We start from the raw sequence: 72,089 nt of genomic DNA, 5'->3' as shown, positions 1-72,089 counted from the left end.
ACTTATGAAGAGGAACTGGTTAAAATCTTAGCTCACGAGATTAAGCAACTAAGAAACAAGACTATTCCATTAGTTAAAGTCTGGTGGAGGAATCACAAGATAGAGGAAGCAACGTGGGAACGTGAAGAGGACATGAGGATCCAGTACCCCCATCTCTTTGCGTAATGAAAATTCGAGGATGAATTTTCTTAAGAGGGAGATTTGTAACAGCCTCAATGTTGGGTTAGTGACTAAATTGTAAAACTTCATAAATTGGTAATTAAAGCAGAATAATTGAATAGTATTGTAATTTGGTATAGGGTTAAATTGCAAGGAAGATGGAATTGAAGGATAGAATAGTCATTTGCATGGAAAAGAATTAAAGAAGAGATATTTATATATTAACTCCACGTGGAAGAGAAGAAAGAAAAACAAGGTTCCAGAGTTCTCTTCTTCTCTTCCTTCTCCACACGTGAAGAAGGCAAAAAAATGTGAGATTTTTTAAAAGCTAATGGTTTGCTGAAATTTAAGTCTGGTTTTGATCCTCGGATGCTAATTAAACTTATAGAAAGCTTAATTTGTTTTAAAGTAACAAGATGAAGAAGTTATAAGAGATTAAAGAAAATGGGTTTTTAAATGAATTTATGGAAAAGAGTTAATAAGTTGAATTTGAAGATAAATTTGACTTGTCATCATGCTAATTAAGGAATATGAAGTGTTAAAATTGTATTTAGAACATATTGAAATTTGAGTATAATTCTTGAATCACATATGAGGGATAGGACTTTGAGGTTAAAGATGATTTTCATGGATATAAGTTGGTTTAAGTAATGATGGTTGGGTTTAATGACATGATAGGGGTTTAAATAGAAGAATTGAGTGAAGAATTGATGATTTTCGGGCTTAAAATACAAATTTTGGGTTGTGTGCATCAATGCACATTCAATGTGTATCGATGCACTATCAAATAATTGAACATCGAATGCAATTAGTGCATCGATGAATGAGGAGTGCATCAATGCTCCTACTTAAAATACAAACTTCGAATAGGATTTATGCACCGATGCATAGATAGTGCATCGATGCACCCGTCAAGGGATGCATCAATACATGGTGTAGTGCATCGATGCATACCTTCATTAAAAGATAAAAATAGCTTTCTTTTTAGCCTAAGGAGTGATAGTTTAGAATATATCAATTAGTATATTGATATGTATCAATGTATTTCTTATGTAGATTTAGAACGTAATCTCGTTCCGGAATAATCGAGAGATTAGAATTGAGTCAAAGCAAGGCTAAGGTGAGTGCCCATACTGGATAAAATTGTATGGAGATAAGACTTGCGATAAGTCTATCTCTTGTAGTTGAATTCCTGATTTCATATTCATGTAAATGCATCCACATATATATATTGGATACAGTGAATTCATGTATAGTTCATTTATGCTATACTATGATATTATATGAAAGAATGAAATTGTCAGAGGATCAATCCAGGTATGTGAAATAATGAAAGTGATCACATGTGTGTATATGAAGTGAAATACATATTTATATGAAAACTGATGAGAATATATGAAAATGAGAAATGTATTCATTTTTAAGCCCATGTGAGTTAATATGAGAGCTGTAGGTATACTTGGCATGCCAAGAGTCGAGGGTTCTACGTGGTCCTTCGGGACATATATGTAATTCTATGGAACATATATGTGGTACTTTGGTACACTTATTTGGTCCATTGTATTATGTATATGGTTCTTAAGGAGTGGTCCTTCGGGACATATATAGTGGTTCTTCGGGACATAGTGGTTCTTCGGGACATAGTGGTTCTTTGGAACAATCAGTGGTCTTTCGGAACATAGTGGTCCTTCGCGACAAATATTCAGTGCCCCTTGAGGGAATTATACGAGTTGTGGTGATAGCATAGTGCACAACCTCTATATACTCACATACCTTTATTATCAATAATGTACATGGGCAATCCAAAGATAAATTAAAGCGAAATCAAAATAAAAATATATGTCTTATATGTGCATACTATCATCATATATGTTATAGTATATTAAATATATGTCAGTTAAGATGTCATGATCAATGGTAATGATGCATGTTCATAAATTCATTATTATACATGCGTATAGATATATTTATGTTATGCCTCACTAAGTCTATGACTTAGCGTGTAAGTGATTTACACGTAGGTACCAAGAATTGAGCAGAAGGCAATAACAACAGCACTGCCAGAAGGTCAGATTAGAAGTAACTGATAAAGTATGTATTTTGTCGTGTATAGTATGTTGGCATGTAAGTAAAGTGTCAGTTATGAATTCTCTGATCAATTTTGGTTGTTTTAGTCATGTCATGTAAGTAAACCGCTTTTATGTTAATGAAAGTTTTAAATTTCCTTGATTTTTGGTCAAGAGTCAAAGGTTGAAAAGTCAATGTGACACCTCATACTCATATCCGGGTCGGGTACGGGTTGAGGGTGTTATAATTATACATTTGAGGTTCAGCCTCCAACATAAAGATTAGGAAGTCTGGTCCAAATGATCTTTCCACCCTTTCTCATTTGCTCATTCTTGACTCTATTTCAGTTTTAGCCTCTTGTTGATCATCTAGAATATTTTCATTATTAGTCTCTAAAGTTCCTTTTATTGAACTTTGATCAACCTCCCTAGATTTATAAGTGAAAACATTTTCAAATAATGATACATTCTTTAACTCCACTATCGTGTTCTTGTGAATCTTAGGATTCTTTGATTCATACACAAAAAATTGAAATGCATTGCTATGTTCTGCATAGCCAATAAAAATGCAATCCACATTCTTAGGACCTATTTTCATTTGCTTTGGTAATGAGGCCATTATCTTGGCAAGACACACTCATATTTTCAAATGTTTGTAGGGAGGTTTTTGACCTTTCCATAATTCATATGGTGTCATCCTTTTTCTTCTGAGAAACCTTATTTAAAAGGTAATTTGCTGATTGGATAGCTTCACCCACATGTTCTATGATAACCCAGAGCTTCCTAACAAGGCATTCATTATTTATTTTAGAGTCTAATTTTTTTGCTCGGCTACTCCATTTGATTGAGGAGTATATGGTGGTGTTACTTCATGAATAATACCATGTTATGAACAAAATTCACCAAATGGTTCAACATATTCACCACCAAGGTCACTTCTTATCATCTTAATTTTTTTATTAAGTTGTTTTCAACTTCCTGCTTATAGAGTATAAACTTCTATATAGATTCATCTTTACTCTTAAGCAAATACACACAATAGTATTTGTGCTATCGTCAATGAAGGTAATAAAATATTTATTCCCTCCTCTCGTTTGAACAAATTTCAAGTCATAAACATCGTTGTGTATTAAATCAAGTGATTCATTATTTATTTTCAATAGTTTGAAAAAAGACCTTTGTTAATTTTACCTCAACACATGTTTCACATTTATGATTATAATTAATATGAAACGAATGAATGTGTTCTAAGTTAATTGATCTCCGTAGAGTATCACAATTAACATGTTCAAGCCTACCATGCTATAAATTAAATGACTCAAGCATATAGATGGAAGAAGGATAATTATTCTTATTCTTATTCTTATTCAGTGACCAAATTGGATAAATTAAAAAGTTCAAAGAATTGATTTAAATGTTTTGTGTAGGAGCAATTAGCAAACAATAACGAACTAAATGGGTAAATAAGTCTTTTAGTAAGGGAAGCAATTAAATATTACTTTTGAAGGGATATTTTAATACCATGTGGAAGATAATTGGGGAAAACCAAAGTTCCAGATTTCTCTTCTTCTTCATTCTCCTTCTCCACCGTGAATCCAAGCTAAAGGTGAGTTTTCTTGTTGATCAAATTCTTGATGAATTTAAGGTTGCTTATTGATCATTAGATGATAACTAAGCTTAAGGAAAGCTTAGATTATCTTAAAACCATAAGATGAGGAGTACATGAAGAATTAAAGAAAAGAAGTAGAAAAGTGAAATCTTGGATTAGAGTTCATAATAAGAATTAGAAGTGGGATTTGACTTGTCACCAAGCTAATTAAGGAATAGGAAGTGTTAGAATTAGATTAAGAACATGTTGGAAGTTGAGTGAGATTCTTAAATTCTATATGGAGAATTGGATTTCTAAGTTTTAGAGGTATGGAATGGATAATAATAAGTTTAAGTAAGAGTATGCAAGTTAGGGATATAAAAATAGGGGAAATATAAAGTGTTGAGAAGATTATGAAGAGATTTTCGTGCTAAAATGACATTTCTGGGCAATGTGCATCGATGCACATTCAATGTGTACCGATGCATCAATGATAAATCCCAGAAATTGTTCAAGGTGTATCGATGCACATGAAGTGCATCGATGCACTACTTTAAAATAAAAACATCGAATGCCATCAGTGTATCGATGCACAAGTAGTGCATCAATGCACCCTCTTAAATACAAATATCGAATAGGATTTATGTATCGATGCATAGATAGTGCATCGTTGCACCCATCAAGGGATGCATCGATACATGGTGTAGTGCATCGATGCATACCTATGCATACCTTCATTAAAAGATTAAAATGGCTTTTCTTTTAGCCTAAGGAATGATAGTTTAGAATATATTAATTAGTATACTGATAAGTATCAATGAATCACCATGTAGATACAAAGCCTAAACAAGTTCCAGAACAATTACCTAGTAAGATCGATCGAGGAAAAAACAAGGAAATATAAGTGAGTGCATATGCATAACATGATTATAACGATATATTTAGTTCTAGACTTGTGAAAAGTCTAGATTCAATACATTGATGCATGATTCATTTCATATTGTGAAGCATGATATGAATTCATACTATGTGCATTGTGTAACATGTTTTAAATGAATATGTATGCAAAGATATATGAGCCATGTGATGAAGGTAAGGAAATTATATATCTATGTGATATATTATGTAATTTGGGAAAAGCCCATGTTATGTAGATGAAAACTATAGGTATAGTTGGCATGCCAAGAGTAGAGGGTCTACGCGGTTCTTCGGGACATATATGTATTCTTTGGAACATGTGTGAGGTCTTTTGAGACACATACTTGATCCTTAGCATATGTATATGATTCTTAAGGAATTTTCTACATGGTCCTTAGGGACAATCTTATATGGCACTACAGTGCAATTCTACGCAGCACTTCGGTGCAATTCTATGTGGCACTTCGGTGCATTTATACGAGCTGTGGTGACAGTATAGTGCACAACCTCATAGTACTCACATACCTTAGGTTCTCAGTATGGTATCATGGGCCAATAATCTTATTAATACGAATTCATGAATGTTAATATACTATGCTTATAGGTAAGGAACATGGTGATATAAACTGCATGATTAAGTATTTGATTTCATCTCATTCCATTTTATTATGGCATTTTCATTACATTTCTTTTTTGTTATTATTATTATATTACCTCACTAAGTCGATGAATTAGCGTGTGAGTGTTTCACACGTAGGATCCGAGAAAGTAGACGAGACATGTTAAGCAGTTGGACAACACTACTCCTGACTAAAGATCATTGGCAACTTAATCAGTAGGTCCTTTTGTTATGTAAATGAAAGTTGGCATATAATCAAAGGGTATGCTCTGAGTATTTTGATAAACTTGTATTAACATATGTATATTATTATAGTAGGTCCTTTTGTTATGTAAATGAAAGTTGGCATATAATCAAAGGGTATGCTCTGAGTATTTTGATAAACTTGTATTAACATATGTATATTATTATATTTTAATAATATAAGTTCAAATGTTTTATCATTTTTTTAGAGTATTGTTTTGTATAATCAATGTGACATCCTGGACTCGTATCCGGGTCGGGTATGGGTTGAGGGTGTTACACAACACATTTTGTAGCTTGAGTTCTTTTCCAAAAGTCATCTTCAAGACCATAGTATCATTCCCCTTGATTTTGGAAGTCGCAACATTACCCATGTAGAGCTCCTCCCTATTGTTACAATGATTCAATTCAGAAAACAAATCCTTGTCGCAACAAATATGACGTGTGGCTCCAGTATCAAGCCATCATTCTCTTGGATTAGTGTCAAACAAGTTGACTTTATAGATCACAGCACATAGATCTATGTCCTCCATGTTTTGAGCCATGCTTTCCATAGCATTAGCCTTGTGAGCTTTGGCATTCTTTGGATGTTTACACTTAGTGGACTTATGCCCATCTTTACACAATTAAAGCACTTTCCTTGGAATTTCTCCTTCTTAGAAATTTCACCTTGAGGTCCTAACTTCGACCTCTTTTTAGGTTGTTTTCCCTTCTTGAAGTCTCTGACTTCCATCAAGTTTTCCTTAGCCCCTTTGAAGGTTTCTTAGTTGAGCTTTTTTGGTATTGACTCTATTTTCCTCTTCTATTTGAAGTCTAACAATCAATTCTTCTATTGTCATTTTTTTCTTTTTATGTTTCAAGTAATTCTTGAAGTCACTCCACACATGAAGTAATTTTTTAATAAAAACGACTACCTGAAAGGATTCACCTAGGACCATTCTTTCAACAAGAATTCCACTAATAATCAGTTGGAGTTCCTCTACTTGTTTTACTACCAGTTTAGAGTCAGCCATAGTAAAATTCAAGAACTTGGAAACTAAAAACTTTTTAGCTTCAGCATCTTCAGCTTTATATTTGTGGTCCAATGCCTCCCACAACCTCTTAGTTGTTTCATAACCAACATATATGGATACAATGAATTTTATAAACTATTCAGAATTATGTTCTGGCATATATAATTAGTATGCTTCCAAGCATCAATAGTATTGAAGGTAGTAATATTGTCTACCTCTATTTCTCATTCTCCCTCTTTAAAAATATAAGGATCTTCCTTTAAGAACATAGAAAGATTCATCATGGTCAGATAGAAAAACATTTTCTGTTGCCACAACTTGAAATTTTCTCTAGAGAATTTTGTCAGTTTTTCGTTTTGGTTAACTGTCACTGCCAATTGACCCGCATTCATATTTGGATTATAAACCAACACCACCATTTTTAGCATCCAAGTTGGGTAAATCGGTGGAGTTTCATGTCTCCATTTTTTTGTAAAAGAAACAGAATCGAAATTAGTATTAGTATTAATTCCAGTAAATAAAAAATTAATTCTTGTTTATTTTCGATTTTGTTATCGAACATAATCAATGTTCTGAAACAAAATCAGTAATCAATGTTACTTTCACGACAATTTCTGTTAATCAGATTTGTCCACTATGAGATTTTAGTAAATCCGTTAAGATTGCAGGATAAATATTGAAACAAATTTATTTGATATCTCGTTTTCACCATAATTTTCGAATCAGCTCAGATTAAAGAAATGTAGAAGAATGAGTTAAAGTCTGTCTTAAGATTGTTATCCAAAATAACAATCCGAGATGAAATCAGAATTGAGAAAATAAAATAAAAAATTTCTTAAATAATAAATAAAATAATATGGAAAGAAAAATACTTTTTTTGATAGATCAATCAATTAGAAACAATTAAGGCCTATCGCTACACAATGTCTTTAAGATAGATTTTCGGCCACTCCTTTAGTGCTTGAGATCTTTTGATCGACTGTCTCCCAAGATACAATAACTAGATGATTTATGAACAATAGTAAAAACTTTCAAGATCACGAACTATTTCTTGACTTTGCCTATCATCGGTAAACTAAGGAGGGAAAAAGAATTTTTCAAGATTTATGAAGTTCTTGAATTCTGAGATGTGTAAAACCTGGAAGATTGGCTCTCTATTTATATGGGATTTTCAGGAGAGATTTATTCCAACTAAATATCTTTTAATATTCATATTTAAACATATAATAATATCTTTTAATTTGAAATATTCAAAAGATTTAAACTCCTTTTTATATTCAAATTTAAATGTATATTATTTTAATTTGAAATATTCAAAGCATATAATTATCTTTTAATATTCAAAGCTAAATAGATAATAAATACCTATTAATTTTACATATTTAAAAGAGTTAGTATCCTACTAATATTCAAATAAAAGAATACCTCTTAATTTGTAATGTTTAAAAGGAATATGAATTTAATTTAAATATTAAATCCATCAATAAATTCACAATTTTTCCACAATCGCATCGGCAAACGAACCATAAAAGGAGATAAAACTACTGAAAGACCACAGGCAAACTGCAAATCATACTCGAGCAATGTGAAAGTTATCCACGAACGCATAACAGGTATCCAAATCTAATATGACGGTCCAAAGCAGGGAAAATCAACAATATAACATATAAGCGTCATCTTGATCACTTGTGGCGACGTCAAAACAACCCTTAGAAAAGATAAGTGGAAACAATAGCCAAACGGTCGAAAAACGTTTCAAAAGGTAGAAGAAAACGTGTCATAAAGATAGATGAAAAGTAGGGGCGAGCATAATAAAATTTATTAAATGCTTTAAAATTTTAAATATAAATATCTCATTTATTAAAAGTAGGGTGAGTATTCGATCGAGACGAGTCAAAAAAATTTGAGTTGACGGGTTCTGTTTTATAACTCAAACTTTATTTAAAAATTTTTCGATTCGAGTTTATAAAATTCGAGTCAAGTTGTTTGATTCCTATTTAAATCTAATTGATTTTTTACAAATCAAGTAAAAGTATCATATTTTTTTTACTTCTTTCGTTCACCCCTAAGCTTAAAAACTCACAAATATTTGGTTCATTTGAGTCTAATAATGACTCCAAATTGGATCAATCCCTTGATCTTGATACTTATAATCCAATGGAAATGTTTTTTTAAAATAAGAAAAACTTGTTCAAGGCTCATTTGGGGTTTGATTTTAATCAAATTTTCTTGAATATGATTGTATATAGATATAATTATTTGATCGAGTCGAGTTAAAAGTTTTGAGTTAATCGAGTTGACGAGTACTACTTTATAACTTAAATTTTTTCGAGTTGAGTTAATTTGAGTTTCAATTTAAAATTAATTATAAATATTTATCTAATTGATTATAATTTAAACGACTTTTTATAACAATATATATATATATATATATATATATATATATATATATATTCATATTGCAATATACATCTATCTAGTGGTGGAACCATGCATTCCCTAGGATGAGTATGTGCCTACTCTAAAATTCAAATATTCTTAGTGGCCCCCCATAAAAAATTTTTATATTAATAATATATGTGTGCATACTCTCAAAAATATTTCTGCATCTGTCACTGCATATATCATGCATAATTGAAGGACTATACTCAAACTTTAAAAAATACTCTAATCACTAAAATTTTCGAGTTATGCGAGTCTAATTTTATAACTTAAAATTTATTTGAAAATTTTTTTAGTCAAGTTTATGAAATTACGAGTAAAATTGATTAGTCAAGTTTATGAAATTACGAGTAAAATTAAATTTAATCAATTTTTTATGTTGAATAAAGTTCAAAATTTAATTCTCACGAATCGAGTCGAATCAAAATTTGTTAAGTTTTAATTCATGACTTGGTGAATGAATTTAGTCTTGATTAGTAATTTCATCAGTTGAATTGATTTGCTTATATTTCTAATACTTGGTAATTAACTTGAATATAAAGTAATGAGTAGAAGTGTGGTTAGTTGTTGCTTGAATAACAAGAAACGAGTCTTAATAAACTGAAATTGATTCATGTTATATGATTTGACGTATACCTAATATACCATTAAGTAAAATTTCCAATGTACTCGTGTTTTAAAATAAATTTAAATGTGTGAATTGTTTGTAGATAATTTTGATGATTAATATGATACTTATTATTTAAATTATACTGTTTCCATCGATTATTAAAATAATAATTAAAATATATGGATAAATTCTACACATTGATACATGGTATCCATACCGATCCATGCAAGAAGAAAAATGTTAAAAAATAAATTAGAATTATTTCATTTTTCAAATAATATAGTTAAATGATTTTTTGCACATCTAATATAATAGGTCAAATTTTCTTTTGATAGAAGCCGTTAATTTTATTTAAAATAAAAAATATTTAGATTTAAATGAAGGTTTATAACCAAAATCGTAAACTAAACACATAATAAGGATATTTTCCTAAACACAAAAAACTAGTCACTTAAGATCACGCAATGACCATACAAGGAAAAGGTTAAAAACCTAACCAAATAAACTTGAACAAAAGGTAGATATAAACATATTTGACTGTATCGGTAAATGAAGCACAAAAGGAGATGAAACTATTGAAAGATCATGTTGGGATTTTCGGAAGCTCGAATCGACAACCGAAATTGCTTGCAAAGAGGGTCGGGATCGGTTTTTGTGTTTAGGGAGTAAGGAGATTAAAAGATAGAGAAATGCACAATGATTTGGAGTGGTTCGACTTCTCAACCAAGTTTACATCCACTACCTTAGCTCATCACCAAGGATTTTCCAACAAATTCACTAATTTGTTCTTTCTTTTGAGGACAAAGAGTAACCTTACAAACTCCCTAGTTTTTCCGGGCTAAACTAGAACCTTTCCCTAGCTTTTACACGGGATAAGCTAGAACCTTTCCCCTTTACAAAAGGATAAAATAAGTAAACAAGAAAACCTCTCTAAGGTAGGTGTTTACAAGATTGAGCTCACAAGAACAAAATATTTACAAGAGAAAGATAAAATAAGATTGAAAAACTCTTCTCTTGTGTTTGATTGCTTGGATAGTTGTTCTCTTACTTCTTCAAGTGTCCTTAGCTTGTATTTATAGCTTGAAATGTGTTTGATGTTGTATAAAGCTATTGGGGATGTTTTGGAGCCGTTTGGGGATGATTTTTCTACTCAAAAAGGCTGCCCATAACATGGTGCATCGGTGCACTATCAAGGTGCATCGATACCCCTTCATTAAATTCAAATAAACTAGCTGTTGCAGCCTTCGTGCATGGATGCACAGCAGGATGCATCGATGCACAACCTTGATGCATCGATGTATTAATTGCATTCGGTGTTTGAGAGCATGGATGCACTGCATGGTGCATCGATGCACTAGTGTAGGTGCATGGATGCACTGCAGGGGTACATGGATGCACTTTGACACCCTTTAGCATTTTGGCTCAAATCTGAATTTAATGGACTTTGAATTATTTTTGAAACTTTGAATAAATTCAATTAAGTCCAAAAACATTTTGTAAATTCAATTCGAGTCCAAAAACCATTTTGCCTTAAATTGTTATATCAAAACATAGTTAAACAATCTCCCCCTTTTTGATATAACAAAACATTTGAAAATTTGTTTTTAACAAAACTCCCCCTTAATAAATTGTTTAATGAAAAAGATATCAATTGTTAACAATTGTTGGAAAATATATGAAAATGTTAAGCTCCCCCTTTTTCATTAAGAAATTGAATTTTTCAAACCAAACTTCTCCCCGTTTTTGTTATATCAAAAATAATTCAATCTTTGAAGTTCAAAATAACTTTGGAGAGTAAGTGGTAAATTTGACATTTAAAAATCATTTGAAAAATCAAAGCTCCCCCTCAATAATAGAATTCCAAACAAAATTTAGCTTTTAAAATCATGACACTTAAACAAAATTGAATTTCAACAAAGAATAACAAACATGTTAGTAGCACATGAAATTCAATACTTCCAAGTCTAAAATATTTTATGCAATATCAATTATTGAAATTAAGTTCATATGCATAAAGTTTTCCAAAAATGTTATGCATTTGAAAATTTTGATATCAATTGTTAGAGAGATATCTTTTGCATTTTAAATCACATGCATAAACATTTAAATTTAGGTCAAAATTTAAAATTTATAAAATCAAAGTATTTGAAAAGTTGATATGAATTGTTAGAGAGATATCGTTTGTATTTAAAACTAATTTTGACCAAAATTTTATTATGATGAACTAAAAATTCTGAAAAATCATTTAAAACTTTAAAATGTTCATCATAAAACATCTTTTCAACATACATGAGATTAAAACAATGCATAATCATTCCAAATCAAAACTCATGCATGCATAAATCCAAATGAGCAACCAAATAACAAAAATCAAAAGTATTAAGTTTAGAGGTTACCCATTCCTTTTTCATGTGTGGCTAGAGCATCTTGAATATCATCACTTTTATCACCATTGCTCACACACACCTACAAGAGACATTTAAGTAAATTTTGGTATCCAAATTGCTTTGGATCCTTGAACATTAGTTTCTATGCCCCTTGTTCCTTTTGGAACCCATATTTGTCTAATTTTAAAACGTTTTCCTTTCTTCAAAAGACAAGTATGTTCCATATGACCATGATAATGGCAATGTGAGCATTTTGCCATATTTAAACATAATAGGTTGTTTTTAGAAATTAATTCTTTTTCTTTATTAAGCTTTCAAGCTTAACTCCTAACTCAAAATTTTCTTTTTCTAAATCATTTATTTTGATTTTTGAAAGCTCTAAATTATTTTTCAAAATTTCATTTTGATTTTCAAAATCAACTTTTGTTTCAAAATCAAATTATCTTTAATTTTGAGTTTTGAAATTAATTTCGTATATTTGGAATTCATGGTCTCAAATCCCAAATACAACATATTATAAGCATCTTGTAACTCATCAAAAGAATAAGAATTTAATTCATTTGAGCTAGAAGATACATCGGGCTCTTCAAGAGCCATTAAAGACACCACCTTTGTTGGTTCTTCTTTCTTGTTTCCATGGATTTCCTCGAGCTTATTCCAAATCTCCTTTGCATTCGAAAAAGAAGAAACTCCTTCATAGATATCTATACCAAATGCACAAAACAACATGTGCATGGCCTTGGCATTTTGTTGAGTTTTCTTCCGTTCTTGGTCAATCCACTTCTTATCCTTCTTCTTTGGAGAAGAGTATCCGCTCTCGATCATCTCCCATGCATCAAGATCATTGGCTTGGATAAATAACTTCATTAATTTCTTCCAATGACGATAGTTCACTCCATTGAAGTATGGGGGCTTGTCGGTAGGGAGTCTTCCATGTGGAACGAGCCGGAGGTGGAAGCCATCTTCTCGGTTGTGTCAGAAATTGATAGAGCTTCTTCGAGGATCGTCTCAAGGTGGTTAAACCTTCTTGATGAGTTAGGCTCTGATGCCAATTGTTGGAATTTTCGGAAGCTCGAATCGAAAATTGAAATTGCTTGCAAAGAGGATCGGGATCGGTTTTTGTGTTTAGGGAGTAAAGAGATTAAAAGATAGAGAATTGCACAGTGATTTAGAGTGGTTCGACTTCTCAACCAAGTCTACATCCACTACCTTAGCTCCTCACCAAGGATTTTCCAACAAATTCACTAATTTGTTCTTTCTTTTGAGGACAAAGAGTAACCTTACAAACTCCCTAGTTTTTCCGGGCTAAACTAGAACCTTTCCCTAGATTTTACACGGGATAAGCTAGAACCTTTCCCCTTTACAAAAGGATAAAATAAGTAAACAAGAAAACCTCTCTAAGGTAGGTGTTTACAAGATTGAGCTCACAAGAACAAAATATTTACAAGAGAAAGATGAAATAAGATTGAAAAACTCTTCTCTTGCGTTTGATTGCTTGGATAGTTGTTCTCTTACTTCTTCAAGTGTCCTTAGCTTGTATTTATAGCTTGAAATGTGTTTGATGTTGTATATAGTCGTTGGGGATGTTTTGGAGCCGTTTGGGGAAGATTTTTCTACTAAAAAATGATGCCCATAACATGGTGCATCGGTGCACTATCAAGGTGCATCGATACCCCTTCATTAAATTCAAATAAACTAGCTGTTGTATCCTTCGTGCATGGATGCACAGCAGGATGCATCGATGCACAGCCTTGATGCATCGATGCACAGAAGGATGCATCGATGCACAGAAAGATGCATCGATGCACAGAAGGATGCATCGATGCACTAATTGCATTCGGTGTTTGAGTGTATGGATGCACTGCATGGTGCATCGATGCACTGGTGCAGGTGCATGGATGCATGGATGCACTGCAGGGGTGCATGGATGCACTTTGACACCCTTTAGCATTTTCGCTCAAATCTGAATTTAATGGACTTTGAATTATTTTTAAAACTTTGAATAAATTCAATTAAGCCCAAAAACATTTTGTAAATTCAATTCAAGTCCAAAAACCATTTTGCCTTAAATTGTTATATCAAAACATAGTTCAACAGATCACTAACAAACTGTAAATCAGAATTAAGCGACGTGAAAATATCATCCACGAACGCAAATCGCGCATTCAAATTCAATATGATGGTCCAAAGCAAGAAGATCAACATAATAACAAATAAACGTCATCTTAATTAGTTGTGACAATATCAAATTCAACCCTGAAAAAAGAAAAACAACGACCAAATAACCAAAAACATGTCATAAAAGCAAATAAAAATGTGCCATAAAGACAGAAGAATGCGTATGATAAAAGCAAAATTATTAAAAATGAAAAAATAAAAAAATAAATATACACTATAATAAAGGAAAGAAAAAATAATAGATACCGACGGTCGACGACTATCACCAAAATTAATGTCGGTGTTGATTCTAAAAATGAAGAAGAAAGAGAGAAATAACAATTTATTTTTAATAAAATGTCATTATCACACGTTATAATAATAGGTCAATTTAAAATAAATACATAATCAAATAAAATATATATAAAAAGAAAACAAAGTTACTAATACTTGTGTGATAAAATATTTTAAATTTATTAATTTGTTCCTTCTTATAAATAAAAAATAAATGTTAAATAATAAAACTTAAATATATTGTAAATTTCATATAAATAAAGCAACGGGAAGAATAAAATTGAAAAGCGCGTGGCGATCACCACAATTATTTTATAAATTTCGACCTTGCTGCTTCATACCAACGCTAAACAATATCTTCTCCTTCCTCTTCCTCTGTTTATTTTTCCAAAGCTAAAAGCCATGTCTCAGGTACCTTTTTCCTTTTCTTGGCTGAATATTTATTTATTTTTGTTTGGAATATTTGCTGGGTTTAATTTCTTTATTGTTTCTGTAAATTTATTTTTTTGTTGTTTCCCTTTTGACTTTGCTACAGCTCAATTCGAAGTTGTTATTCATCATATCAAATTTTGATTTATTTGTATTTGGGTTTCAAAGATAAAGGGGAAAATGGTTAGCTAAAACTTAAAAAAAAAAGGAATTCGAATGATTTGGTATTGATACTTTGGAGATGGAGATTGATGTATTTAGATTTTTTTTTTCACTTTTAGCCTAAACAGTGCAAAAAGGGAAAAAAAGGTAAGCTGTTGTATTTAAACAATATTTATTGTTAGCAGGAGGACGGGTTTTACATGAGTATGTTGGTAGTTTAGAAAATTTGATGTAGTTAATGTCAGTGACAGAGAAAGTATTTTAGGTTGGGGGATGAAATTATAAATTTAAGAGATGAAAATATATTATTAATAAAAAATATAAAAAGTATATCTAAAATAGACGAAACATTAAAAATTTTAGGGGCGACCGTCCCCTCGGCATCACTGGTTCATAGTTGTTAATTGCTGAGCTGGGTCAACTTAACTGGGTATTCATTGGTTCATTGCAATCTGCAGACTGTTGTTCTCAAGGTTGGTATGTCATGCCAGGGATGTGTTGGAGCTGTGAAGAGAGTTCTGGGAAAAATGGAAGGTTTGTTTTAAGTTTTAACCCTCTTTTTCTGTAGTCATCACCTTTGGTGTTCAATTTATCTTAGACTAAGTTTCACAAACACTAGTGTCAAGCATCTTACTATATGTCATCCAAATTCTCCGTTTTCCATTAAGTACTCATGGTGTACATCCTTGTTTGATCATATTATGATCTTTCAATTCAAAACAAAAAAAGATACACATGTAGGATACGTATTTGTATTTGATTCATGCTCATCAACAAGTCCGAGTAACATATAGATATTGCCTCCCACTTCCCGAAGAAGAAGAAAAGGAAAGAGAAGAGGTGTTGGACTCAGGGACAGGAAGCAATTTCATTTTTAGTGGATACTGATTTATGATGGCATAGTTTGGTATAATAATAAAAAAATATCCTTAATATTTGATTAAATAGTCGTTTTGATTTTTATTCATTTTTTTAGCACTTTAGTCTTAATGTCTTATTAAATAGTCGCTTGTCATTGATATGTGTTGAGTCTTGTATTTCCAAAGTGACGATGTAGCACATGTCATGTGCATACAAGTGATAACGTGACACATGTTGCTTGTTCAAAGTGATGATGTGATGCATGTCGGATGTTAATAAGCGATGACATGACATATGTCAAATGTACGTAAGTGATGACATGACATATGACACATCATCATTTTGGATAAGACTTATCACATCAGCAACAAGTATTGATTGTTCGTCAATTAACGATTTGTATTCAATTATGGGCATTTTATCTCAAAACAAAATGTTGGAGTAAAATACTTTAAAAAAATAAAAAAGATAATATAAACCAAAATGATTATTTTACCAAATGTTTAACATTACGCAAGATAATGTGTTGCATTCATCATCTTTCCATAATAAGGGATTATAGGAAATCATACTCCCATCTAATGATATATGCCAATTCTTACTTTTTAGCAGGAGATGAGCCATCATAATCAATTGCAGTTATTTTATTTGGTTTGATATGGTTAACTAATATATAAGCCATGAAACACATTACAGGTGTAGAATCATATGACATAGATTTGGAGCAGCAGAAAGTGACTGTGAAGGGCAACATCCAGCCCGATGCCGTTCTGCAGACCGTGTCGAAGACCGGAAAGAAAACTGCCTTCTGGGAAGCCGAAGCAAAGCCCACGGAGGCTGTTGCTGCGGCGTAATCTGTTTCCGGGTTTGCTTGATGGATCGCTGTGCAATATTAGCTTTGTTAAAACTTACTGCAGTTTGTATGGATTGTAGAACATGTATACTTACTTCCCTTTAACATGGAAGCTAAAATAAGTTGATGGGTGCTTTTCATTTTGCTTTCTCGTGACACCTTCCTGTGATATCCCCCTACTACTTAAAAGCTAAAAGCTATATTTTCATTTGCCATTGTTCACCGCTGCAGGGTGAGCAAACTCGACTCGACTAAAAAAATTGATATTTTTATTTGACTAGTAATTATATAAACTCGACTAAAAAAAATCAATTTTGAATCTTATAAAACAAAACTTGAATAGTAATGCGAAATTTTTAGTAATGACTTGATTAATTTTCAAGTTTGAGTGAAGTTTTTCAACTTTGTATAATATATGTATATCACATATAAAAAAATATAAAGAAATATATACATATTGTATATGGTTATAGATATTTACGATCAAATTGAAACAAAAATTCGAGTAGTTCGACTCGACTTAAATTTTATAAATTCCACTCAAATATAAAGAAATATATACGTATTGTATATGGTTATAGATACTTACAATCAAATTGAAACAAAAATTCTAGTAGTTCAACTCGACTTAAATTTTATAAATTCCACTCAAATATATTATAATAAAATATTAAAATTATGTAATTCTTGTAATTTTAAAATAAAAATATATAATATTATTTATTCTGAAATTATATATCAACTATTTAATTTAAAAGATATTATCAATAACAGGTTTTAGATTTTTAAACATTTTAAATTTACTTCGGAAACAAAAATACATTACCTCTTACATTTGAAATGAAATTTAAATTTAATATATAGATTAGGGGTGGAGATATGTTGGGTTAGGTTTTTGGCCAATCGACTCGACCCGAAAAATCTGTATCATTCACTCGAAATCTGACATGAGTTTAAGGCGACTTCATCTGATCCAAAAGCCCGCTTTTAAAGATAAAACCCATATTTGACTCCATCTAACCTGAAATAAATATAATTATGATTTTTTAATTTTATTTAATAAAATAAGGATCTAACTGTAACACCCCAATTTAGGGGCTAAATTTAAGTAAATATAAATTGGTGGATTTAATTGGTATTTTGAAAGAAATGATGGATTAAATTGTAAAATTTCAAAGTTGGCAGACCGTTTTAAGAAGTACAGAAAGTTTAGTGACTAAACTCATGGTTTACCCATTTTTATTATGAGTTGAATTATAAATCCCCATTCCCGTATGTTTTCTGGAAAATTTTCCAGTTTTTCCCCTTCATCAACCCTCCTTTGAACTCCGATCTACTCGTCGTCCGACCTCTGATCGACGAACCGAAACCACCATCGTGTTCGTTGTCGACCGAGGAACAAAACCCTTCAAACCTTTCGTTATGAATCGTCGCCGTTCGTCGTTAGTTTCAGTCGGAAGTATCGTCGGTAATAACTCGATTTCAGTTGATTTTTTGTCGATTCACAACGATCCGGTCATCCGTTTACGACACCTCCCGCACCATCGTGATCCTTGCATCGTTCTGAGTCTGCCGCTATCATCCTTGGTCTCCGTCGACGGCGGCGCGTGAGGGGTGAAGCGATCAAAGTTTCCGATTTGTTGAAATCGAGCTCTCCACCGTTCAAAATTGTGAACCGAGCTTTGTAAGTATATCAGAATCACTCAAAATAATTTTTAAGAAATTTTTCGTGATTTTTAGGCAGCCGGAAGAGGCCCCACGCGCTGCCACTGCGCGTGGGGATAGTCCAAATGACCGGTTTGACCGGTTTTGGAGCAGATTTGACCGGTTACAACCCGACCCGACCTGTTGACCCGACCCGACTTGTTGACCCGACCCGACCCGACCCGTTGACCGTTGACCAGCGTTGATCACAGTTAACCAAAACTTTGACCGGCTTTGACCGGGAATTAAACGACCTTTGACTTTGACCGAGTATACATATCCTGACATTTTTCGACGTTCCAAATCCAATTCCATAGTTCGTTTTTCGAAATTCGGACTCGAAGGCCTCGAAATTGGCAGTCAAACCCGTTGACTTTGATTTTGACTGAAAATTCCAAATTTTCGAAAAGTCATATTTTATGCTTTCGACGTCCTGAATCCGAATCCGAAGTCTGTTTCGCCAAATTCAAACCTGTTAACCTATTTTTCACTGATTTATCATCTGATTCGATCCGTTTTTCAGAATTAAGCTCCGTTTTTATGTAATTTCTGTTGATATGGATCCGAGGAAATATTGTAAGATGAATTGAAGATCAAAGGTATTCAAATGGAATTTTTATGGTCGATCAATATTGCACAAAAATCGAGGTAATACTTTACTACCTCTTTATGCTTTATGGAACATGTGAATATTGATAAATGTATGAATAAGATAATGTTGGTCTCATTTGTATAGTTATTGAATTCTTACTCTCGATCCGAACACAGTAGAAATTTGCAACTGATTATGGTTCAGATGATTAATATAGGAGATTGAGAGATTGTTAGAATTAAGTTACAAGTTTTGTGATTAGTGATAAATGAATCAACCTTGGATTTGTAACTTATATGTTATATCAACAAGGGTTAAATATTAAAGATACTTGGATGAGAAATTATGGGAATACTCTGGTTGGGTAAAATTACAAAAATACCCTTATATTGTAAGATGACAAGAATTGTCCCTGGAAGTTGGTTAATAACTCTGAAAAGATATATTGATCCAGTAAAAATTACTGATGTGCATAAGAAATGTTAGCTTTTCTTAGAAAATGCGGATAACCGGTTTTTAACCCCATGAGGGTTTGAGCAAGATGCTAGAAGTCTGTTAAGGAATCATTTCAAGATCAGAGAATATTTGGGAAAGCAATTAACCATAGGATCTTTAAATTATAATTATTTTCGTTAAGAGCTAATATCGAAATTATCTAGTTAAGAAATTACGAAAATGCCCTTGAGAGGTAAAATAGCCTGAGTTGACCCTGAATAATAAAGTACTTTGAGAATTCGTACTTAACTCAATTAAGTACGGATTAAATTGTTAAGATCTTGTCTTTGTACAAAAAAATTCATGATATTCTGGTTGTAAAATATGAGAAGGCACTTGACTCAAAAATATCCGAGTTATAAGTAAATACCTGAAGAACATTTTATCGGAGGGTGCTCTTTTATCAGAATTGTTCGAAGGGACTGAAATAGATGATAAATTGGAATTAAATAATAAGACCGGATAGGGATGGCAAAAAAATCCGAACCCGACGGGGAAAACCGAAAACCGAATTAAACGGGGATGGGGAAAAACCGTTTATGCTAAACGGGGATGGGGAAAACCGTGTATGCTAAACGGGGACGGGGACAGATTTGGTAATCCTCGCCCCGATTACCCGATTACCCGGCCCGATACCCGACCCGATAAATATTAAAAATAATTATTATATATATATAATATTAATAAATTTAATTTAAATTAAAAAATATATATAATATTTATACATTTAATTTAAATTATATATATACCCGGCCCGATACCTGACCCGATACCCGTTTAAATAATCGTTTATGCTAAACGGGGATACCCGTTTCCCCGTTGTTTTCCCCGATGACCCGATAGGGATCCCCGTTTAAATCCCCACGGTTTTTTAAGCAGGGACAAGTATGGGTTTTTTTAAACGGGGACGAGGGGACCAATACCCGGCCCATTGCCATCCCTAAGACCGAATGGAAGGAAAATATTGAAATACTGTAGATCTGTAAAATGACCAAAATACTCTTGTAATGAAAATGACTCAAGAATATCACCAAGCTCAGGAATGATTGGATATATTCGAGCTCTGAAATGAATGGAATAAAACGGAGCACCAGAATTACCAAAATACCCTTATGACCTAGACTAAGTAGATGTTTTAAATTAATTAAGGAATCCTAGTAAATATGGGTGTTGTATTACCCTTCAAAGTTATGGAACACAACTTAAGTGAGCCGATCAACCTTAATGATATGTCAGTACCTGAATGACATAGATATTATTTGAACACGTGTTCGTCTTCTCAAGTTTGGTTCGATGATAATTTTGGAAGTATTCAGCTCAGCAACTCTAGATCGCATTCAGTACTAAGAATTTTATATTTGTTCGACAAATCAACCATGAAGACCGAACTGAAATGAAAGGAAGTACAATATGTATCCGAAATTCAAAAACGTCCGGAACTACTCTGGAAAATTCCGAAGTAGTTGGAATAGACTTGACTGCTAAATGAACTAGGTAACCTCAAGGACTGAGGATTAAGTGAGAGATTGGAATAAGCCTGAAAACTCGGATGAACTTACGTGATGTATCATCCTTATGGATTATGACCCACAAATCAAGTACGCCAGTATTTTCTGATATAGTTGAAACATGGAAATGAAATAAAAACCATTAGAATATATGTTAGTCTCCTTAAGATTTGTTCAGTGATGACTCAGAATGTGATTTATGGATAAGAATATTTGGTATTAAAGAGTAAATACCCTGAAAGGTTAATGAATTTGACAAGTATTAGTTATGGGAGTTATTTATCTGGAGTGTTCGATAATCTGATCAATCGATATAGATTGTAAAGGTCCTGGATCTTCGTTATTCCTTATCAGCTCAAATCACTCTGGTCATGTATGAAAACATAAGTAACTCATATACAAAGGATTTTGAATACCCTTCTGATTACTTAGAGCTCCCGATAAATGTCCGAATAAGATGATCATGATAAGCATATTATGATTAACTGATGATTTTGTCAGTTAACAAACTCTTCTAATAGTGATTCTAATTCTCGACATTCTATCGGAAGATTTGTGTTTCTCTGTCCGATAAGATTATCCTGTATCTCTAAATAATATCTGGAAACTCTAGTGTGTTCCCTACTTCTATGAATATTTTATCTAATTTCTGATTTGAATTCTGTTTTGACATCTGATCTGAAATCTGTTCTGATTCCTAACTTGGATTCTGTTCTGATATCTGATATGAATTATGTTTTGATTTTGATATCTCCGTTTACCGATAGAGAAATGTTTTATCTGGGGGTTTATTGTTGGAGGAAGATTGTTTACAGACTCCTCGGCTTTGTGCTCAGGGTCTAAATGGCATGTGCGGTTGGGTGTATGGTTCTGGGGAACCTACACATTGATGATGTGAACGGATGGGGGTATGTATATATATATATATATGTTTTAAAAGATATGTATCTTTTTACTGGTTTTACGGGAATACACTAGAAAACCTATTCTGATCTCCTGAATCTAGACATCCGAAATATTTCCATCTGAACTGAATACTATCTATTACTACCTGCGATATCAATGGACCTCAACTCAGCCTAAAGATCTGTAAATGTCTGAACCGATAAGGAAATATATGTTTATCTGTATCTGTACCTTCTTCAGCATCATCTGGTAGTTCTGTATTACTGAGCTTTCCTACGCTCACTCTATTACTCAACATTGCAGGTTAAAAGAATTGTACAAGTGCAACTATCGTCATCAGTAATGGAGTTCTCCCGGTGCTGTTTGAAGAGTACGGTATATTTGATTAGGGGGCATGTAATTGTATTTTGTTTTATATGTGAGTTTGAAAATTTGTTTTAATTCTACATATCGATTAATGATTTTATGAGTTTACATGTTTTGATAAAAAAAAGTTTTAAATTTTCCGCTATTTATACAGTGGGTCGCTCCGGTGGCCCTAATGTGACAATCCAGATCGGATCGGGTTACCCGCATCGGTCTGGGGGGTTACACTAACTAAAAAAATAATACAGAGAGGAATATTATTACAATTATCTATAAAGATATAAGGTATAATTATATTATTTTTCGAGTCGAGTCGGATATTTTTTACTCTAAAATCGAAATCTACCCGACCCGAACTAATCCTCTAAGAAACTCGACCCGACTCAAACCTGGATTTTTTTAAAAATCCGACCTAAAAATATCGAATTGGAAGACATCGGGTTCAAATCCCGTGCCCATCCCTAATATAGATATTAATGTTATTGTAAAATTATATGATGTAGAGATAATATTACTATATAAAATTTTGGAATTATTGCATAAAAAGTAATATTATCTATATAAATTGTTATATAAAAATAATATTCAAAACAAATTCTTAAAAATGTTCATTTCTTATTAAATTTTATTATCATATAAGTACATAAATTAGTCTGTATATAATAATAAGAATATAAATAATTTAATTTTTAAATTAAAGTAAATATTTGAATTTTTATTCATTTTTAATAAAAATACGGAAATAAATCATTAATCCAAAAGAATTGGCGCCAGGATAAGTTTTGTGAATCACTCTTCTAGGGTTTTTACAAGCTCCCCTTAAACCCCACACTAATTTCTTCTTGGCTTTCAATGGCATGAATGAAATCCTTATCTTCATATACTCTCTCAATCTCACCTCCAATGTCTCTCTCCTCCACTCTCCGCTTCTCTTCTTTCCTCCGCCACAACCTCTTCCTTGCCCCTTCTCGTGTTTCCGCTCTCCGTCCTAATGTAACTCACCTTCTATTCCTCTCATCCACCCCTTCCCGTCGCACCGTGCTCCATCCCGTCAAAGCGAAACGCGGCGCGGGGCAGGAAGACGACGGTGGAGCTGGAAATGGAAGCTTGACGGCTGTTGTCAATGACGGAAGCGCCGGCGGCAGTGATGGGCGGGTGGTTCCGTTCGAGCTTCACAAGGAGGCTATGAACTCATATATGGCTTATGCATTATCTGTGTTGCTTGGACGGGCTTTGCCCGATGTTCGGGATGGTTTGAAGCCGGTGCATAGGAGAATCCTGTAAGTAAATTTTTTTTTTGGAGTTTTACAGTATCTATCTATTTTAATACTCGTTTTTAACGGATATTGTCTATTTTTTTTATTGAATCCTGCGTGTCGTTTGGTTTACGCTTATATGTTGTCTATTTACTTCAATTATACTCACTAACATGTCATTCGGTTCCCTCACAAACAGCTTCGCAATGCATGAATTAGGTCTTTCGTCTAGAAAACCATTCAAGAAATGTGCTAGAGTTGTTGGAGAGGTAAAGCATTTGGCAGTTTGTGTTTTTAAAACGAAAATGTTTTGTGCTTTCTTTGTACATTTCAGCTCACCAAGTTGTTTTTGAATTATCTGCGTTCTTTAACTGTTTCTTTTTCTTATGTCTCTAATTCAGGTCCTCGGCAAGTTTCATCCTCATGGAGATAGTGCAGTATATGATTCGATGGTGCGGATGGCACAGGTGACTTTGAACTTTCTTTTGATTTTGACTTCTATTTTTCCATGATTTATTTCAACAGTTTGTTATCTTTCATTCAGGATTTTTCATTGAGGTTCCCGCTTATCCAAGGACATGGAAATTTTGGTTCAATTGATGCAGATCCTCCTGCTGCTATGCGTTACACTGAATGCAGACTTGAGGTATGCTTTAAGTTTTCTGGTTCTTAAACATAATTTTCGGACTCTAAGTCTCTGTTTTATTGGTGCTTTGCCCTTTTTTGCTTCAAAAAAAATATAAATAAAAATAAATAAATAAAATGAAAACAAAGTGCCAACCAAATTGATCCTCTGTGTTTGCTTGATTCTTCTGTCTTAGTGAGTCTTGTTTATTTGAGAACTGAATTAAAGTAAAAGAACTGGAAGTCATGGAAATGCTTCTTTATATACTTGTGTAATCACTCTCATATTTCGAATTTGTTGCCTTATAGTATAAAATCAATGGAACCATTAATATTATTCAAATGTGCTCGAATAATTTGCATTTCACTTTATGTTTTCAATTTCAATCATTTACTCTAAATTGTCTCTCACTGATATTGTTTCAGAAAAATAAACTGATGATTAGTATATTAGTGTACCCTTACTAAGGGAGTTTGGCAGTTAAGATTTTTGGTTATCCTTTTAGCATACTGTCTATGGTTTGGCATCATTGACATTGTTTCATATGCACATACCAATTTAATAGTTTTTAACCATTATTAAGAAAATTGCTTTCATGATTTTTTGGTCTACTTATTTCATTCTTTATGTATCTACGTACATACGCACCCATTGCATATATACCTATTTAATGTGTTTGATTGATTCTAGGATTTGTGCATTAACATGCGTAAAGGTTTTGCTTTTTGTTAAGAAGTGAGTTGAACATTTATGTTTTGGGGATATATTGGAAAGTTAAAGAGAATACGTTCATCAGATTCTTTCCTGAAGAATCTTTTCACTTTTGGAGAGATGCAGAACATGCGTGCTAATTAAATTCTTGTCTATAGATTAATCTTCGTTATTTTCCATGGTTTATTTTTCTTCAAATATGGAGAAATTATGATTTTGGTCTCATCAATAGCTAATTCAATTTTATTAAGCCACATATATTAAATTGTTTGAAAAATGAGTCTATAGACTACCCATGAAATGTAGCTTTTTTCATGGTACATACAAAGAATTTGGAGAGGTATGGGTTGTAAAAATTGTATTCCAAGTCTACTCTAATCACAATTAGTTCATCCGACGTCTTTAACATTGCTTCTCATATGGTAGTATACATGGAGGAGAGTTGTTGACATGAAATTCATTGGTAAAACAATTGAACCTGTTAAAATTAGATAACAATGGAAAGGGAAGAATTAGAAAAGAACTGTAATTTTCACCCGTGTTTCTTTGACAATCAAATACAACCTTTCATAGCCCACAAGAGTTTTCAACTATTTTGGAATATTAGCATAAACTAGGAAACACTAAATTATAAAGAAATTAGAATTGTTTTCAATATTTATAGCTTGTATTGACCTGGTAATTTTAGGAAATTATTCCTTAATCCATTGCTAAATTTTTAGGGACATGTCTTCCTAAAAATTTAGGTCAAAAAATCTGCAAGATTCTTTCAACACCCCCCCTCAAGCCTTTGAGTGGATGTTCTCCATTCCCATTTTGTTGGTGATGTTTTGAAATGTTGTACTTGAGAGTCCCTTCATTTGGATGTTTTCCAGTTGTCTGTCTATAGGAACATACAGAGTTCAAATGAGTCCATTCTCAAGCTTTTCCTTAATGAAATTGATTTCTACGTGTTTTGTTAGATCATGTTGTACAGAATTGTGTGCAATATTGATTGTTGATTTGTTATCCTAATACAACTTCGTACTACCTTCATGTTTTACTCCCAAATCACTTAATGCAATCATTAACCATAATAACTCATATATCTTGAGCCATTGCTCAAAACTCAAATTCAACGCTCGTTCTTGGGACCATTGGTTGTTTCTTACTCCTTCAAGAAACACACAATACCCTGAAGTGGATCTTCTATTTAAAATGGATCCAACCCAATTTGTGACAGTTTATGCCTCCAAGTCTAGAGTTCCATTTCTTTTGGAAAGATTTCCTTTGCCAGATGTGCTTTATGATATGGTAGGACTCTGTATGCTACTTGCAAGTGTACCTCTCGAGGTTTATACATGAATTGACTTAGAACACTAACTACATAAGTTATGTATGAACAAGAAAAATGAACATCCCAATCAGCCTTTGGTGTCTTCCCTGGTTAACTTTTGGATTATTTTTTTTCTTCTCCTAGCTTGTGATGATACTCAATAGGAATTTATGATGGCCTGCAACCCATCATATTTGTTTCTTTGAGCAAATCCAATTTAAACTTTTTTTGGGAGATAATAATCCCGTTTCAAATGTGCAACTTCATTTTCTAGGAAATACTTGGAGTCTTCCTAGGTCTTTAATCTCAAATTCCTTGGATAAGCGACCTTTTAGTTCGTTGATTTCTACGGTATCATCACCTTTCACAGTGATATCCATGTAGATTACTAAGGTAATGATCTTGCTCCCCTTTGATCGTTTGATGAAGAGTGCATGATCTCCTAAGCTTTTTTGAACTTCATTCCTTCTATAACTTTGTAAATCTTCCAAACCAAACCAATCCATTGTAGATTGTTTTAGCCTATAGAGTGCCTTTCTCAACCTGCATACTTTGTTAGTACCAAATGCATGATTGAATCCAGATGGTGGCTCCAAAAAACCTCTTTCTCTAGATCTTCATGCAGAAGTACATTTTTAACATCAAATTGTTTCAATGTCCTATTAAAATTTGTTGCTAAAGATAACGATATCCTGATGGTGTTTAGTTTTGCTACAGGTGTGAAAGTTCCTACATAATCTACCCCATATGTTTAAGATAGCCTTTGACAAGAAGTCTGGCTTTAGACCTCTCAAGTGTCCTATCTGCATTATATTTTACTGTGAACAAACATTTGCATCTAATTATTTTTTTTTTCTTTTGGGCAACTCAACAATTTCCTAAGTTTTATTCTTTTCAAATGCTTTCATTTCCTCAACTATGGCTTTTCTCCACTCCCCGCTCTTTAGTGCTTCATGATCGTTTTTTGGAATCTTGATAGTCTTTAATTTTGTGAGAAATGCCCTCTGTGATGGAGACAAGTTAGAAAAAAAGATAAAATTGGCTTTTTATCTCAACTATTCAATGGTTAACGTTTCATGCTGCCAATGAAATAGTTAGAAAATTTCAATCAACTGAAATTGAATTCTATATTCTTTGTTGGCATATTGGAAAATGGGAGGGGTTGCAGGGTAGAAGATGTTGAGGTTTGGTGAACCTTTTCTCTTATATGCAAGGTAAGTATTTATGCATTTTTGCAGTTTATGAAAGATGTTAATGTGTATACAATTATTTGATTTTTTTTAACTTGTTAATATTTGTGTCCAAGAATGGGTTGTTAATAGTTATGACATTTTTTCTTAGAAGAGTGTTAAAGTTTAATTGCACTCTACTGATAGAAATGTGAAGCAAAGGACACCAGATTGCTTATTCAATATTCTTGATTCCTTAAGTCTTGCATGCTGTTTTCATTTGATTCAATTTTGTCCTTGCAGGCACTCGCAGAAGCAATTTTGCTGGCAGATCTGGATCAAGATACGGCAAGTTTTTTTTTAAACTCTTAATATCATTTCAAGTTGGGATACTAAACTTTTCATTGTTGTAAGAAATTTCAATCTTCAATTTTATTGCAGGTTGATTTTGTTCCAAACTTTGATAATTCACATAAAGAACCATCACTTTTGCCTGCTAGACTGCCAACATTGTTGCTAAATGGTTCCTCTGGGATTGCGGTGCGTTCATCCTTTTTTTTGTACTTATATATGCTTATATCTTCTCAAATGAAGCTACTGTTTATAATAAGTTTGACATTGTTCATTTAAAAGTAGAGTGATTTACCAATTTCAGGTTGGCATGGCAACTAACATTCCCCCTCATAATCTTGGCGAGTTGGTAGAAGTACTCTGTGCTTTAATTCATAATCCAGAGGCCTCAGTGAGTTTCAAATTCTCTCTCCGAAATGGTAGAAATACATAAATTGTTTTTGTTTTACATGTTGAGATTTCATTTTCTGACTGATATTAATTACAATAAAAAATGAATTTTGAGGTGGATTAGTTAGAGCTTGTTCGTAGGAATATCCTATTATGATGTGTTTGTTTAACATCTTGGGAGTCCTGAATGAAGGTTAAATATCTTATTAAGGATTGTTGGTCAGCTCAAAGAGTCTAGTTGTTTTTTTTATAAGATTTCAGGCCTCATTAATAAACCCCTTCTTGATTAAAGGAGCTTGTAGAGAATCTCTTTAATCAGCGGAAGGAGGAAAAGAGTGCCTTAGGATTTCATTAAACATAAGTAGAATTACAACATAATTAAAACTCATCAAAATACCCCTTACAAGAACCAGAAAACCCACACCCCTTTCATGAACCAGAAACTCAAAAGAGAACCTCAAACAACAACATAATAGTCAACCTATACCAGCCCTGGCTAAAACATCAGCCTCTAAGTTTACTGTCCTTGTAACCCATCTAACAACCCCCTCAATAACTCTAAGTTTTTCAACTATATCTCTAACAATAAAAGCATACACAACTGAGCATGAATCAACATTCTTAATCCAATCTACTGCCACCTGCTATCACTCTCAATAATCAACCGATCTTTAACCATCCCTTGAAAAGAGGCAAAGAAAGATAAGCCCCTTTGAATAGCTTTAAGTTCCATCAATGTAGGAGGTCCCGAACCAGCAGACTCTTTAAAAGAGCCTAAAATTGAACCAGAGTGATCCCTTAAAAGACCTCTAAGACCATTTTTCTTCCAATCACTGCTAATGGCAACATCAACATTCAATTTGATGAAGCCCATAGGAGGAGGGGACCAAGGGATTTTAGATAACAACAGGATATTGTAGGAAGAGCAAGAATCCCCTAGGGAAGGATCAGAAATTATAGAATCCTTAGGAATAGAAATCTCCTTATGCTTAGCTAAAAACCAAGAAGCAAGCCTAAACCTTGCTAAGAAAAATAATTCTGTTTGATCAAGCTTTCCCTCTTCAAAAACAATATTATTTCTGACCTTCCAAAAGGTCCAAAGAACAACCCCAGGAATGAAAGTCCATATCGCAGAGTTTTTCTTCAAATCATCCCAAGCTAGTAGAAAAATCTTTGCATCTGCATGGAAAATAGAACTAAACCTCCAAAAATTCATAAATTTATTCCACAAGGACCACGCAACCGAACAAGTAAAAAATGAATGCGTGGAAGACTCCTCAACCAACTTACAAAGAGGACATAAAACATCATCAATTCCTTGAACCCCTCTTTTTACCAATTCGGTCTTAACAACCAACTTTTGAAGAACAATCTGCCACACTAAAGATTCCACTCTTGGAGGTGTCAAACCCCTCCAAACTATATTTTTCCAGAACTGAACATCCTCTGAACCTGAAGCACACCTCTTAACACGAGCTAACTAAATAAACCCCGTCCCCACAACCTTTCCAAATCAAACCGTCAGTGGATTCTTTTGATAGGGAAACATTGGAAATGATGCTCATCAAATTACACCATTGTTCAAGCTCCCAATCATTTAGATTTCTTCTGACTTTAACATCCCAAATCTAGCCCGAAGATCGGAATTCACCAAACTCACATATCTTGCCAATTTTGTTTGTAGAAATGAAAAATAGTATGGGAAAAAGAACCTAGAACGGATAATCCGCAACCCAACTATCTTGCCAAAATCGAATGAGCTTACCATCACCCACATGGAAACTGCACAAACTTCGAAACTTAGAACCAAAGGTGTCTTCTTTGAAATGGTTATTAACCAATGATCTCCATAGCCAAGAAGCTTGAGGTGAAATCTTTCTAACACTAACATTGATGAATCAATATTATATTTGCTACATATAAATTTCCTCCAAACAAAACTTCTTTCATTTGCAAACCTCTAAGACCATTTCCCTAAAAGTGCTCTGTTCATGCTATAAAGATTTCGAACTCCCAAACCTCTCTCACTTTTTGATTTACACACTTCGGCCCAATTAACCCATTGTATCTTTTTTATACCATTTCCCCCTCCCTATAGGAAATTAGACATAATTGAATTGAGTTTGTAGATAGAGGCTGAAATCTTTAACATTGACATAAAATAGGTAGGCAGTGAGCAAAGAACCGATTTGACCAATACCAATCTCCCAGCTAATGAAAGAGTAGAAGCCTTCCAACCAGCTAGTTTTGTGTGAAAATTCTGAACCACTGGTTCCCAAATAACTGATGAATTCCTGTTAGCACCTAGTGGAAATCCTAGATAATTAGAAGGAAAACATCCCACTGCATAGTCAATAGAATCTACCCAAATCTGAACATCCTCTTGAGATATGTTAATTCCAAAGAGTTTACTTTTCTTGAGGTTAAGTTGAAGCCCCGATATAACTTGAAACACTCTAAGAACCCTCTTTACATTCGTAATCTGCATCTTCGAAGTTCCACAAAAGATAGTTAGATCATCAACAAACTGCAAGTGTGAATTTTTTTTTGATAGGAATTGAAGGCCTCGTTAAAAACCTCCTTCTTGATTAAAGGAGCTTGTAGAAAAGCTCCTTAATCAACGGAAGGAGGAAAAGAGTGCCTTAAGATTTCATTAACCATAAGAAACATAAGATACAACCAGATCGCCACCCGCATCATACACAAACAATCAAAAACAACCGGAAAAAACCCTATACATCAACACTAACACAGAGAAATCCATCTAAGCTACAACAACAATCACAAAAATGACTGACCAAACTATACACTTGAACTAAGCCCGAGACTAAAGCAGAAGCCAAATATCACAGATGGCTCAATCCAGAAAATCCAAAATCAAAAACAAAAGCCCTGAACTTCCACACGAAGAGTACAAGAAACTTCTTCCGCCTTACTGCCTCTTCTTGCTCGACTTGTCAACAGAGACCATCCGAACCTCCAACTCCATATAAATAAATAGTAAAGAATCGCTTGAAAGTACCAAAACTTACACTGTCATAATCTTCCGATATCAAACCCACTTTAGAGCCTTCAAGATCAGAAAAAAAAACTTCCTCTCGATGCACCTTCCTCTGAGAATTCTTGCTACTACTTTAACGAGGCTTCCTTTGGTTGGTCGAGAATTTTTCTTGAAAATTTCGGAGAGAACTAAATATAGCATTTTTCTCCTCCAAAGCTCTTTGTTTCTGACGCCCATCTACTTTCTCGGATTTCGATAGCCCCATCCCCTGACCAGCAAGCACTTCCTCGTGTACCACCAAAACCTTAAAACCGTCAGTATGTGTGGTCGTGGACGACACAACTGGCAGCTGCACGTTACCTTTGATTACATCCTTAAACCCAACGTGCGTCCTACTAACACTCTCCAAGGCATGAAAAGTGCCCCCAGTTTGACAAGGATAATCCTGCACAGCTGCCCCACTAACCGAATCCACATTCGGGATCTCCAAGAACCTATTAATATTAAATATTAACTTGGTATGCCGTGAACCAACATTTCTAAATGGAGTCAAACGCCTACCACTAACATCAAGAAACATGTGCTGCACATCTTGTGTATGCGCACTATCAACTCTAGCATTACACACATCCAAACCTGAGCCCACGTGTAACCCACTAGCTCCCTCCAAATTCTTAAGATCTGCACTCCTCTGACCACTTGAATCGATCGTAGATGCCCCATTATAAATTGTCGGGTTAGAACAAAACGACAGCTTATGCCCATGCACATTATCATTGATAGCATCGCACAGATCTACCTCAGACCCCACTTGCACCCCCCTAACTACCTCCAAAGAATTAAAAGTGCCGCTCTTCTGGCAATCAGACCCATGTGCAGCTATCCCGTTACGGACTGTCAGGGACACCACTTCCACAACCCACACCTCTTCGGAACCAGGACCATTTCGTACTTCCTCGGCACCTGAACCACACGTTCCACCACCAGTATGCGTGCCTTCAAAACACGCTCGAGTTTCTATCTGAGCTTCCTCAATATTAGTGGAATCAAAATTAACTCCAGAAAATGTTCCAGCATCTACCACCAGCTCGGAAGACTTAACTGGCGAGACACCAACAAGCTCCCCCTCCGTGGGCAACGGGAAGGCAACTGACGTTTCCAACACAGACGAATCATCCCAGACAGAATCTGGGTTAAAAGAAGGTTCAAACTCAGAAACAAATACTGTAAAAGACTGATCCCCGACTTTCAAAACAAAGGATTCTTCCACTCGATCTTTGCAACTCGTAATGATCTGAAACAAGGCCCTATCAAACGAGCCAGGATTTAAAGTTGCTACGTTAATGGAGATAAGAGCTCCCCATTTTTCTGCAATGTTTCTGAAAGTTGAATGGCACCACACAAACGGTGGGATCTCTCTACACGATAACCATGCCCGTCGGCTGCTACACTGAAAGTTTTCCGACCACACTTCTACTTTGTCAAAGCATTTATTCAACGCTCCAATATGTTTTTTTAGAGTATAGTCCCTACTCTCATCTCCAAAAATGATCAAAATTGCTAAATCACATAACCTCATAATTTTTGGGCCTAATATGCCTTGTGCATAATAGCAGCTAATTCTTTCATTTTTATAAATTTTCTGCACCAACCAACCAAACTATCTCTAAGAGGAATTAGCTTATCCTCGTCAACTACACCAATAATGGGCGCCTCTTTGACATCTGCCTCACTACTCTTGACCACAGTTGAAATTGAACCAGAAAACATCACGAGGCTGAAATCTCGCCATGAAAACTCTAACCATTTTACCTTGAATCCAAGATCTATCAACACAGATGATAACCCTCCTCGTGTCCTCCAATCTAGAAAAGCAGACAAAACTGAACCTGCTTCCTCCCTTGCTTCTTTTGATAGGGATGAAAGAATCGACCATCTCGTCATATTTATCGAACAATAACCTAAGACCTTGATAATGAAGACAATCTGGAATATTAAAAATAATAACTGTAACACAATTTTTCCCAACAGATCTTCTCAACTGACTCGCCATCTAAAGGATTTGAAGTGGATAAAGAAAGAAATTTTTGAAAAACGTCTAAAAATTTTAAAGAGAAGGTGGAGCTTCTCTCACTACCCTAATTGCTGCAATGCTAGAGATTAGAACTTGCAAGTGTGTTAAATTAAAAGACCCTTCCTTGCCAATTACTATTCCAGAAAATAATCCCTCAGAAACAGCCCTAAGGAGTAATAAATTGAGCAGTTCCCCCACTAAATTAAATAACAATGGAGACAGGGAACAACCTTGTCGAAGACCCTTTGCCATAGGGAAGTCCTCCGAGGGAACTCCATTAACTAATACCGAAACTGAAGCTGTAGTAACACATCTTCTGATCCAACTAATCCATGTAGAACCGAAACCCATCTTCTCCATCACCTTGAACAAAATAGGCCAATCAACAGTATCATAAGCCTTCTTGAAATCATCTTTTAATACACAACCCTTTAGCCTTTTCTTCCTCCAATAATCAATTCCTTCATTAGCAATAAAAGAACAATTCAAAATTTGTCGATCGGGTATTAAGGCAAATTGAGTCGGGCTGATGATATTACTTATACAACTCCTCAGCCTCCTAGAAAGTCATTTAGATAAGATCTTGTAAACCTCTCCTACTAAGCTTATCGGTCTATAATCATCAAGGCTCCCAATGATAGAACCCTTAGGAATTAGGGTAATGAAGGTATGGTTAATACCATGTTCCCAATCTTTCCCCAAAAAGAAATTATGGAAAAAATTCAGAATATTTTCCTTAAGGACAGACCAGAACCTTTTGAAAAATCCCAAAGTCAATCCATCCGGATCGAGGCTTTATTACTGTCGCAGGACTTTATTGTCTCCCAAACTTCCTCCTCAGAAAATTCCTTCTCTAAAAGAGTACTTTGCTCCAAAGAAATTCTAGGAAAAGTCAACCCTATATCATCAACATCCAAAGTAGACCGATCATTAAAAATTTTAAAAAAATGATCCTTGACAGTGGCCTTAATAACAGTTGGGTCATGAATAATATTCCCATCAACTTTTAGAGCATTCAACGCATTTAGTTTTCTCCTAACTGAAGCACAAGTGTGAAAGAATCTAGTGTTCCGATCCTCATCATATACCCATTTCATTCTTGAATTATGATGCCAAATATGCTCCTCTATTCTGTGAAGTCTCCATAATTCTAATCGACAAACATTTAATTCAACTGCTATTCCATGATCTGAACTATCTTGCAACTATTGGACATCCTCCTCTAGCTTTTGAATTTTCTTTTCTAAGTCTGTAATTGTAACTACTGAAAACTGGTTTCTCTTCCCAGCACACTTTTTTATGGCTAATTTAGAACTCTTCAAAATGCTCAAAATTCCAGCTTTTCTCTTATTCTTCTTGCAATCTGATATTGAAAGATTGATCATTTCCTCAAAACCTTCTTCCTCCATCAAGTAATTAAATAGTCTAAAAGGTTTTTTGCCCCAATTAATTCCTTCATTTTCAAGTAATATAGCATTATGATCTGAAATAGACTTAGGAATTAATGACTGGACAATATCAGGAAAACTAGCCAAGAATTGACCATCCACTAAGTGAACTTGCCCCCATTCAAAGGCAGATCAATTAATCCTGAAATCTGAATAAACCGACTGAAAATCCCTATTGAGTTTCTGTTATGAGCTCTACCAACCTTCTCATCCTCACACAAGTAAACATTAAAATCCCCTCCCACACAAAGGCAGATTTGATCAGAAATGAGCAAACTGATTTCTTAAAAAACTTGCTTTCTCATCCTCCACTGAAGGCCCATAAACATTAATGAGAACACTTCTAAACTGATTAGAGAGAAATTTTCCTGAAACAACAATGAATCTTCTATTAATGCAGTGATTTTCTAGCTCAACCACATTGTCATCCCAACAACATAATAACCCCGTGAAGAACCAACCGCTGGAGATTCGATAAAACCTTGAAGAATATTCAACCCGTTTCTTCTTAAAAAAGACCTATGTATTTTCTCGGATTTAGTTTCTTGTAACCAAAGAAAAGGAGATGTCTTAGAGACTTATCTCTGAACAACTCTCTGTTTCTCTTTTTTTCCCAAACCCCTTACATTCCATGAAATTATGGATATTTTTTCCTTCATGAGTGATTATTGAATAATCTGATTCCCCCATAAGACTCCTCAAATGGCCATATTCAAGCCTTTCTCCAAATTGATGACTTTTTCCAGAAAGGCTGCCTTCCCCTACTTAAAAGAAACCCCCAATACCTGGCAAACTTGCCAAGTAGCTAATGCTTCCTCCAAAAGGTCCGAAAAAACCGAAGATGAGGCTGTTGAAATATTTACTTGTTCTAAAGCTTCCCTTAGCAGTAATCTTTTTACTCTTCTATTTATTAGACCAAAATTATAATTAGAACAATGTCCTTCTGAAAAACAACCTTCAAGCTCCCCATCCAAACTTCTAGCACCTGCTATTCTATCTGTAATACGATCCTCACTGCCTTGGATAATCGTATCTGCTGTTATAGTAAATTGTTGGTCTAATATGCAGGTCTGGTCTTTAACCTTCTGAGAAACTGAATCATCCTCTCTAACAGATATGCCTTCCTTCTCATTCCCATACCAGTAATTTCTCTCCCTAGATCTTCTATAAACCCTTCTATAACTGCCCATTCTCCTCCTCTCTAAAGGCTCACTCTTTGTAGAGAGTGAACTTCTGAACTGAATCAACGACCCCTTGTATGACTCTTTGAAAATTATGAATTAGGAACTATCAGCATTAAATTAGAATTTTTAGCCTCAATTCCTTCACAACCAGTCGAATCTGAATTATAGCTGAACCCCTTATGTTGCTTCTGTTCACTGCTAGTCTCTACCAATTTCCTATTCTGGACCATTTTACCAAACTTATTTATTGTGTAAGGTGGCCCAGAAGGAATTATCTTAGAAACCTTCAACCCAGTCTGCTCATTATCTTCTGGTTAGGTCTGAGGCCCATCAGCTGGAATATTTGAAATTCTAATTCCCAATTCCGCAAAGTCTCCCTCTTTGATACTCCCAACGTTCTGCAAATCTGACAACCCTCTTTTAATGCCCTTCCAATGTTTGGTAAGTCTTGGAAACTGTTTTTCTCCATCAGCTTCTACTAAACCATAAGATACTCCCTGGTCAATCCACATGTCAACCCTCTGCCGCATTTTCTCTGCTGATTTTACTGAACCTTCCTCATATTCTGACACCTCCCTGTCTTCTCCCTGTCTTCACCTTCCTCAGACATCAACTCACCAAAATGTTCCCCAATTACTCCGACCACCGAAGATTTTCTGAAGGTTTTGAAGATTCGTACACCGATCCAATTTTGATACTCACCTTGTACGATCTACCATACGATCCAAGAGTAATGACCTCTGGGACATCGAAAGGGCTAGCCACCCTAATAAGAATTCTCGCAGACGTGAGATCCTCCCTGTTCTTAGTGAAATCATGGATTTCTACCATCATCCCCAATCTCCCTGCTACTAGTTCCAGAAAGGATACATTCCAGCATAAAAGAGGAACCCCAAGTAACTCAACCTGGCAAAAAGCCATTGAAACTCCATCTTCATTCAATAAAGGAGCCAGTCTATCAAACCAGAATCCTATTTCGTCTGTCTTCTTTGTCCATGCCTCCATCATCTCTTCATAAGATTTGAAAATGGCTGTACAGGAATTCCAGACATAGCCCTAACTAGCAATCTGAACATCATAACCTTCATTAATAAAAGACTTCTGAACTAACTCTAAATCAAAGGAATGCTTGATAATCCATGTTAATGATCTTTTAACCCAACACGAGCTCTCGGAAGGTATATGCATTTCCAAAATGTTCTTCTTTGTTTTCTCCCTGTGAATTCCTTAAGAGAATAACTCCCTATATCCCAATACATTGTTCCTCATTCTGTTTGTCAGCAAGACATCTTTATAAATTCTATCATCCCTTAATCTCCTGCTGGAATTATCTATCCCTTTCGACTTTGAAGTTTCAGCTGTATTCGAATCTGGAACCGCTATCCTTGGACGAGCATCATTGTATCTTGCAACTCCAATTGTAATCCTTCCATCTATTAGTGAACCATTTAACTTATCAATTGCCCTTTTCAAACCAGTTTCACTCTCAAACTGCACAAAAGCAAAGGTGGAGAATTTGTATTTTGGACTTCTTGTTTCTTTTGGGATGAAAACTCTCTCCACAGGTCCTTGAGACGAGAAAATTTCCCTTAACACGTCGTGACACTCTTGCTGAGATTCAAACCTCATCGGAATTTGCTTTTCCTTTCAACTTTTCTCTCACTCATTATTTTTTTTTTGATAGGAATAGGATGCCTCATTAAAAACCTCCCTCTTAGTAGTCCTCGACCCTAAGGCAAGAACCAACTAGCGGAAGGAGGAAAAGAGTACATCAATTTATTGAAGATAAAGCAATTACATAAAACTTAAAAACACTCCTTCAAAATACATAAGACATAAAAACGCTCTTGTAACATTTTCCCTCTAAGACATACGCACAATCGGAAACAATGAGTACAATCACCCAATCCCTTCCTTTGCTAGCGTGTCAGCCTCACAATTACAACACCTAGGAATCCACCTGACAATGACCTGATTTGCAGTAACACCCAATCTCTCACTCATTATGATTAAATAGTCTAGTTGTTAATGGAGGAACTATAATTTAGTTGGCTCGGAGAATTGTTAAAGATGGTTCTGTTCTATTCGTAATGGGAAAAGGGTTTTGTTTGTTGAGTATGTGTTGCTAATGCTTACAATATGTATCTAGTTCCATTTTATTTTTACAATATGTTTTGATGAACAAATTTCTGGGCTTGGCCCTCTTATGACATTAATTAACAAGATTTAGTGTGTGGTATAATCTTGAATTAGTTTGTGCAGCGTTCTTTGTAGTTGTTCTTGAAATATTGTGGCCAATAATTTTGTTTTATGTGTTTGTTAGTTATGATGGAGTATGGCTGCTATTGAAAAATCAATTTGTACGTAGTAATGGATGTTTTCCAACAGACATTAAAATGTTTTTGAAAAGGATGGATGAAAGATATTTTTTTGGTTCTACATAGATGTTAGACGTCTTGTCTTCGCATCAAAGCAATTGTCAACTTTATTATGGGTTAATTGGGCCTTGTGAAGTCAAATTGGGATAGACTTTTTTTGCTGGTTGTCTATAATAGAATTAGGTGGACAACTCTAATGGTATTATAGTGATTGATACCTTTGGTTCGTTGGAAAAAGTTTTTTCAATTGGACTGTATTAGTAGGATTGTACATTAGTTCTCTATTATGCTTTTGTGTGTTGGACAATATTTCCATAACTTGATATTTTTGCGCTGCTAGGTGACCAAGTTATTTGTACTTTTGATTTCTATATGTTACACTTTGGTACCCCTTAGGCATACATGAGCCTTATATATGTATACACACACAAAAAAACACACATATTCTATAATCCACATCAATATCCTCATTGCTGATATTACCATTATCGTTGATGGAGGTTCTTTTGTTAATAGTTTTGATTTCCAGTTCTCTTATTTTCTTGTCTCAGTTGCAAGAATTGTTGGAATACATGCCTGGACCTGACTTTCCTACTGGAGGGCTGATAATGGGAAACCTTGGGTGAGTTACATTTTAGCCTTACACTATGCTTTTCAACTTTTGAGGACAAGGTTTAACCTTACACAAATTACCCCAAAATTTCTATCCAAAATCTTAAGAATCTCTCTCAAAAAGATTACAAATAAACAAACTAGAGAAAGACTCACAAGGTGGATGTTTGCAATCACTAACCCATCAACAAACACTTGAATTGATTGAATACAACAGAGCCTGCAAGTGTTTGAGTATTAAACGAGATGAACATATCGAAAATTCGAAGCACAAGATGAATTTTTGGCTCGATTGTTGATATTTGCTTTCTTGATCTTGCTTGCGTGTCTTGGAGTTGTATTTATATCCACTATCATAAATATATCCGTTTGAGGTTGTTGGGAGTAGCAAATAGCCATTTATAGACACGGAATTGATGCATGTAAGACAGTCTGCAACAGAGGTATGACATTGAATGCCTATATTTGTGACCCTAAGCTTAAGATACAGATACTTTAGGGTAAGTATCAATCCTCGTGCAATGATGTCGATACCTTTGTATGATATCGATACTTGTATTATTTTTCTTCAAAAATTCAAACATTGAATCTAAAAAATTGTATATATTCTTGGTAAGGGTATCAATGTATGGGGTTTGGTATTGATACTCTATGTAGAGTATTGATATTTGCGTTTCAGAAACTTGAAAAATTGATTTGTGAAAGCCTTTGAAAGATGTTTGTAATTCATGCAAACTAAGTTTGATAAATTCTAAATACAAATATGTACATCATTAGTGTTTTGGTACTTAGAAAAAAATTGACAAATACTTTATGATATATTTCAATAAGGCTTGTATTTATATTGTATTCGAAAACATAGTTTATTCAGATTTTGGTATATAAAAATAAAACTTAGCATAGCAATTTGATATATGATCCTAATGATCAACAACTGTTTTCTTGCAATGTACTTCTGAAGGTTACCATATTGGCAGGTAGTTTATAATATTTGCTGTTGTTTGAATTGAACTTTGAACAAATGTTGTAAAAAGCATTAAACTGTTGTCCTTGTTGATTGACTTGGTAAACAATTAGGAATTTAGAGGATACTATCGCTTCTTTCAATAATCTGAGAATCTTTGGTTACTACGAAATAAAATATGTAAATGCTATTACTGTGAGCTGTGTGCCTTCACATGAGTTCGATTAACTATATGATGTTTTTTGGTATTGTTGGTAATATAAACCTTTATTATATGAAAGAAAGGTAATTTAAGAACTTTTAATAAGATTAAAAATTGGATACTTTAGCTTAAAGCTCTTTTTGATTCCTTCTCTTTGCTGCTTGTTTCATTATTAAATAGAGCTTTGTGTTGGGAAACATCAAAATATATGTGAGGAAGTGTTCTAATATTGATTACTTTGTTCAGGATCTTGGAAGCGTATCGAACTGGGCGAGGGCGTGTTGTAGTTAGAGGAAAGGTTGACATTGAACTGCTTGACTCTAAAACTAAGAGAAGTGCAGTTATTATTAAAGAGGTGATTATTTTGATAGCATCAGCTGTAGATATTTATTTTTCGGACATTTTACATGGGTAGCTTGAAAGGTCTCCTTATATAACTTGGGAATGGGATAGGTTCCTTATCAGACAAACAAAGCCTCGCTTGTTGAGAAGATTGCTGAACTTGTTGAGAATAAGGTATTTCCATCTATTCAAGAATGTTAATCTCAATTCTTTCATAAAATCATCATATGTGAGAAATTTGCACTTCTTTGAAGTATGGTAAGTTGGTTGCTTTTACGGTTTTATTCCCTTAAAAACTTTTATTCTCCTGCAAAAGTAGAGTAAAAATAAGGACATGATAGGTATGAAGTGAAAAATATATCTTCGTTCTATTTCAAAGTGAATAGCCAGAGGGAAATATCATTTTAAAGAAAATACATCTTGCACTCTGGGTGCTATGTTTCTGTTTAGCTGGTCCTTGATAACACAGTTTGAGCTTGGAATACATTGCAAATGTTTTCTATCCCTACCAAGAGCACAAGTGCAGATGGTCCATGAAGAAGATGCTGAAGTAGGGAAATGAGGTTGTTTGTTATAACAAAATTAATTTCAGAGGTGCTTCAAAGTGTCCAATTTATACAATTAGTGGAAGCATAAATCAGTAGTCTTTATTATCTCAGTTCATAAATGGTCCTATCCTTTTTAAAAACATAAGGAAAATTAGAATAGTGTCTATAGAACATTAATTATAATTTTACCTTTAATTTGTAGTAATAGTCTCATAAGCTTCTAATCCGTTGCCTTCTCAAGTATGTATTTTGCCACAGTACTTCAGTTGTATTGGATTGTTCTGCCAGACCTTTATTTGTTGATTTTTGAAAAAAATAACAGTGAAGGAATATTCATGGATATATAAATAAGTTTAGAGAAGAAGAAATTGAGATATCGAATTCACAATTCCACAATAATGAAGGACGCAGAAACATCCAACATGAAAATTCTTATGTTTTCTCCTCCAAAACTTTTACTGCAGAAACTGATGTTCCTTCACCTTTAAAATTTTTTCCAAAAAATTATTCAAATTAAAAATATAGTGGCAAAATTCAGCATTGATTATAGCAGTGTCAAGTTTGATATTTATCCCTCGTGTATTTTTTGGTGTATGGTTCTGGAATTTAACCCAGTAAATTATCTTTATTGTTACTGCATTTACTTTTGTTCTTATTTAGAGTATTTTTTTTGATAGAATATTAGGCCTCGTTAAAAACCCTCGACTTGCCCTCCGTATTACAATAGTAACATGAAGGACAAAGGAAGAGGGAAAAGAGTGCCTACTACTTTTATTAATCAGGAGAATAATACACTGCCATCCCTTACCTCAAACTTTAAAAGCCTTAACCCTAAGTACATAAGACTTAAACATCTCTTACTGCTGAAACCTTAACACTGAATATATGAGACTAAAACAAAACCCCTGCAGAAATGTAATGGAGACGAGCACCCTAACACACCAAAGACAACCTTAGCTAGTATGTCCGCTTCCCAGTTAGCAGCTCTCAAGATTTGCCTTAACGTAATATCCTTCCCTTCCATTATAGAAACGATCTCCTTCACTAGGGATAGAAACATAGGGGGCTTAGTTCCGGATTCTTGATCCACTTCAAAGCATTACTCGAATCCGATTCTAAAATAACCCTCTTATTGCGACCAACACCTGAATCATACAACAAGAACAACCCCCTCTTTATCGCCAATAATTATGCCAAAATCGGAGGACCCCCCAACCTTATCAGAGAACCAGTGAATCAACACACCTCTGCTGTCCCTTATGAGTCCACCTATACCACCTTTATTCCAACCACTCACCATCGCCCCATCGACATTAATCTTTCTGAACCCGTCTGGAGGAGGAACGCAACAAGTAGGTTGGGATCCACTTTTTTTCTGTCTACCAACCGAATCAGCAAGAGTTAAGTCGCCCACTAGAGAGTCGAAAGGAATTTGCACAGCGTCAAAACTAGAAGTAAACCAAGAGACTATTCGAAATCGAGCAATAAAGAACATCCTCACCACATCCAGCTTTCCTTTCATTAAGGTAACCTCATTCCTACATTTCCATATAGTCCACAACACCGCCCTTAGGATAAATTTCCAAATACTGGAATTCTGTAATAGCTCATCCCACATAATAATAAAGTCTAAGATGTTATTAGGAATCACCAAAGAAACATTCCACAATTTCGCAAAACTAGCCCACAAACCACCTCACAGTGTAGAAAAAGATTAGCAACAGATTCCACAAACCTACCACACAACGAACATAAAGGGTCTTCAATCCCAGCCACTCCTCGCTTCAACAATTCCTCTTTAACCGCCACTCTCTGATGAGCAACTTGCCATATAAAAGTTTCAACATGTGGAGGAGCTATCCCGACCCATATATGTTTGTCCCACTTAGCCTGAAACCCCTGATTGCCAGCTGTATCAAAAAAATTGTTAATACAAGTCTTAGTTGAAAAACAACCCTCTCCATTCCCTAACCAAATCCAATAATATTCCTCATCAAGAGATAGTGAGATGTTATTCAACATAGAAATCAGCTGCAACCATTGTTCAATCTCCTAATCCACTAGATTTCTTCTCATTTGAATATCCCACACCCATCCTGCCGCATTGTTCACCCTAAATTCCACCACTTTACCCCCTTTGTTAATCGAAAGTGCATACAATCTAGGGAACAAGTCTTTAAGAGGGACTTCTCCCAACCAAACATCATGCCAAAACTCCACCGAATGACCGTTCCCAACTTTCAAATGCTAAACTTAATTTAATTGTGGATTGACATTGTACAGATTCTTCAGATCGTAGGTGTTATCTTATTATGATAATTTTAAATTTTTTAACAGACTCTAGAGGGCATCAGTGACATTCGTGATGAGAGTGATCGCTCTGGAATGCGTGTGGTCATTGAGGTATGATATGTTTGATGTTGTGCAGTTCCATTTCCAGCTGGTAGAGACACCTTTTCTTAACTTTATTTTCTTTTTCTTTTGGTACGCTCCACAGCTTAAACGGGGAGCTGACCCATCTATTGTGCTGAATAATCTTTACCGCCTCACTGCTCTTCAGTCTAGTTTTAGCTGCAATATGGTGGGGTGAGTCGTTTATCCATTTATATGGATGTTTCTGTTAAGTTTGTGATGGGTGCTCTTCCTAGAACTTTTTGATGTTGAAATGTCTCCTATTTTAAGCATAAGATCTCAAGATATTCTGAACATTACTAGTTATAAATTAAGTTTGTCACCACTTAAAACTCTCCATGACGTGTAGATACAATGGACTTATTGTATGTTGTGAAACTTAATGTGGTGTGAACATTATGCATAGGAATAACTAGTGATTTAGAATACATAGAACACTTATCAAAACTAGCAAGAATGTCCTTCATCAACTAGCCTATCACAGTGGACCAGTCAAATCTTTGCACTTGCTTTTATATCATGTCAAGTTTTGTGGTGTTGTCTTTGGCTATAAATGGTTGGTTGTATGTGGACAGATTTATCTTGTACATATGGTGTCTTAAGAACCATAAAACAGTTATACATATATTAGTGTGTTTCTTTTCTAATAATGTGAAAAGTAGAAATAAATGCATAACTTCTGTGGCTTATCTACATGACAATCAAAGTTCTAAGAGAAAATCCCACTTTTAAGTTATTTTAAAACAAAAAAGTTAATTTGAGATAGATGCTATCACACATGGCAATTGAGTTTAGGTGCAATTTTTTTACTGTATCTAAACACATCAATACTGGCTGACCAGCCAACCTGGAGGATCTAAACTCGAAATTTCTTTGTACAACCAATATGTTGAAATGTATGGAACAACAAAATCAGACTTTTGAAGTGGATGATTGCTTGTTTATGATTGTAACTGATTCTGTTTTAATTCTATATTATTGTTCCTGTTCTAATGATGTGTGTTGAATGCTTCTTTACTATCTTCTATTATAGCATTCTTGATGGACAACCAAAGCAGATGGGCCTGAAAGATTTGCTTCAGGTGAGTTTTTTATGCTTTATGTTTTAGTCCAGATTTGCCTTACATTACAACTGAATTTAAAATTGTCTTGTTAAATACATACATGTGTTGAATCCTTTCAACGTTAATATCTAAAATGTGTTACTTTGCCTGGTATTTATTAGTTTTGACAAACCTATTGCAGTGTCTGGTTTCTATCCTTGAAAGTATGAAATGGACTAATATGTGTAATTAGCAAGTAGCTTCGACAAGTCTCCCAGAGAACTAATAGCGGCTTAGAACATGCAGATTGGAGGGTTGGGATCATAACTTTTGGATTTGTGGCTGTAAATCTGTAGCACTTACATCATGCTGCAAAATTGTGTTTGTATGTGAGAAGTAAATAAATTTGGTCATGCAACTGGACTCACTGATCATTTTTCTCTAACTATATATATTACTGCCAATATGCTAATTTGTATATTACTTCCATTAGCTTCCACAACACGTAGAACAGCTCTATATCTTAGCCTAGCTCCTATTCCAAAATGTATCTATGTTTGGTCATATGTTGGCATTTATGATTCTGTTTGTATGTACAATGCACTCTTCGCCTATTTATATGGCTTTCTGAAGTTCCTATATAGAAAAATCATTACAATGTGCATCTTATGTATTTTGTCTTTAATTTTCACACTTGTTCTTCTTCCTTGCAGTTGCGCTATTATTATATCTTAGCAGCTTTTGCTTTTGTTCTATTTTTATATTTTTCCAGTCATTCCTAGAATTTAGATGCTCTGTCGTTGAGAGACGTGCAAGATACAAGCTTTCACAAGCACAAGATAGAAGACATATTGTTGAGGTATGTCTGCAAAATGGGAGACATTTTAGACTAAGAAAGATAATGTGCTTGGGCGTCCCATCTGTTGAAAGTCTATTTATTTTCATATCGTGTGTGTGTATATATTATTTTTGCTAGTGGTTTTGTGTACCATCACCATATTGCACTGGTAGCAAATTTTCATGTTTCAATTTTTTTTGTTTTGAAATGTGCACTCAGGGTATTGTGGCAGGGCTTGATAATTTGGACAGAGTAATTGATATTATCAAAGAGGCTTCTAGCAATGCAGCTGCATCAGCTGGCCTGAGAAAGGGTATGGCCCTTTAATTTCTATATGTTCTTTTCTTCTCTGATTGCATGGTCTCGTTTCTTTAACATATAATTGATAGGTAATGGAAGAAAACGGAACACTTCTGCTACAGGATAGTTTAATCTTTATGTAATGAAATTTAATGCATTCATGTAGCATTTTAGTCACTGCTTATGTGTCACTATTCCATATATGAGTAGTGTTTATCTAGTAAACAATTAAAATTGACAGACTACCAGTCATTCTTGAATGTCTTGAGCATATCATGAAGGGTACATATAGGCCGTACAAATTATATTTAATAAATTACCTGAATGTTGTTGTTTCAGTTTCTGGTAGACTTTTGGTCAATTTTTGGGAATTGTAAAGATGCTTAATTTGCAATTATTAAGGCAAAGATAGGTTTGGATTGATTGCTGTCCTTTCATCTCTATTTATGTTCCCTATAAACATTTTCCTGTCAGTTAAAAGAGGGTTTTGTCTTTTCTACTATGTCAGGGAATAGAAGTTAGTTTTTTTTTTCTTTTTTCCCCTTGCTCTCTCTCTCTCTCTCTCTATTTTGGCCTTTGTTTGACACAGTTGATATTTGATTTATTGCACGAAGCCTCCGTGGTAAAGGAATTGTTGTTATTCCTTGAGGACCCGGGTTTGAGCACCATAGTGTCAGGGGTGTGAGCGTTCAATGTTGAGAGGTTGAGAGTTATCTTTGAACAGATACTGTCTTATATTTACCCCAGATTAATCAAAAAGAAAAAAAAAAGATATTTGATTTATTAGTTGACTACCATTCAATGACTACAGCTAATTATCATTCATTCTCTAATTGCGTTGCATTTCCTTGATGTTGGTTCTTGTTATCCTTAATTATCATTCATTCTCTATTTGAGTTGCATTTGTTTGATATTAGCTTTAGTTATCTCTTTTCGGAATCAATGAAGTTATGCATTTGGTGGTGTGGGATTTGAACTTTTATTTTTGTAGGGCCTTTACCATCAAAGAAGGGTTTTGTTGGGGTTTTCTCCAAATTTAAGAGGCTGTTTCTTCATGTACCTTGAGCTAATATTTTGGCCAAAAGAATTTACATATCATAGAAAGCCATCGTCACTAGAAATAGTTCTTTTTTATTGTGGGCAGAATTCAATCTTTCTGATAAACAAGCAGAGGCCATATTGGATATACACTTAAGACGTCTTAACCTTCTTGAGGTCTGTAGCTACAATATCTATCATAAATTCTGAATTTGTTTGTTCAATATTATTCTATAGGTTGTTATTTTGCTAATAATATTATCTGAAATATGTCATATATTTGTTATTCTGCAGCGCAAAAAGTTTGTTGATGAAAGTGTATCGTTGATGGAACAAATCTCAAAGATAACAGAATTATTATCAAGCCGAAAAAATATATTGCAGGTAACCTTTTATTTTTTAACCTATGATTCTGATTTATTCTTTGATTTTATCATCGTTAAGATGCTTGAAAAGTAATCACAGTAGAGTTCGATTGAGAGACTGCCAGAACATGTGCTTGTGGTACTGTTAGGTTGGCCACTTGATCATTTGAAATCTCTATATATTTAGCTTGTCTCATCTGTTGTGTTAAACACAATTTAATTGATTGTAGAAACATATCGTGTTATGCAATGTGTTTGACATATATATGTGATTCACACTCCCTGCCAGTCAAAAATAAAAGAGCACAAAAGTGATCTTTATGTTTCTGCTTCTTTCTACTTTCTTATATTCTGATCTAATGTTGTCTATTATGAACAAAATTAATTCTAAATATGTGTTCATTTTTCCTTATCTTTGAAGTTCTATTTGGTAAAAGTTTTTGGTGTTTTTTTATATAAAAGAAGCCTTTTAAATTTGAAATGAAATAATGGTTTAAAGATGTATTTTCTCAAATGGGCACAACTCTACTCTGTATACCTGGTTCAGGTATTCTGCAATTTTTCTGGCTTGTTTTTTTATTTTTTTCCTTTTGTCAACCTGTTGTTTAGGTAATAGAACAAGAAGCAATCGAGCTAAAGAACAAGTTCTCGAGTCCAAGACGTTCAATGCTGGAGGATTCAGATGGTGGCCAACTTGATGACATAGATGTTATTCCAAATGAAGAAATGCTGCTGGTAACTGATGAAATTGATTTCTCCATGTGAACGGAATATTGTCTGTCATTTTGCTTCGTATTTGAAACAAGTCATAGTATATTCTTTTTCTCTTAATTATGTGTCATTTGCAGGCATTCAGTGAAAAAGGTTATGTTAAACGGATGAAGCCAAACACTTTCCATCTTCAAAATCGTGGAACAATTGGCAAATCTGTTGGAAAACTTCGCTTAAATGATGCAATGTCCGACTTCATAGTTTGCCATTCGCATGACCATGTGCTCTATTTCAGGTACTTGTATCTGCTATCTACCTTTGACTTAATATATATATCTATTGGCATTTTTTTTATAGGAATTAGCCCCGTTAAAAAACCCCTTCATAATTATTGTGTTGTGAAACACAATAGTCATTGGAAGGGGGAAAAGGGTGCCTAAATTTTATTACCAAACATAAAAATTACAACCAAAACCAAACAAAGACTCAGTACAAAAGACCTTCAACTCAACAACCCACCAACCCCAATCTCACCAAACCAGAAGCTCAACTCACTAACCTATCCCAGATTTAGCTAAACAACCAGCTTCCCCATTAATACATCTATTAATATGCCTTATGATAACATTAAATTGCATCACAAACTTCTGAATCTTTGTGATCATATCAACATAAAGAACCGGGCAGAGTTCCGAGTTGTTGATCCACTTCAAAGCAAGAAGTGAATCACTTTCTAGAATCAGGGACCCTTTATCCCTCCAAACTGATTCAAAAAATAAATCTAACCCAGCTTTGATTGCAAAAATCTCTGCAAGAATCGGAGTGCAAGGTCCTGTCGCTCTAGAGAAGAAAGCCAACTTCTTATTCTCAGCATCCTTAAGCACACCACCAATACCACTTCTTCTCCAGTCAAAAGCTACTGCCCCATCAACATTCACCTTAAAAAAACCCAAAGGAGGAGGGCACCACTTTAACTTAAGCAACAAGGCTTATAGGGGTAACGATACCTATCCGCCAAGGTTAAGTCACCCACAAGGCTATCAATCTGAATAGAAACGTCCTTGTATTTAACTAAGAACCAAGAAGCTACCCTATGCCTCACCAAAAAGAATAGATTAGCAATATCCAGTTTCCCATTCTGAAACACTATCTGATTCCTACATAACCAAACAGTTCACAATACAGCTCCCGGTATAAATTGCCAAATAGTCGATTTATGTCTCAATTCCACCCACGAAAGAAAGAACTCTTTAGGATTATTGGGTAGAACAGAGAAGACATTCCACAGCTGGAGAAAATTTACCCAAATCTTCCAAACCTGCTCGCATTAAAAGAAAGAGTGAATCACCGATTCTGGCTCCACTCCACAAAACACACAATAAGGATTCTCAATACCCTTGACACCTCTGCCCAACAAAACTGATTTGATAGCCAACTTCTGATGAATAATTTGCCAAAGAAAAACCTCCACTTTAGGAGGAACTAGCCCCTTCCACACAATCTTCGACCAGGAATCCCGAGGCTCGGATAAACTAGAAATAATTCTAGAGCAAGACTTAACCGAAAACACACCATCTCCATTTCCTTTCCAAACATAACAATCTTCACCCTTCATCATAGGACGAAAATTATCCAATAAAACCGTCATTTCCATCCATTGATCAAATTCAATGTCCATTAAAGCTCTCCTAAGCTGAGTATCCCACACCCACTTCCCATTACTAATACACCCATAATCAGCCACAACCCCATCCTTGTTAATCGATAAAGCAAATATCCTTGAAAAAAGAGTTTTCAAGGGATAGTTACTAATCCATATATCATGCCAGAACCTAATGGAGTCTCCTTTTCCCACCTATAACACGAGATGATTCCTAAAACATAACCCAAAAATATCATTCGCTCTATAGTTATTTAATATACCTTTCCAAATCCAAGACGCAGTGGGAGGCAAATTATCATCTAAAACAATAGACCTACTATCAACATTATGTTTCACACAGATAAACTTCTTCCACGGAGAATCCTTCTCTCAACCAAACTTCCAAATCCATTTGCCCAAGAGAGCCCTATTTCGTAACTTCAGATTCGAGATTCCCAAACCCTTAAACTCTTTATTTCTACAAACAATAGACCAATTGATCCAGTGCACCCGCTTCTTCTCTGCCAAAGAACCCCACAAGAAATTAGCCATTAAGGACTCCAGTTTTTTCCGAACCACCACTGGCATATTGAACAGCGACATATAGTAGTTAGGAAGTGCATTCATGACCGATTTTATCAGAACTGCTTACCTGCAATTGATAAAGAACCTGATTTCCAGCTTGCAAGTTTCTGATAGAACTTATTAACAATCGGATCCCAAAGGTGAATCGAATTTCTCCTTGCACCCAAAGGTAGCCCCAGATACTCCGTCGGAAAAGAACCTCGAACACAACCTATTGAGCTGGCCCAATCCTCGACAGTTTGATCCTGTAAATTAATCCCGAAAATCCTACTCTTCAAGAAATTCAGCTGTAGCCCTGTACATAGCTCAAACACTGTCAAAACCCTCTTTAAATTCTTCAATTGACCTTTAGCGGCTTTGCAAAAAATTATCAAGTCATCGGCAAATTGAAGATGAGAGAGCAAAACTGAGGACTTCTCACAACCTATCTGAAAACCATCAAACAACCCCAACTCTACTGCTTTCGAAAGTAGAAGATTAAAAAATTCACCCACAAAATTAAACAAAAGTGGGGACCAAGAACAGTCTTGTCTTAGCCCCATGGCAACTTTAAAGCTTTGAGTAGGAGAACTATTAACAAGCACAGAGATTGAAGTCATATTCAAGCATCTATAAATCCAGGATCTCCATCTTTGGCTAAACCCCATACACTACATTATATGAATTAAGATGCCCCAATCCACAGTATCATAAGCTCTTTTAAAGTCCACTTTGAACACAATACCTTCCCTACCTTTCCTCCCTCCAATAGTCAATGGCTTCATTACCTACTAAAGAGCAATCACAAATCTGCCTTCCCGGGATGAAAGCAAATTGAGAGTGACCGATCAGCCTTCCTATGCACATCCTTAATCTTCTTGACAACACTTTAGACAAGATTTTGTATAAACCCCTACCAAACTAATAGGCCTGTGATCTTCAATACTGACCGAATTCGACTTCTTTGGAATTAGAGTAATGAAGGAATGGTTCACACCTTTATTGAATTTCTTTCCATCATAGAAATCTTTGAAGAACTTCAGAATATCTCCTTTCAAAACCGGCCAAATTTTTTTGAAAAAGCCCATATTCAATCCATCCGGTCCCGGTGCTTTATTGTTCTCCAAAGACCCTATTGCCTCCCAAATTTCCTTCTCAGAGAAGTTCCTATCTAAGAGTGCAACATGATCCTCCTTGAGCCTGTTAAAATTCAAATCCAACTTCTCCACCTCAACCGTTGGCTTGGCATTGTAAGCATTCTTAAAGAAACCAAATATGAATGTTTTGATCTTACTGGGATCCTCAATCAAAACACCTCCCACATATTGGGATCCTCAATCAAAACACCTCCCACATCCAAAGATTTGAGAACATTGATCCTCCATCTATTAGTAGCACATTGGTGAAAATACCTCGAATTTCGATCTCCATCCTGAATCCAATTCGCCCTTGATTTTTGGAACCAAATTAATTCTTCCTTTCGGTACAAAGACCATAATTCAGATTTTTCTTTTGCAATATCCACCATTGAAACCAACGGATTACTCTGTTGAATTTGTGCTTCTTGGTTCAAAATTAACCTCTCCTTGCTGTCAATCAAACTTGGCAACTTCAATCTACTTTCATTAGACTAATTTTTGATCACCTCCTTAGTTTCTCTAAGTAACACTTCAATGCTCGACCTCTTCCTCCTCTTCAAAACTAAAATTTTCCTTTCAACAGCTTCTTTAAAACCCTCCTCCTCCATGATGTAATTGAAGAGTCTGAAAGGTTTCGGACCCCAATTTAACTTACTGGATTCCAACGCCACAGCATTATGATCTGACAGAGATTTTGGAAGAAGAATCTGAACAACATCCGGGAAAAGACTTAGGAAATTGTTGGAGACTAGAAATCTGTCAAGTCTCACAAAAGTAGGATCTTCCCTATTGTTACCCCAAGTGAACCTCCCTCCAACCAAAGGAAGATCCAATAAATCTGCATGAAACAGAAAATCCCTTAACAAATTGATCGAATTTTCATTAAGTGATTTTCCCATCTTCTCGTCTTGTGCCTACTACACATAGTGGACAATTCAATGACGAAATATAACTGAGTAATTCCTCAAAAAAAGTCTCCTTTTCCGATTCAATAGAAGGCACATACACATTGATAAAGCAACATTCATCTTGACTTTCCTTAACAAAACCTTTCAGGGCTACAAATTTGGGAGAAATTTTCTGCGATTGGGGAAGAAACCAATTCTCATCCCATAAGGTGAGTATTACTCATGATGCTCCCTCTGCCAGAGACTCAACACAACCACCAAGAAAATTACCCCCTAACTTCCTTCTCATAGACTGGTTTACCAAACCCAACTTTGTTTCTTGCAGAAAAAGAAACGAAGGTTTCGTACTCAAAATCACTTTCTTAACTGCCCTAGCTTTTTCCTTTCTCCCTAATCCCCTAACATTCCAAGTGACACAAGCAATAGTTACCATTACTGAAAAATAATCACCTTCGACAGAAAAGCAGGATTAAATCCCACCCTCCTCACGCCTCGAATCCAGAAACTTCTCGACAAAAGTCGTCTTCCCCCCTTCAAATGAACACCCAGGACTTTGCTGACTTCCCAAGTTAAATCCAGTTCCTCATTCTCTAATGAAAAATCGACTGCAGAGAGTCCCTTCTCAGGATCACATCTTCTACTTTTCTTATTTGACCTGCTGTATACTCTATCACAAAAGATGGTACCAGCAAATTTTGGACGGCTACGAATTGTAGGAGGAGAAGAAGAACACCTCCTGGTAGGCAATTTCCTTGCAAGAGAACCACCAGAAACTTCCTTTTTCTGAACCATCTTCTTGTGTTGTTCCCTCCAAAACTGTCTGATGAAGGACTTCCCCCTTCTTCCTCCAAAGTTCATTCTGAATATCACCCCCCAAATTACTTACTATAACAGGCTTATTACCAACTCTTTTTGGACTTGGAAAACCTTGAGCAGGCCCATTAACCTCTACCTTCCCCATTCTACCATTTAACCCATTCTCTATATCAACAATTTCATGCCCCAAGGAGACAACCCCCATGCTCAAGCCCCTTTCTCTTCCATCAATAAAGTCCCCCAACACTTCCTCCTGACCTGGATCTCCACTAGATGATGTCTCCACCGAACATAAATTAACAGCCCCACTACTATGAAAAACTGCTTTCTCTTTGATACACCCAATGCCAAGCATGCCACCCCCACATGGAGATTTCGAACCCATGATACCACCCTGTTATGGGAGCCTGACATCGTCTGACTACCCATTTGCCCATCCTTACCTTCGACGTCATCCCCTTGGCTCCAGTCCGATGAATTCTCCTCCCAAGGAACCGCTGTACCGACATCTTCAACCACATCGTTTAACACCGGGAAAAAATCCTCACTAACTTCCACCTTAATTTTTTATAGTAAATGACCTACCATACGTCTTAATAGAGACCTGGGGAGGAATATCTAACGGACTTGCAACCCTTACCAGCATGCGAGCCACTCTGCAATCCACTCTCTGAACAGTTTGTTCTTGAATCTTCACGAGATTGCCCCATCTCGAAGATAAACTTATGAACAAAGAAACTGACCAATAGTTAAGAGGAACACCGATCAAAGAAACCGCACAGTACATCAATGGAATATTATTCACGTCCAATACAGGTTCCAACCTATCGAACCAGAAGGATAACGCCTCCCATTTATCTTCAATCGTAGCAACTTTCTCCTCTACTATTCGGAAAATTACCAAACATGCATTATTTGCATGACCCCAACGAACCACCTTGACATTGATTCCATTAGATCTTAAAGCCCTCTGCACGAACTCAACTTCAAAGATCGCCTTACAAATTCCTGTTAAAGACGACTTCAACCAAGAACTTTCCTCCCTTGGAATGAAAACATCCAGCGGCTTCTTCACCACCCTACTATCTCTATAACTTTCCTCCCTCAACATTTTTGATTCCCACAACCGTATCCTTATAAGACCTCCCATCACAAAGCTTGCTCAGCAACTTCTTCCCATCATCATCAACTCGAGATTTTGAACTTCTCCTAACTTGCTCCTCTGCTCCTGCATCCCTAACCCCCACCACACTAATACGCTTCGAACTCCTCTTCCTTTGATATTTCGCAATCGAGACCGAAATTTTCCTCCCATCAATTAATACATTGTTCATCCTTTCCATTGCAAAAAGCAGATCCTTTTTGCTTGCAAAGTACACAAAGGCAAACGTACAATCCTTATAATTTGGTCTCCTATTAACAAACAGAATGAACACCTTAATCACTTTGCCATGATGACTAAAGCGATCCCATAACGCACTTCTATTCACTCTCCTACTAAGGTTGTCCAGAAAAGCTACCCATGAAAATCCTCCAGGCAGAAAACTACCTTTGTCTGAAGAAGCACTTCCACACGATCTCTCACTCACTCTCTCTCTAACTTTCTCACTCATGGTTCTTTTTTCCTCAAGTGGCTCATGTCTATTGGCATTAGTGTTAATGTTTTATTTTCCCAATTTTGGCTTTTGTTTATTTCTCTTCTTGGTGTGTGGATGAGATCTTGTGAAAATTGAAAACATTAAATGAATTTCAACTTTTCTTTGTAATCTTTTTGTTTGTTTTAATGGGCTACAAAACCTCGCTGCAATATTAATATACTTAAATAGTTTTAGGGCGTTATCTATTCTAATAGTCTTTCCCCTTTTCTATTTGCTTTCATGTTATGGTTTCTATTATTTTTTATATTTACTGCTTTAGGTTTAATGTAGGTTGAGTTACATGGAAATTGTTGTTGTTGAGTTATTATGGTTGCCTTTTTCCAAGAAATTCCTGAGTGGCTTTGGTCTAGATATGGTCATACTCATACCATGTTTGGATGGTCATGGTTCAGTTAAGTATGGGTTTCCTTGGACTTTGGGTTATTCTAGTAATGACTCTTTTGGCCCGTTTCCTAAGCACATTGTTTATGGAATTGGCCTCTTTATACAATGGGCTTGTGAAAGTTGTCATGTTCATTGAACATGCTTGTCTTGCTGCTTCACATTAAGATGGATTTCTGCCGAATCTCCTAAATCCTAACAATAAATTTTACATCATAATACCCAAATGCTCTATGCAGTGATAGGGGAATAGTGTACTCTGCTTATGCATTTAAAATTCCAGAAAGTAGCCGGACTGCTGCTGGAACACCTTTGATCCAGGTATTTATTGTTTTGCCATTCTCTTTTTGTAGATAATTATTTTCAGTGCTGACTAAAGGCAGCTTATGTTGTTTCATGCCCATGACAGATCATTTCTTTGTCTGAAGGAGAGAGAATAACATCGATTGTTCCTGTGAGTGAGTTTGCTGAAGACCAGTTTCTAGTGATGCTTACGGTGAATGGCTACATCAAGAAAGTGTCTCTGAATTACTTTTCATCTATTCGGTCCACTGGAATCATAGCCATTCAATTGGTGTGTCTTTCTGTCTGATTTAGCTTTGAACTTTAAGTCGAATCTTTTGAATATGATACAATCTCTTACCCCACAAATATTAATATGCCAGGTTCCTGGTGATGAGTTAAAGTGGGTTCGTTGTTGCACAAATGATGACCTTGTTGCCATGGCTTCACAAAATGGAAAGGTCATTCTAGGTTCCTGTGACATTGTAAGTAATGTTTTGCTGCCTTTTTTGCTTTTAACATATTTGCAAGATTCGCCGAGTATTGACACAAGTAAATCAGTGGCTTATTTTGGCTGCCTATCTTATTTTCCCGGTTCTATTTCTGTTAAATTGTTCATTTTCAGAATTTGCACAGCACAATGTAAAACTGAGTAAAGAGGCCTGCTGGAACTATTAGGATCAAAACTGGGATTTCTGAGGATTTAGACCTCATTCCTGTATCTATATCTTGAACTTCCTTTGTCTTTACTGCCCTCTGGAGTCTGGAAATTTATCTTTACTTTGCTTATCGTTTTTCAGAGTTCTCTCTCTTTTCTTCTCCTTCTCCTGTTCCTTCCTACTCACGTTGATGATATTTTCCTATGGATTGGTTAACAAAATGCAGTTCTGGGATGGAATTTCTGAACAATTATTTTCTGGTTAATGTTAATGAACTTTTCACTTGTATACAATGAAAACAAAGATGATCAGCCTTTTCATCCAAATATTACTTTTGTGTTTGAACATGATGAAGGGTGTTAGACAGAGCTGCAATAGTCACATGGATTTTTAAAGACAGCTGATGTATCTTGTACTGGCTGTAGGTTGTAGACAATAAAGATTTAAATTATTGTAAATATTATCTGTTAACAGTTAGGATAAAATCTAACTCTTATCTCTTAAGTAGTTTAGATAACTCGTATATCTTATCTCTTATCTATTAGATAGGATAGGATTCTGTTTAAAGTAATTATATTTGTACTAGAACTCTCTGTAAATTAGTCTATTTAAGCAGACTTACAGTTCTCTTTTAATCAATGAAAAAGCACAGTGAATCCAATTGATTACTGTACAAAATATTCTCCTCAATTTTCTACACGGTATCAATTTAGGTTAACCGATCCTTAAATGCTAGCGAAATGCCAAATGACTACCAAAATATCCTCTGAGACCAGTAATTCCAATTTGGCTTTCACAGCTCATGAAGATATTTTTTTCCTTTGCCTCTATGATTAATAACAATGGCTTGGGAGCATGGATTGTCGACTCTGGGGCATCCGATCATGACAGGAGACATTACCCTGCTCCAAAACTTTACAAAGTCGCTTTCTCGTTCTCATGTCAACACATATTTGATACTTTATTATTGTGACAAGTTTTTATATTCATTTGACGTGTTGTGACATTTCAGCCCTTAAGGTGCATCCTTTTTATGCATAAAATTAGAATGAACTTGTCACTGAATGCTGAAAACTGTTCCAAGATTATCCCAATAGTCTACCTTCATTCTGACAATTAATTCCTATGCTGAACTTCCAACTAAAAATTACGTAATTTAGTTCAAAGATTAGGCATCTTCAGGAGAATATGTAATTATTAATCAGCACTCGTATATAATATCTTTTTTCTATAAACTGTGATTATAAGTTTATGTTCCTGTGTCCAGATTATGATGTCAAAGTGGCTCTTTTTTTCCTGGATACAGTAAGATAGTTTTATGATATTGCAGTCGTTGGCTAGTTTTAAACTCTATTTTATGCAGTTCTGTGGTTGATGATTCGTTGGAAGACCTCTGTGTGGAAAGGGAATGGAGAGGGGGTGTTTTCAGTTAGATCTTGTTTAAGATTAATGAATGAGCAAGAGAAGGTGGATATGGATTGGCATAAACTTGTTTGGCTTGGGATGGCACCTCCTCGGGTGGAAGTTTTTTTATGGCAGGTTCTGCGGATGAAGGTAGGGGTTAAAGTTGAGCTTTTGAAACGTGGAGTTAATGGGATTGTGGATAATATAAGCCCCCTTTGTGGTATGGCTGCGGAAACAGTTTCGCATCTATTTATTGTTTGCCCGATAGTTTGGTTATGGTCTTACTTTCTATTAAGTTGGGACGTTGCTTTTGTTGTTCTAGAAAGTCCATCTGATCTTCTTGCATGGTGGGGAAGGATGTTCCCTCGTTCGAAAATATGGGCGTTTATTCCAGGAGCTATTATTTGGTCAGTCTGGAAGTTCAGGATTGAGATTATATTTGATGGTAGGAAGATGGACACTGCTTTGTTGCATTTCTTAACGATGTATAGACTGGTTGCTTGGTTTGTTGCGAAATTTCCTGATGTCCCTATTATGTTCGATTGTCTTGTGGGGAATCCGGTTCTAGTTGATTCCTATGTGTTTAATGTTAAATCTGGTGATTCTTCGCTCTCTTGGAATCCTCCTCCGAAAGGTTTTTGCAAGTTTAATGTTGATGGAGCTGTGGAGAAGTCTTGGTGTAAAGGGGGGAATAGGTGGTATTTTGAGGGATGAAGACGGGGTTGTGCTAGGTTCTTTCTCTGAGAGTGTTGGGGGAGGTCCCCCAATTCTGGCCGAGTTGTTGGCTATTAAAGCAGGATTATTATTCTTCTTCAAGTCAAGTTGGAGCTCGAGGGGTAGATTAATGGTGGAGAGTGATAGTAGTAAAGCTGTGGATTGGATCAAGTGCCCGATTTTTTCTCCTATGATTTTCAGCTCACTAGTCAAGGAAATTAGTGCATTGGTAGAAGATAGGAGTGTTGTTGTAAAACATGTTAGTAGAATTGTGAATTGTAAAGCGGATGAATTAGCTAAGATAGGCATTGGGTGAATTTCTGGTTTTAGGTTCCTATAGGTTATTCTGTTCTGCTGGTTTTGTACTTTATGTACTGGTTATAATGTAATGGTTTGTTCGGCAGAAATAAAATTATGAGGCACTCTTTTCCTCCTTCCAATGGCCGTCGAGATACCCCAGGGTTCTTGACGGTTACGAAGGGGGGTTTTTAACGAGGCCTCCCTTTCTTATAAAAAAAAATGATATTACAGTCGCAGGAGAAAATTTTCACTGTTTGTTTCCCTCAATATTCGAAAGCTCTCAAACTGTGCCGTTTCCTTGTAAAGGTTCTCCAAGTAGGTGCATAGAGAAAAGGTGTCACGTGAACTATTTCAGCCCTATTTCAAAAACTCGCAGATTTCAATCACTTAAAATAGGGATATATAAAACATTTGTGATCGGTCTGGTTTCAGTTAGTTGGGGTAAAAGAGCAAGTAATATAGTGTTTTATCATCTGTGGAAATATTGAACCTTAAATTATTCTATCTGATTCAAGTTCAATGTTAGAAAACTTGAACTTGACTAGCTCAAGCCATTTGAGTTGAGCCTGAACTCAGTTGCAGACAAATCTTGCTCAAGTTGTTGCGAGTTGGTGCCTAGTATCTCGTGAATGGGGTTTAAATCTTTATTTCCAATCCCAAATCACAGCACAATTCCATATGGAGCAAGCTGGTTTGGGAGGGTCATCCCCATAATGAGCCTTTGCAATACTAGATATGAATTAGTTAACCAATGGATAGGATGCCAGAAAAATAAAAGCACTTTATTTATTTATTTATTTTTGAATATATCAATGAACTTAGAACTTTTGGCCTCAAAGCACTATATATCAATGAAATTGAATTTTTAGTTTTGCTCTTTTTTCTTTTTTAAATTAGCATCGTTAAATTCCCGTTTGTAGTGGTATCCTTTCAAATACTGCAATGAGAACTTATGACTTCTAATCACCTTGTCCTTAGATGACTTGTTTTTCCGTCCTTAAGATAAAATACAACACTTTTAGAGAGTAGCAGGGAGTATTCCTTTACTTCTTATGATATATCATGTAGTATGTAATTATTCTTGTTTCCTGATTTTGTGTATTCAGATCCGAGCACTAAGCAGAAATACTAGAGGAGCTATTGCTATGAGACTGAAACAAGGAGATAAGATGGCAAGCATGGATATCATACCAGTTCCAAGGCATAACGATTTGGATAAGGCAGCAGAAGATTCCATTAGAAAGTAAATTATTTTAAACTACTCTTTCCGATTGCTTAAGGCTCTAATTGTGAAGCTTACCAACATTGTCAGATTGTAGTTTCCTGTTGGATTTAGGGGTTAGAAAACGTTTAAGAATCTCAAAAAGTTGAAAAGTTGCACTGCTTCTAAATTTGTTTCCATTTTGTCCTCCTGACCCTTTTTATGGTAATATTGGCCATACTATGGTTGACAAATAAATAATTTGTGTTTAGAATTTAAACGGGACCTCCAATATTCTCAACTTTAAGTTTCCTCTACAGATCTGTCTGCCAATTAGCTAATAATGCTAAATAAAAAATCAGGGTTTATCTATATGTGGCTTCCTTCAATTTAAAGTTTCTTTTGTCATGGATTGAATCAATTCCAATACATGGATTTTGTTTATTTCCTATTATATGTTATCTTTTTATTTATCATGTCTTATTAGATAATCTGCCCATTTTTTAGTTGTATTTGGTCTTACTGTCCATTTTTTAGTTGTATTTGGTCTTAATGCTTCCTTCTGAGTTCACTTCATATTTTTTGTGTTGTTTATCTTATAATATAGGGCATTGGCTTTCATTTATTATTTATTTATGTTTATTTTCTTTCCCCACATAGTGATAAGGGTGGCAGTGGTCCATGGCTCTTGTTTGTCTCTGAGAATGGCTATGGCAAGCGAGTTCCATTGAGTAGTTTCAAACAGTCTCCTTTGAACAGAGTTGGTTTAATAGGTTACAAGGTACTGCATGACATTGAGTGTTTACAAAAAAATTTGTTCTGCCTGATTCTGTTTTTCTGAATGATAACACGAGTTTGCTCTCTTCAGTTCTCTTCAGAGGATCGCTTGGTAGCCGTCTTTGTGGTTGGGTTTTCATTGGCAGGTAAATTACGTAATTGGTGATTTATGTGTAATGTTCTTGTAAAAGCATACATAATTGCTCTTAATTATTAATAGTGCATATTATGATTGTTCTCTCTCTCTCTCTCTCTCTCTCTTCTGAAGATGGTGAAAGTGATGAGCAAGTGGTCCTAGTGAGCCAAAGTGGTACTGTCAATAGAATTAAAGTTCGGGATATCTCAATACAGTCTCGCTATGCAAGGTATAATAAGTAGGATAGTTTATTTGTGCAGGAGGTGATTAGTTTGCTAACAATTGGTCAGCTCATACATGATCGAAACGTGAAAATACCTCATGTGCCTCTGTTCTCCCTAAAATATATTTTAGTTGTACTTTCAAATGGACAATTTTGTCCCAGATGACAACCTTCATTGGAGACTCATCTAAATACTGCTGCTGCATGAACATTATCTACGGTTGTTAATCCAGGAAAGCCTTTAGGCTTTGGCTAGTACTTTAGTACAAATCTTATAGTTTCTCGGAATTGGATATTGAATGCATCTGTTCAATTTGCAAATCTTACAAAGCTTATAGTTATTGAATGCATCTGTTTAGATGAAGACATTATAGTTTGTCGGAATTTACTTATTCCTTACTGATCATTTATAGGCCCTTGTGGGTTATCTAGGAATATATTTCGGAAGTAGAAATCTGGTAGTCTTGAGTACCTCTGTGCTTTTCCACATCCTCTTAGTTTAATTTAGTGAGGTCATATTTGTCGTATGTATGGTGCATTTGTTCACATTTTCTGCGCTACAACTTTAGTCGAAAGTGGACATTATTTTGCTTTTGGACCAAGTAGAGCATCTATGTTTTGCTTTTATCAAGTATAATTTTACGGGAACGGGTGATTTGTGCCCCTCCCTTCGAGTGGGGGATGTAGTGTTGTATAGTATTCATGGTTATACATATAATGCCTGAAAACTTTTCTTTCCCAGTTTAGGACTGAAGCACCTTGCTTACTCTCATTGGAGAGTTTGGTGATTCGTGCACTTACTGTTTTGAGCCAAATGCTTTTACTATAGACTTTTAAAAGCTAAAACTCTTTACTAATTATGTGGCTAACCTTATGGTGATTTGAGTACATCCTCTTTACTTCATTATTTTGCAGGGGCGTTATTCTGATGCGACTAGAGCATGCCGGAAAGATTCAATCAGCATCCCTAATCTCTGCCTCTGCTGATGAAGAAGCGGAGCTGCTACCCGATATGCAGTTGAAAGAATCAACAACTAATGACAGAGCAGTGACATAGCAGCCGAGGACGTATCTGTGGCTTCATAATAACAATTTGCCCAACATGCTCAAATTTGTCGTGCAAATATTACCATATTCAGATCCTGTGTAGTACAGAAGGCCTTTTCAGTTATCCTAGTTGGCAGAAACTGGAGAATGATGGTTAAGGGGAAATGAGGGTAAAACCTTTAGTATGTTGTATTTAAATGCATATTATGAGAGGCATCCTTTCAATATTATTTTCCTTCTCTTTGGCTTAATTACATCGATTTGGGTCAATGATCGGATTCAATTGAGGTTAAATGCTGCATTTATTATTGATGGTCAAAATATCATGTCCCTAAATCCTCATAAGCCATTATTTTTATGGTAAACTGCACATTTAATACCTAAACTATTACTTTTGTTCCGTTTTGGTACCTAAACTTTGTTTTATTTTTCAATGACAAACTTAACATTTAGTTTAGGTTTCATTTTGGTACCCCGCGGTTAAAACTAATCGAAACTGCTCACATGATTTTTTTTTTCAATTTGTTGTTAAGTTTTTAACGATGGGGTACTAAAATGAAACTCAAATTAAATTTTAGATAAGATTTAAAAAAAATAAAGTTTGAGTATCAAAACAGAATAAAAATAATAGTTTAGATATTAAACGTGTAGTTTACCCTATTTTTTAATATTGCCTCATGTCATTTTTTTCTTTTCCAGGAAGAACAAAATTTGCTTCTCTTTTTCTCAGTTGATATCTTTAACTATTGGTAACATTCTTCTAAGATAGCATTGAACTGAAACTTGAAGAAATAATCGAAAGTCATACGGGCACTAAATATAGTTCCCTTGATGATCTCATCACTCAACTTAGAAGCATACATCGATTCATCAGGTATCCATATTGGTTGAATGATGCACATGTGTGAAACACATGTCACAATACTGCTCTATTTTGTATTAATATCGTTATCACACAAGCGAATGTTACAATACATTCAATATCTAACTTGACTATCCTACTAAATTTAACATGAATTTCACATAGAACAACAGAAAGGAAAAGTGGATTGTGGGATTTTTCATTCACTTCTATCGTAATTTCATATCAATATGATCTCATCTTGATTATTTATTAAAGTGATTATGTCTAATTTTTAAAGGAGCAATTGATTTATTTGATATTCAATGAACATGTAATTTATTAATTATTTCAACCGTGGATTTAGGTAAGGGGCATCATTTCTTATCTTGAAATAAGAAAAGGAAAATTTTTTCCGAATAAGACATTCTCTATTGACAAATGAAAAAATCGACAAGGGGAACTTCGACTCAGCTCGAAATCATAGAATAAGGCAATATATGAATTAGATGAAACCTGGGGCGAAGAAAAAGAGACTTGTTCAAGAATGATGAATATTGTAACACCGTATATGATTTAGATCATTTGATCTGAATATCAATTATCATATTAATCATTGAAGTGTTTCGATAGTAATTCTCATTTAGGGGTTATTTAGACCATGATTTAAACAAAAAAATATTCATTCAAACAACACAAAAATACAGTGTAAGTATATACTTCATACTAACTGAAAACAAACTAGGAATATACAGGAACATCACCAAAATGACCAAACATGCTTAGGAATGATTTTCTCTCTTCACATACATCAAACTTAATCATGTCAAAATTGAAGACTTAAGCTGTCGTAGATTAATACAATATTCAAATAATCATCACGCAAAATTTTAGCTCAATCGGATTACAGTTTCATTCAATTGCTTAAACATGACATATTAGGGACTAAACCGCAAACTTATAAATAAATTTTATATTGACATGAATTTATTAAATATTTGGTCCATACATGAAATTAAATTTGTATAAAGTTTACCGTTGAATTTAAACTTAATTCGTATTAGAATTCATCCTCAATTTAAAATTCGAAAATTGATGATTATTTCATAAAATATCATTTATTTAAGTATCAAAGCATAAAAACCAACTTTAGACGATTTAAAAGAAATTTTGAAATATTTTTCCTTGAACTCAATCCCAAGATATCGATCCTTTTAGCGAAAAGATTGATCATTTCCATTCCAATAACCAAAGGAAGGATCTTTTCGCCCAAAAGATGATTTTTTTTGGAAAATTGAAAAATTAAATTCAATCATGCATAATTGATCTACACTCCAACTCCTAATTCTTAATATAGTTAATGATCTTACATAAGCATGCTTGAAACTTGAAAAAACATGTCCATTCACAACTAAATCATGCTTCATAACACTCAATTAACAATCAATCATGTAATAATCAACCATATAATGAGAATAAGAAAATAAATCATTGAACTTAAAGATTACTTTTAAGCATTTATTTAGCCACTTTAAGCAATTAAGGTCATTTAACAAGTCTAACATGCTTACCATATTTATTATATATTATTTGTCCAAACCAACACAAACTATTTCGTACGAAAATTCAACATAATTGCACCTGACATGTTTGACATTCACACACTAACACTAAGAAAAATTAATATCATGCATCAAAATCAAACATAAAAGTCCATCCATGGAAATGTCCAAGGCCCAAATAAAATGTCCAAAAAATAAGTCTTCAAATCCCAGGTCTTAATCCTGATATTATTTGTGGTTGGCTGATTCTTAAACAAGTTTAATGAAGTTAAATTCCAAGTACTTTGGCAAATATTAAGTAAATTAAAGACTTAAAAAAACCCATCATGCATGGTTCCAATTGTTGTCAGGTCTTCTGCATGTAATGGAAGCCACATCAAAACTATAATCTGCATCCCTAAAACAAGCTATAAACAAGTAAAGAGAAAAGGCATGTGTAGCGTTACATGATGAGACAAGATAAGAAGGATTCCAGACCTCTTTTGCTTGTCTACAGAATACAGTTATGCAACCTAGACGTCAATAAAAATAATCCCGGCATTTCAGTGATCCACATAAGCATTTATTTCTTTCATATGTCGTGATCCACTTTAAGGATTCATAATGTCGGTTTGTATCAAAAAAGTATTCATCAATTTCTCCATCTCCACCATCTTGCCTTGCCTTAATATTGTTAATAACTTCACTTGCATATTCACAAATAAATGCACCTGGACGAATAGGGTCCCGTGACCACAGACCCCAACCCCTATCCCTTGACTTAAAAACTTCTAAGTGAAATTTCAAGCCAGTCTGTGAAACTCTATTTTTGCAATTCCGAACGCATGGACACGAGGGACCACATTCATATATCAAGGGTTTTCGACACACTAGAACACCATTGGCAGTATAAGGGTAATCACCTTCATTTTTTTGAAGGCAAGAACAGCTAGATTTTCCTGGTTGGCACGCATCACGGCAATCACAGCGGACAGTAGATTGCACTAAGTTGAATGATTTCAAATACTTGACAGTAGGGAAATATGTGAGGTAAGCAGGTCCCTTTTCATCATCAACCTCATTTACAAGGGAAACAGGTGTGCTTTCTGCACTTGAAGTGAGGTTGGGAAGAATAAGTCCGACCCTTTAAGATACACCTTCTTTCAACTTCTGAATCAATTTCCAAGTTTCAAAAGCACCGGTTTGCCCTGGGATCCTAACCAGTTTATATTTGAACATATTGTAACCTGATTTTCCCTTCTCCATCCATGACTCTTGGATCTTGTAAAATCCATCATATACATAGACCTTAGTCGTTTGATGGATAGTGAGACCCCGAATGACTCTTACTTCGTTTGCCTCGGTGCAAGCTCTTCTCCAAAGCAAGATTCCCCTTCTCAAGCTTTTGATCCGATGCTTCTTTATCTCTACCAGCATTCCCACCTTAACCACTATATATCAAAATATTCGGATCTTCAGCATCATTATCATACCCTCCGGAAGAAACAATGCTTAAAGCTACTAGTTCTCCTTCTAAATCACCCTTGATATAATCAATTCCAGCGATAGACTGAGAATGTAATCCCACCAAACACAACTCCATTCGGAAGAAGAAAATGTCCCTAATTTCAACACCAGCAACAGCCCCAATTCTCTTTTTCATATTAGTCCGAACCCCTTTGCTCATCATTGTGTTGCCAGCTTTCAAATCCGCACGCTTAATAATACTAGAATGTGATTCCATTCTATCTTCCATTTGGCTAAGCTTTCTCCTAAGAGCATCAAATCTCAAAAGCACATTTTCAACCAGTTCCCTATTATCATCATCTCGTTCAGATAAACTAATTCCAGTATCGAAATTACAGGAAGCAGTGAATGATAGCTTCGAACTTTTGTCCACCTTTGCCTTCTTCTTATCAGAACTTGATCCAACTGATTTTTGCTTTTGACTACCGCGTGCGTCCATTTGAGACAAATTTTCCGTCCTAAATAACCGAATTGGCATGGCGGTTGAATTGACGCCATTCCGGTCAAGGTCAGGTGTAGAGTGGGACCCTTGTGGTCCACTAATTGGGACAAAGGGCGAAACCTGAAGGGAAAGGACCATTAGGAGGAGCACAAACAAAAGGAGGACCCTAAGAGGAATCCGAGAATTGAGGAACCAGCATTTGTAGTAGTTTTACATCCAAAACTATTGATTTACTCCTTCTATTACGTCGCGGCTGTCTTTTAGGTGGGTCTAGAATTGGACTTCGACTTAAATGAAATTGTTAGAGTCACCACCGATAATTTATTTTAAGAACAAATAGATTGATCGGATACCTTGATTTCTTACTTGATCTGCATCTTACCAGCGATATGTCGGATTCAGGAGTCAGTTACAGTCAAGGAAGGATTAGTACCCTTGAACTGCCCTTTCGATACTAGTTAATTTCCAGTTATCTTTAACTAAGAAAATTGCAAGTTAAAATAAAAGATAAAAGTTTGACTTAAATTACTTACCTCCGATTAATTAAAATAATCCTAAAAGGTCAAAAACGCAAGATAAAAAAAAACTTAATCGAACCCAAAAAAGTCTAAGGATTATGATACTTTAAATAGAACAAAAAAAAATGTACATACGTCAAGAAACTAGCATAATGAAATAAAGAGAAATAAATAGAACAAAAAAAAAACAAATTGTGAGATTAAAAAATAACATAAAAGAAACAGAACAAAACACAAAATATAAAAACCTTAAAAAATAATAAATTTTAAAAAGATGACTCAAAATAAAAGGGAAAATAAATACATAATGTATAAAAAGAAAAAACCAAAGAAGTTAAAATAAAAGAAAAGTTAAAATAAAAGAAAAGTTAAATAAAAAAAGAAAAGAAATAAAAATAATAAAATAGAAACAAAATAAGGGAGAAAAGTAATATTATAAAAAATATATATGTATATATAATATAACGGAATCGAAAATATATAAAAGAAAATAATATATGTATATAAAAATATTAAATTCAATGAATAAATAAATAAAGAATTAATAATAAAGGACTGAATTGCAAGAAATATAAAGTAGGTAGCAAAATTAAAAATAAATCGGGGTAAAATTGAATTTTAGGGGAAAAGGAAACTTTAAACAAATGAGGGACTAAAATGGAGATTAACCCCTTTACATGTGAAAACACACGACCCCTAAGGGATCCGGTCAGGTCAATGGGTCAAACTCGGGTCAAACGGTACTATATAACCCAAAATTATAAACACCCCACTCATTTTTCCATCTCCCCAAACTGAATCAAAACACCAAATTTTCATTTTCTCTCAAGTGTTCTTCAAGTTGAAGAGCATCCACCTTCACCTCGTCGGGAAAAAATATTCCTTTTTTATTTTCCGAAAGCTCTTAACCCCATTTCAAAAACATTTTTGGTTTTTAAAAAACAAGCCTCGGGGAGGGCTAGATCTAAAAAAAGATCTCGAAAAGCTCTCTCCCGATCATCGGTCGGTGTTCTTTTTGGGTTTTTCAAATCGAAAATAAACAAAATAGATACCCTTGAAGACACATGCAACACGAAGAAGGTAAGAACGAAAAGAAATACCTTTTATTTCATATTTTCTTTCGAAAAGTTCACAACTTCTGCTTGTATTTCTACTATATTTTTAAGTGTAATTTCTCTGTATATTTCGTGTGTGATGTTACATCCATTTATAGTGTTTAAATGTCCTATTTTTAGTTCGATTTTGGACTCCTATTAGGACTCAAACTCTAATATATTTTTTCTATTTTTTTTGCCTTGATTGTGCGCTGGGAAATTCGGTGATGGTGGTGTGTTGCCATCGGAATAAGGACTCTCCAAGAGCCATGCGATGTTGGACTTGTCAAGGACGTGCGACGCTCAAGGAAAAAATGTGAAACCCTAGCTGACTCCACTTTGGACCGTTGATCTCATCTAGATCCAACAATGGATGTTCCTAGCGGCTGGGGAAAAAGAAACCTAGGGTTCTAGAAATCCTACTCGACTTGGTTGGAGCTTGGGCCTGTTTAGGTCAGGTCTGAATTGGATTCGGGTTGAGGCTGGGTTGTGGATTCAGGTCTGTTGGGCTTCCCTTACATATGGGCTTTGGGTTTTAGGCCTGACACAAAACCAAACAATATTAGTATATATATATGTATATATATATTATACAATATACGTGTAATATTATATAATATGAATACGAATACAATATACACAAAGGTATAATGTATGCACACTATGTAACACCCCTAACCCGTATCCGACCAGAATACGAGTCTGAGGTGTCACAATGACTTTTCAAACGTTTTCTTTACAAATGACAAAATATATTCAAATTCATAATTCAAGAAAATGATTCTTTACATTAATTAAAAACAATTAATTTTACAAAACATATCAGAGCGTATTCAACTCAATTTTATTAGTACATGCCAACTATATTCAAAAGAACAAAATGCCTATTAATCATTACTTTTCTGATCCGAATTTCGTAAAGGAGTTGTTGACTTGTCTCGCTCCTCTGAGTTTCTTCTCATGCTTTTCGAAACCTATGTGTGAAACAATCACACGCTAAGTCTATGACTTATTGAGGCATCAAAACACATCTAATGTAATTTATATTCACTAACCATGCATGACTATTTTATGCTATCAATTCATGCAACTCATATATTTTTCATGTAACAAATACATATATACATGCATACATGTCATCATTTATGTTTCTATCATACTCATACACTATTATCATTCATATTTCTTATCTCTGGTTCCTATAATCTCTTATCTTTGGTTCGTATAATCTCTTATGTTCATATCATATATCTTATAACTCATTCTTATAACAGATGCAATAACCCATAACACACATATATCATTTCATACAATTCATATCACACGTCATATATATGCTACATATATCGTATTCAGGGTTATCTCTTTATTATCTCATGTACATTATTGAGAACTCAAGGTATGCAAGTACTACGAGGTTGTGCACACATATGATGTCACCACAGCTCGAATAAAATCCACTAAGTGGCATATGAAATCTGTGTCCCGAAGGACCTATCCATATGTTCCGAAGAACATAGGTAACTGTCCATATGTCCCGAAGGACATAGGTAAACTATTCATATGTCATGGAAGACATAAGAAAACTGTCCATATGCCCCGAAGGACATAGGTAACCCTCGAATCTTGGCATGCCAACTATACCTATAGCTCTCATGACTCATATCATGGGCATTATCTTTTATATTATTACACATTCATACATTCATATCTCGTAGTTCTTTCGCATAGCTCTTTATCACAGGTTCATATGATCACATAGTCACATATACCTTTTCTCATATTCATATAACCATATCATCTCCTTCATATTCTTATATCTCATGTTCATTTCTCATTTAATCACATATCACCTGGCTTATTTTTTGTTCTTATATATTCTCATCTTATGATTTATATAAACATATACATCACTTATACCAGTTCCTATGTCTTATCACACTAGCATATTTTCATATATTTGTAATCACGTAGTTTATTTTTGTGTAATTCATGTCACTTCTCATATGATTTCATATTCATGTGTTACATATATCGTATTTCATATTCTTAGGTAATCATATAGATCATTTTAACTATTTCACATACTTATCACACTAACATGTATTTACACAAATCATGTAACATATACAATAACATGTCGCCACATCTGCTCATGCACATATATGAACCATAACAAATACATACTTCTATCTATGAATTCATGCATTTTACTATAGGAAATAGACTTATCGCAAGTCTTATTTCCTATTAACCATCATATACTAAATAATGTGCACTCACCTGTGCCTCACTTGCTATCAATTACTCCTATGGCTTACTTTCTCTTCTTGATCAATTCTAACTTTCCAGTCATTTCGGAACTTGCTTACACTTGATGTTTACAAAATCATACATTTATACATATCATTATTCAAAATAATATACTCTGATTTCTCATTTCTTAAACTGGAGGAAAAGCTAATTCATTTTCTATCTAAAGTAGGTATCGGTACACTCTATAGGGTATCGATACATCCCTTAACTGGTGTATGGATACACTGCCTAGGTATCGATACCCAAATTACATTCGAAATTTTCCGTTTCAAGGGGGTATCGATACACTCCTGAAGGTATCGGTACCCTTTGAATATCTTTCTGAATTTTATTCTTGAGGTATCGGTACTTGTTGAATGGGTACCGATACCCCTTTGCCCAGAATTCACTTTTAAGCCCGAAAATTCACTCTTATTCACCCGAACTTTTCATACTTTAACCTCATTCATATTCTTAACTAAAATATACATACTTAAAATACATTTTTACTCATCTAACACACATTTTTCTTCAAAATTCTATCATCTACATGGAATTCAAGAATCGTACCAAATTTTCAAGGTGTTATAAATTCAATTCTAATGCTTTAGAATTCTGAATCCCTCTTATTACAAGTCAAATTCATAATTATAATTTCAAAAACCTCTTCATACTAACAATTCATTTCTTTACCCTTTTTACAAATTCCCTTCTAATTATTTCTTCTTGTTGTTTTGATCATATATAAGATTAACTTAAGCTTATATAACAACCAAAAAATCAAAATCAACTTATAAATTCAAAAATTAAATAGCAGAAATCAAACTTACCTTTAACTGAGGCTTACGGGGAGAAGAAGAATGAGAAGAAGAAGGCTTCCAGAATTTTCCCAAAACCAACGTGTAAATTCTCTTATAAAGGGAAAAATAAAAATCTTTCTTGTCAAATGACTATTATAACCCTTACTTTACTTAATATTTACTAAACAATCATCCATAAATTATTACCAATTTAGTCCCTAAAATTTTTAATCTTTCAAAATCATACCTTAAAGTTTCAAAATTTCCATTTTAATCACTAGCCCTGATTTTGGGATATTACACACTAATATATCATAAATATGCAATACATATATACTGTATAATATATAATAATATAATTATATAAGCAAGGACAAAATCGTATGTCTACAACTGCCCCTCTTTGCCCATAATCATGTAACGAGAATAGGGCAAAGACTACTAGACACACTTTTCGTCCCTCACGAATGCATCATTTAAATTTGACGTCCTTTACTATGGGGATCGATTCTCATCTTATCGAATATCCCCTGTTGCAGAGTTTAAATATGATGTTGAGACAAGTTTGTTAATCTGTATTGAATCACGAAATGACTCTCTCGCCATGAGGTTGAGTTGAACTGAAAATTCTAAACACTATATCCTTTGTCGTGAAGTTGAAATCGAGCTCAAAACTTTGGAAAGAAACTCCTAGATCATCTTCTAGTTGTTAAGATGAAACTTAACCTGAAGACTTCAGTATGAGACTGGTTTTTCATTCTTTCTTCGTGAAGTTGGGTCAATCTTTTGGGTACGATATCCTTCGTTGTGAAGTTGAAATCATAGGTAGATCGGAAAGTGACTTCTTGTTGCCCAACTTGGTTAACCTTGGTCTTCTTCTTGAATTAAAGACCTTGGTGTGAAAATTTGATCGAAAAGTAGTTTCTTGCTACTACGTGTGGTAAATATGCTCTTAAGCTGAACGGAAGCGATCTCGAAAGTTCTTGTTGGCAGATAACTCTTCTTACCTTGAGTTACGCTGTACTTGGCTAGGGAATAACCCCTGTTATTGCAAATGCCTCATTTGCTGTGAAATCAAGTCGATCCGTTGGGCACGATATCCTTCTTTGTGAAATTGAAATCGTGGAGGGCTCATTCGTTGTGAAGTTGAGCTTTGAATTGGGTGTCCTTCGTTGTGAAGTTGAAATCCCATCTTGTAAATTTATCACTTCGAGTTCAATATCCTTCACTGCAAAGTTGAAATTGACTCTAACAAGAATCTAAAATATTATGCATATATTCGATGCTATGGATGCAATGCTCTTAGGTGTGCCTAAAATGCATATGCGAAATATGTTATTTTGGACTCTGGAGAAAAATCTCGATCTCCGGTTACCTGTCTTGGTGACTATTGATTATGGAATCTTGAATTTCTGATTACTGATCTTGAATTGTTCAAATGTTTAAATCTGATGTTCAGATTTTATTTTTTATCCTTGATTTGGGAAATGCTTCTCAACCATCTCAAGTATAGTGCATGAGCCTTGATCGG

At 34.7% G+C, this 72,089-nt stretch overlaps 2 protein-coding genes and 1 pseudogene across 2 annotated transcripts; 2 read left to right on the top strand and 1 right to left on the bottom strand.

Annotated features, from left to right (window-relative positions):
* Positions 1-14,797: 14,797 nt before the first annotated feature.
* LOC120198836 (copper transport protein ATX1-like) lies at positions 14,798-16,957 on the top strand. Its single transcript, XM_039200092.1, has 3 exons — positions 14,798-14,907; positions 15,546-15,621; positions 16,645-16,957. Exons 1-3 carry the CDS (start codon positions 14,899-14,901, stop codon positions 16,800-16,802), a joined length of 243 nt encoding a protein of 80 aa, XP_039056023.1. The 5' UTR covers positions 14,798-14,898; the 3' UTR covers positions 16,803-16,957.
* A 6,276-nt stretch (positions 16,958-23,233) lies between these two features.
* On the top strand, positions 23,234-61,510 carry LOC120200024 (DNA gyrase subunit A, chloroplastic/mitochondrial). Its single transcript, XM_039200973.1, has 27 exons — positions 23,234-23,652; positions 23,828-23,897; positions 24,030-24,095; positions 24,173-24,274; positions 27,752-27,796; positions 27,890-27,988; positions 28,104-28,190; positions 38,826-38,896; positions 40,299-40,407; positions 40,506-40,568; positions 43,280-43,345; positions 43,440-43,528; positions 44,388-44,436; positions 45,170-45,256; positions 45,455-45,548; positions 46,680-46,750; positions 46,868-46,957; positions 47,548-47,673; positions 47,787-47,944; positions 54,997-55,078; positions 55,167-55,331; positions 55,423-55,524; positions 59,223-59,359; positions 59,978-60,098; positions 60,186-60,240; positions 60,363-60,459; positions 61,369-61,510. Exons 1-27 carry the CDS (start codon positions 23,234-23,236, stop codon positions 61,508-61,510), a joined length of 2,862 nt encoding a protein of 953 aa, XP_039056904.1.
* Positions 61,511-64,422: 2,912 nt separating this feature from the next.
* LOC120200013 lies at positions 64,423-66,007 on the bottom strand (annotated as a pseudogene).
* Positions 66,008-72,089: the final 6,082 nt, after the last annotated feature.

This window comes from Hibiscus syriacus, unplaced genomic scaffold (genome assembly GCF_006381635.1).
Source record: "Hibiscus syriacus cultivar Baekdansim isolate YM2019G1 unplaced genomic scaffold, ASM638163v2 tig00000340_pilon, whole genome shotgun sequence".
In the NCBI taxonomy this organism is placed as follows: Eukaryota; Viridiplantae; Streptophyta; class Magnoliopsida; order Malvales; family Malvaceae; genus Hibiscus; species Hibiscus syriacus.
This window is presented reverse-complemented; position numbering and strand designations above follow the sequence as displayed.

Excerpts from the sequence above, each read along its gene's own strand:
- LOC120198836 (XM_039200092.1), top strand. Across the intron at positions 15,622-16,644 it reads AGTTCTGGGAAAAATGGAAG|GTGTAGAATCATATGACATA; the intron begins GTTTGTTTTAAG and ends AACACATTACAG.
- LOC120200024 (XM_039200973.1), top strand. The coding sequence starts at position 23,234 with ATGAAATCCTTATCTTCATATACTCTCTCAATCTCACCTCCAATGTCT. Across the intron at positions 38,897-40,298 it reads CTGATAATGGGAAACCTTGG|GATCTTGGAAGCGTATCGAA; the intron begins GTGAGTTACATT and ends TACTTTGTTCAG. Across the intron at positions 47,674-47,786 it reads CAAATGAAGAAATGCTGCTG|GCATTCAGTGAAAAAGGTTA; the intron begins GTAACTGATGAA and ends TGTCATTTGCAG.